Below are 72,089 nucleotides of genomic sequence, written 5' to 3'. Positions count from 1 at the left end.
AGGAGGAGGAAGAGCAGCTGCTCCTGCCTACTTGCTCATTGGCTCTCTGCTTGTCAAGCAAGCAAATGGTAGTGATGATGAGAAAGAGGATGAGGAGCCATTTCAGCTAGTAATAATAGTGGTGAAAAGGTAGATTCACCAAGGAAGGAGGCACCCATTGTTGGTGCCTCCAAAACCTGGAGCTGGCCCTGCCTGGAAGTGGTAACAGAAGACAGCTCAGCCACTTGTGCTTCTTCTGTTGCCACTTTCTTAGAATGTTCAAGGCCAGGCATCATGGGGGATAAGATGTCAATTGAGGTTTCAGCTAGCAAACAGACACACCACTTAAAACACGCTTCTTCTTAACATAGGGTAACCATATGAAAAGGAGGACAAGGATCCCGTATCTTTAACAGTTGTATTAAAAGGGGGAATTTCTGCAGGTGTCATTTGTATATATGGAGAACCTGGTGAAATTCCCTCTTCATCACAACAGTTAAAGTGCAGGAGCTATACTAGAGTGACCAGATTTAAAAGAGGGCAGTGCTCCTGCAGCTTTAACTGTTGTGATGAAGAGGGAATTTCACCAGGTTCCCCATGCTGAAATTCTCTTTTCTATGCAACTGTTAAAGACACAGGAGCCCTGTCCTCCTTTTCATATGGTCACCCTACTTAACCTATCGGCTGCTAGTGAGCAATGTTGCATGTCACTCTGAAACAAATTGCTGAAAGCTGGTGCTTAAAATGGTATCTTTCAATCAAGAAATCTTTGTCATCTCTATCAACACGCAAACATCCAACACCTGCAAGTCTTGCTGAAGGCAAAGACAAAGGAAAGACTGCAGCAGAAAAGGGAGTGAGGGGGAGAGGGCTGCTTGTCTGCTGGAGTTTCTAATTCTGGTGACAAGCGTCTCCAAGCGAGTGAACTCTGCTGCTCAGCTTGCTAAAAAGCACATCACAAATCAGGCCAGTTATCCACCGAGTCATCAGCAAATGTCAAAGTGCTTGACAGATGCCAGGGATCAGCATTGCAAGGACCTATCAAATGACATTCCAGGCAGGCACACGGCATCCTAATCTCAATACGAACACGATCTCCCTCCCTCCCAACTAATTTTGATGAGATGTTGGCAGATACGTATGTTAGCAGCAGACACATTTTATATGAGACACACACACACACACACACACACACACTCCACAGGAACACTTGGAGTGGAGGTTTATCATGACCAAATGACACCTACACACCTCAAGCATACTTGGAAACCAGAGCCATGGATTTTAGGGGGTCTTCCTTGCATGTACATGTGCTTTGGATCCCTGCCTTAGATTGTATGGAAGTAGGCCCTGTTCAGATGATACGCAGAGGGCTCATCTACACCAAGCAGGATATTCCACTATGAAAGCAGTATGAAAGCGGTGTATAAAAGGCAGGTGCCACATTACTGCTTTATAGCGGTATTGAAATGCACTGAAGGATGTACACTACTGCTTTATAGTGATATTGAAGTGCACTGACAACTGTTGGGGCCCATGACACATCTACACCAAGCAGGATATAACACTATGAAACTGTTATGAAAGCAGTATGTGGTTTGTGTCAATGGGCCCCAACAGTTGTCAGTGCTCTTCAATACCGCTATAAAGCAGTGGTGTGGCTCCTGCCTTTTATATACCGCTTTCATAGTGGGATAACCTGCTTGGTGTAGATGAGCCTTAAGTGTTGTGCAAACCATTCCTAACCATGGTGGTTACATAACCATGGTTTAAACACGTTCATTAACCACTTGCTACAAAACATTAAGTGGCCTAACCATGGCTTAGCGTGTTGTCTGAACAGACCCATTGTCTAGTCCAGTCTTCCCTGAACTATTTATTTATTTATTTTATTTAATTACATTTATATACCGCCCCACAGCCGAAGCTCTCTGGGCGGTTTACAACATTTAAAAATAGTAAACATTAAAAGTATACAATTTAAAACCACACACACACACACACACACACACACACACACACACATAAAAACAGTATAAAAACAACAGTATCCATTTAAAAACAACAATTGTGGGGTCCATTAAAAACAAACTTAACGTTGTTAAATGCTGTTAAAAATGCCTGGGAGAAGAGAAAAGTCTTGACCTGGCGCCGAAAAGATAACAATGTTGGCACCAGGCGAGCCTCATCGGGGAGATCATTCCACAGTCGGGGGGCCACCACTGAAAAGGCCCTCTCCCTTGTTGCCATCCTCCGAGCTTCCCTTGGAGTAGGCACTCGGAGGAGGACCTTAGATGTTGAGCGCAGTGTACGGGTAGGTTCATGTCGGGAGAGGCGTTCCATCAGGTATTGTGGTCTGATGGAATGTGGGAGATGGTTTCTCCCACATTCATATCTTTTTAAAATCTCAAGTTCTTTCTATCCCAAATATGGTTTTTTGTGTGTGGCAAATTATGATAAATTCTTATAAAAGCAAACAGAAATGAAATCCTCACCCATCTACACAAAGGCAAATTCAATAGCTCCATCTATTCTCAGCATGGAAGAGGACCATGATGTACCTACCTGCCCTGTAGCTGATAAAGATGAGGAGACTGCTGGAAGAAGTGATCCGAATTCAGCCCCACAAACATAGTTGTGTCCCAAATCATGGACTACAAGCCCAGACTTTTAAGCTTGAAAAGCCCAGAGCTTGAAAAGCTCTGGGTCTGAATGGAAATTTTTGACAGTTTTGCTTTCTCCCACATTTGATTCTTTTTTTTTTTTTTTGTCCTTTTTATTTTAATCTCAAATGCTTTTTGTCCTGAATGTGGAGAAAATTGTGAATTTTGGTGAATTTTTATCGAAACTGAACTGAAACCAAATTCTCACCCATCCCTAGCCCAACCATATCTTGGGTGGCACCAGTTTGGGTAGGGTCCTGTGTATGCCTACGCCCACTCCTGTGTTTTAAAGGTCTGTCAAGGTTTGAAAGACTGCATCTTAAGAAAATATGCCTTTAAGAAGTAGCAACAAAAGGTAAGGGCGAAGCAAACTTCTTGCAATACTTGCAGAGATCTTTGAATCCAGAGGCTGTATATAGGGTGACCATATGGAAAGGAGGACAGGGCTCCTGTACCTTTAACAGTTGCATAGAAAGGGAATTTCAGCAGGTGTCATTTGTATGCATGCAGCACCTGGTGAAATTCTCTCTTCATCACAACAGTTAAAGGTGCAGGAGCCCAGCCCTCTTTTGTATCTGGTCATTCTATGCATACAAAATGGAACCTGCTGAAATTCCCTTTTCTATACAACTGTTAAAGATACAGGAGCCCTGTCCTCTTAACCATATGGTTACCTTATCCAACATCCTTAGCAAAAAGCAGCATTTGTAACTGATTTCAGTAGAACGACTGACATGCAGAAGTATAATGCAACCATAGTAAGCATGTTTTATCCCAAAATATAACACAAAATCCCTTCTAACCCTGAACAGGCTTCTTTATTTTCTAGGCATACAATGTGGCATTGCTTGCTAAACAAAGAGGTTCCTGGATTCTGGCTACTTATCTGCCTGCTGTGAAATCCTTTATCACTGCCAAGGATTCGTTTGTCTCAAACAGCTGCTCTGGGTTTTTCCCCTCTTCCTTTTCTCCCTAGTCCCCTTCCTCCTTCTCATGTGGAAGTGTTGTTATCTCTTTAGCAGGCTTTAGCAACCATGTCTGTCATTTCAACAGCTCTACTTACTGACTTCTGTCAGTTGGGATGGTATGTTGTCCTTCCCTTTTGCTGAAAACTCTGGAACCATGCCAAGCTATTCTTGTTTAAGCTTCTTATCTATGAATCCAAGACTCTTAGGTCATAGCTAGATGGGGCAAAATCCTGGGGTGATCCCTGGGATCGTCCCTGTGCATCCACATGATGCACAGGGGATCCCAGGATCAGGGAGGGATGATCCCTCCCTTGCCCCGGAATCTCGCCCTCCCCTTTAGTCCCGGTTTTTTCGCGGTCTCGGGCTGAGCCCGAGACCGCGGAATGTGTGGCTGGGTACCACGGGTTGACCCAGGTCCTCACGATTCCTCATAAGGAGCCGGGAGCCACGCACAGGGTGCAGCACTCCTCAGGAACGCTGCGCCCATTTGGGGGTAGGGTGGGGGGAGCAGGAAAAATAATTTAAATTAAAAAAATACTTACCTTTTGAGCACAAGTGTCCGTGCACTGCTGGCCCTTTAACAATAAAAAAATGGTGGGCGCAATATCCCTCCTTCTGAGGTCGTCACGCATTGCATGTAAACAGAGGAGCGATCTCGCGATAAACACATCGCGAGATCTTCCCTCCTCCATCGCATGCTAACAGGTAGGTCTAGCTAAGGCCTTAGTCACTCGACTAATACAGAAGCTCATAGGATCAGAGAAGAAGATCCCAGCACCAACTGAAGCAGCTAGTTTGTCCCCCTTGTGACAGAAGTGGGATCCAGCTCAGGTTGGTACTGTCCCAGGAACAGCCAAAGGCATTAGCAGTTCCCATGTTGTGTCTAAACACTATATGTACCACCCTCTTTTAAATCTGGTCACTCTAGTATAGCTCTTACACCTTTAACTATTGTGATGAAGAGAGAATTTCACCAGGTTCTCCCTATATACAAATGACACTTGCTGAAATTCCCTTTTCTATGCAACTGTTAAAGATACTGGAGCCCTGTCCTCCTTTTCATATGGTCACCCTAACCCTATGCATGTTTAACAGCCCTACATGTCTAAACATGCATAGAATTGCACCTTTAGTCCCTTCACATAGGGTTCTGGCATCCAGGCAGTCAATTTCCCCCTTGCTTGGCTTTGGAGAGGAATAAACTGTGTAAATCCCTGCAGCTGAAAAATGCCACAGACTTTATCAATATCCATAACTATTTCAAGAAACCTTACTCAATGGACCAGTCATGGTTTTTATTGGTATTATGTTTTCTTTAAACCTTTAATGTGCTGTCATTCTTTTTATCTTTTATTATTCACCATTCTGGAATCTGTTTAGATATGGAGTAGTATATAATTGTAGTAAGTAAGTAAGTAAGTAAAGGAACTGACCTAATTACCAGATGTTGGTACAAATCATTCTAGATTAAAATGTATACAACTGACTATTTCTTTAGGGAGCAATCCTATGCCCCCTTGACATTTGTCTGAGCTCCAACCATGGAACAAGGAGTTGAAGATCTGCCCCCTTCCCCTGCTCCTTTGAAGTCAAAGGGAGAAAGGGGGCATTCTGGTGAGTGGGGAGAGTAAGGGATGAAACTAGAGAGGCCAGGATATAAGCTACTCTAAGCCTGCTCTAGCCTCTTTCCCTCACCCCCCTCCCACCCCACGAAGAACCTGCTGAAATATGTGTTTTTTGTGTGGCAAATTGTGTCTGTTGGCCAAAGATCTAGCCTCCGCCATTTCAGTTTCATCCTTCCCCCTGGTGCTTTTATGGAGGACAGCAACAGAAAGCCACTAGTGGTGATAACTGCACAGCATAACTTGAGGATCAGTTCACAGTTGCCTCATCATTGATTTTAATTCTACAAGATAGACTTCAGTGGACAATGGAAGCCGTAGCAGCAGCTGAAGCTGTGGTACACGTTGTGCAGCAGCCACTTATTCAAAACAGAGGTCGGGTCACATCTTTGAAAGTGTCCCCCCCCCCCGCCTGCTAATACATAAAGCTTCAAAGAAATGAATGCTGGCATCTGTAACAACTGCCAAAGAGTGTCAGTCAAAGCCAACCGAGAACAGACCACATGGAGCACAGTGGAAAGCCCACAAATCCAGGAGTTTGGAGTTCCAGTTGAGAGCTCAACATATGGCCAACAGCACGGCAGCCAGGGGATTTTAAAAGAGCTCCTGCAGTGTTCCAGGTTTTGAGTGTACAGAGATGCAGGAAAAGCGGGGGAAAGCTGCATTCAGGATCTGCATCTGTCGTCATGTTGGTGACTGAAGAGGCACCTGCAACACACGCCAGTTACAGGCACAGAAGAATGTCATTAATTTGGCCGTAACTGAAGTCACTGGAGAACATCCCTTGGTTTGACTAGTTCTGTACCAAACTTATTGAGTCTCTGATATTGATTTACACGTGGTAAAGTCAGAGGAAGCCTCTTTTACTGGAATTTCAATTGCTTTGCTGAATGAAGCTACATAATATCATGTAATAACTAACTTGAGATGAAGGATAGTGTGTGTGTGTGTGTGTGTGTGTGTGTGTGTGTGTGTGTGTGTGTGTTTCAAATTAAAGACATGCCAAGTAGGGAAGGGAGGAAGGAGGTCAGTTCAAATACAATGCAACAGCCACACTGGTAATTCAAAAACGAATTAAAAACCTCAAAAAATGGAAGCATTTATAGGGTGAGCATATGAAAAGGAGGACCAGGCTCCTGTATCGTTAACAGTCGAATAGAAATGGAAATTTCAGCAGATGTCATTTGTATGCATGCACTTGGGTATAGCTAGAGTGACCAGGAGGACAGGGCTCCTGCAGCTTTAACTGTTGTGACGAAGAGGGAATTTCACCAGGTGCTGCATGCATACAAATGACACCTGCTGAAATTCCTTTTTCTGAACAGCTGTTAAAGATACAGGAGCCCTGTCCTCCTTTTCATATGGTCATCTTAAGCATTTAGTATTTAATAGATAGGCACCCCTGTATTCTACCAGGTCTTAACCGTAGGGAAGAGAGCATCTTCCCCATTCCATTTCTAGAACTATAGTGTTGACGTGTGTGTGTGTGTGCCACCTAGTCCAGCCACCTGGTTGATGCAAAGTAGGCTTCCCTCTGAAGCCACCAGAATTAAAACTGTGCCAGAAAGAGGCTTCATTACTGCTTCGTACTAGGAAATGAATACATTCTGCCTCCTCTCCAAATAGCCATAGGCATGTGCAGCATATTTCATTAGGGTGTGCACCCAGGGATTTTTTTTAAAGGTGAACATTTACTGAATACTCAATCCTAAAGGACATTTTTAATTCATTTATTTATTAAACACTGTAGACACTGATGCCTTACTACGTGTTCAGCTTGCCTGACTGTGGGAGGGCCATTGCAGGTGAGGGGAGGATTGAGGAGATGCTCATTACTTGAGAGATTAGGGTGTGCCTGGGCACACCCGGCACACCCCTTGCACCCACCTATGGCCAGATCTACACCAAGGAGGATATAAAACGGTTTGAAAATTGTATATAGAGTGTGTCCTGGGCCTCAACAGTTGTCACTACTGTTATAAACTGTTTTAAAGCAGTAGTGTAGATCCCACCTTGGTTTCCTTCCTCTAAAAAGCACTGATGAGTGGGGGGAGTGCATTTGAGTGACTGGTAGGTCCACCACCTAAGCCTAGGACACTTTTTACCAGGAGCTCTAATCACTGTGCTTTGGAGGAAAGCAATTCTGCCAAGAAATAAAAAGGTTATTGGCAGTCTGCTTTCTTTCTTTCTTTCTTTCTTTCTTTCTTTCTTTCTTTCTTTCTTTCTTTCTTTCTTTCATCAAAATATAAAGACACCCAGCACTAAATTCCCTGCACTTATTTTTCTGACATTTGACATGCATAGTCCTTTAGGAGGGGACCAATATCCCAGTAAATATCATCCAGTTCTCACATAGGAAAACTGTTACAGCCTCTTTTCCATGATAGTCAAGGCGAGGCATGAAGCTTTGGATGTAGAACTTTTGTCACAGCTTCAGTACTTGAGTCCAAATCAGTCCAAGCAGAATCAGGCCATTTTCCAAAGTGCCAAATCAGGATCCAAATCAAATCTGGGGGGTTGGTGCATACATTTATTCTTGTAATAGTTGTAACCCACTGGACGTCAGTGGTTGCAAGCCACTGTGGGAACTAACCTTACTGCAAAGCAGGGTATACGTATAATAAATGTTTAATATAATAAATATAAATATTAAATAAATAGAATAAGTTATGCAAGAGATCTGAATGGGGACCAAGGCTATACTGCAAGGAAGTTGAGGCTACGTGACAGAGCTCATGTGATGAACTGCTGCTTTATAAAAAGCTTCTCTGCTCATGTTGTTTATCAAAGGCTTGAATGTCGCATGGACGGTATGTATTCCTGATCTGTGTACTCATGAATGAAAGTACAAAATAGGTAAATTGACAGCCCCCACCCCACCCCTTGACTGTACAGGACAGTAGAGAAGTTGAGTCTCTCTCTGATTCATGCTTTAACAGATATTCCAAGGTGTAAAAATGTACAGCATACCAACTGCATCCATTCTGAAGCAGATAATTTTCTGATTCTAAAAAAATAATGTACAACCCAACGTACTGGATGTGATTCAGGGTGCTAATAAGCCACCTGAGATCCTATACATCCTTACCTGGGAGTACGCCCAGTTGGACACAGTGGACTTACATCCCACTTACATCCAAGTAAATATGCAACGGAATCTATGATAAGGCAATATCTTTTCATGAAACATTTTACTGTACAATCCTACCCTGCATTTTTGTATCCACCATCAAAATATTACACTTACATACATTTTGTATTTTTTAAAATGCATTCTTGTGTGTCCTTCCTTATTTGGTATATTTCTTTCTTCCTCTTTGTGGCAGGGGGAAAAAAAGGCAAATTCAGTGTTAGGAATGATCAAAGAGTAGAGCTGAAAATAAAACAGCAAACATCTTGATACGGTTATATAAATCTATAGCGCGCCCTTGTGTTATCTTCATAAAGAAGGTGGCCAGTTTGCTGAACAATTGAATGTTAAAGGAGGGAAAAAAGCGTAGTCTTGGATCTGGTCAGGCCATTATCTGGGATAGCTGTGCCATGTGCTTTTACTTGGGGGAACTGCTGTGTTTAATTTTCCTGTGTGTGTGTGTGTGTGTGTGTGTGTGTGTGTGTGTGTGTATACCTTGGGTGAATGTGTCAGCAGCTGCTGTGTGTGATTGTGCAACCTGCTGGCAGCTGGTGGGTGCACTTGCGCGTTTGTATGAACTGCTACTGTGTGTGTGGTTGAATGGGTAATTGCTGTGCATGGTCATGCAGGCAGCCGTGCAACGTGCTGCTTTATGCCTTTCTACATGAAGTTGTTGTGCACATTTGTACAGGCAACTGCTCTGTGTGTGTGTGTGTGTTTAGCTCCTTATTATTTATTTATTTATTTATTTATTTATTTATTTATTTATATAGCACCATCAATGTACATGGTGCTGTACAGAGTAAAACAGTAAATAGCAAGACCCTGCCGCATAGGCTTACATTCTAATAAAATCATAGTAAAACAATAAGGAGTGGAAGAGAATGCAAACAGGCACAGGGTAGGGTAAAACTAACAGTGTGTCCCTGTGCACTTGCAAGACCTGCTACCACGCACCTTTGTGTAAGCAATTGCTGTGAGCTGTGTGCATCTTTTCAGCTAGCTGCTATGGGCGTTTGTGTGAGCAGCCACTGTGTATATCAGCACTAAGTCTGAACAACTCATGTGTGCATGTGTACATCCAACTTCTGTATACATGGTGCAAATCAGGGCCACCCAGAGGCATCTGGGGGCCTGGGACGATGGATTGTGGGGGGCTGTCACTCTCTCTCACACACACAATGCTTGTCATCCCCTACTATGCAGGGGCCTGGGGTAAATTGTCCCCTTTCCCCCCACCCCCACCCTAGGCAGGCCTGGTGCAAATTGCTGCAGTGTGTGTTTGTGCAAGAGCCATGGTGCTTAGTGCACAACTGCTGTAAGTATCAAAGTAATTGGCTAATGTACACATGTATACATCTCTGCGGGCATCTGCTATGCAGGATTGTGCAACCATCTGTAGTGCACAGCTGTGCAAGTCACTGCTGTATTGACATGAGCAGCTGCTTTGTGCGCCTGTACAATCTGCGGCTGTGCAATTTTTTGTAGCTGTGCAAGTTTCTGCATTTGAATGGACAGCTACTTCCTGTCCACACTTACACTTTCTGTGGGCAGATGGTACATGTGGAAGAAAAGCAAATGGTTTTGTGAAAAAGTATGTTCTAGGGCTGGATTCATTAAAGTAATTTTAGCTTGGATTAAAACGTCTGAGCCCTGAACTGAAATTAGGGTGCTGTGTAAATCAACAAAGTAAATTTCTAACCAGTTCTGGCCTTGGGAAATTTTCCTTCCTCATGCTTCTGGTCGATATTATTGTTCTTAGGCAGCTTATCTGCTATCTTGCTGGGAATGACGGTCCACTTTAATAAAGTGCCTAAAATACCGTAATAAACACAGAGCTTATATCAATAGCATCAAATTTCTCCATGTTGTATTTGTGTGCGGTTTAATTAGATGGACGGATCACAGGAGACGTTTGTGTCATAATGATTCTTTAAAGTGAAACCACAGATCAAAGTTCATAGCTGCCAAATATACAACGTTCGAAACAGGCTCAAGCATTGCTATTAATCACGGCTGCCGGAGGATTTGATGACAAAGATTAAACTGCTGTAAAGGATACTGCTGTGCATCGGATTCTTGCAACTGTCATCAAATACTCTGCCAACCATTAACAGGTCAAGAAAGTTGTTCAACGTCCACTACTTGTGCCCCTCCTGTTGCCCTCACCTAAGTCTAGGGTGTAAGAGTCAACAGCAAAGGAAAAAAGTTCTGCAAATGTTCATAGAAAATCACCGGCGACCTGATTCGGCCCAATGGCTTTCATTGTGTTCCCCACTACCAGCTTTGCTGCCTCTGAGCATGGGGAAAACAGCAAGGTGGATTCTCTTGCCTCAAAGCTAACATGTGAGGAACACAGCCAGGTTGAGCATGGCTGGGAAACAAGAAAATGGCCTTCTACTGAGTCAGCCCGTTGGTCCATCTACCTCATTGTTGTCAACACTGAGTGGCAGTGGTACCCTGAAGTTTCAGGCAGGATTCTTTCCTAGCCCTACGTGGAGATGCTGTGAGATTGAACCTGGGACCTTCCGCATGCAAAGTAGATGTTCTACCACTGAGCTATGGGTAGAGATGTCAGAGGAATCCTTTTCAGGGGTGGAGTTTGGGGAGCTTTTGCCAGCTCTGCCCCTGGATGCCAGCTCACAGATCGCTGAACTGGCTCGACTCGGCACATGCTGAGTTGGGGAAACTCATGGTCTCCCACTTTTTCAGAAATGGTGCAAATCCTAATTTGCCCAAACTGCTGGGATATTTACGGAAAATAGGATTGGTGTAAAATCGCAGCTGCAAATTTGCACAAAATTGCAGGCATTAAAGGTCCTTTACTCTTGCATATTTTTTGGAAGTTGCATTATTTATGGCCACATTTTTTGCGCAATTCCTGATTTCAGTAACTACTCCCAATAGTGATTTCACACAGTTCGTGGCTTGGGACAAAAAAAAGGAGATGTGAACTCTTGATGGGCACCCACAGGCCATATGGTGGCTTGTCCTGCACGCTTGCTGGGTTGGGCAAACAGAAAATCCAGTGAGCAGAACATGAGCAGGACATGGGGGATTTCACCCATCCTTAGCTATGGACCTTCCTCTGAATGTTTCCTACCAGCCTCATGCCTAGTTCTGCCATCCTTTGGATTGCAAACACAGGAAACAGAATGAAAGGGATGAGCATGGAGACATCATGCAACCCCACAGTGATCACTGTGTAATGCAAATGAGAGACACCAGGATTCTAGTAGCTTTGCTATTGTCTTCTGATATAACCTGCACATCTGCATTCTTTGTTTTGCCGCCTTTGCTGTGACTGAATAGACTCTTCGACTCATAGTCATGTAAATAATATGCTTGAGTTGACAATAGCTTCCCAGTGGCATTGTGTCTATTGCCTAAGGGGTGTGTGTGTGTGTGTATTACAGCTGGTTTAATTATATTTTTAACTTTTGTATATTTCTATTTATATGTTTTAATTTTGCAAAGCCACCTTGAGTCCCAGGATTGAGTCCCAGGCAGAATAATAATAATTTATTTAAATATATTTATGCACTGTTTTTTTTCAGAGAAGTGCTAAGCTCTTTATGATCACAAAAGTATCTTTTAAAAGCTATAATCTAATGATAATAACCTTAACAATATAGAAACAGCCAAAGAACACTGAAATAAATCTGAAACACTGAAATAAAAGCCTGATAGAATGGGTGTGCCTTACACCCCTTCTGAAGAATCACCCGAGGCCTGGGTTTGTGGCTGTTTGAACCTGACCAGAACTAAATTGAACTGGCAATTAGGTCCCTATGTGGAGAGATGACATTTAATGGCCATGCTGGCTGGGAATTATGGGAATTGCAGTCCGACACAGTTAGGGAAAGCTGCTGAACAGAATGGCCTTAGGCAGAGGGCAATGATTGCCAAGTGAACCAGACATAGGAAATGATGCCAGGAATGACTGCAGACACACAGGGCCATAAATTAGGCTTCTTAAAAGAAATAGTAGAGCAGACGTTTTTTTCTCCTTCCAGACTGAACATGCATGTAAAGGAACTGGCTATCTTGATTGACTAACAGCAACACAAACAGCTAGCATGTAAAGAATGAGGGGTTCAAGGGAAACTCATGCAGCCCAGAAGTTCAGATTGTGATTTGTGCTTGGGCTGGCTGCTTTCCACAACCAAGTCACCACCACACTCACGTTTAAATCCAGGGCTATTACAATAATGGGAGTCCCGTTCCACCCCCTTGCATCCCTGCTTTTCCAGAATATGGATGAGGGCCTTACCAAAACTCATTAAGGGAAGGCAGGGGTGACCCACCTGCCCCCTAAATACCTTGGGGGGAGTGAAGACCTGACAAAGACCATTATTAGGGAAGCTATGATTGAATCCATGCTATATAAGACCTCAATATTTTATTTCATTTCTGTACCACCCAATAGCCAAAGCTCTCTGGGCAGTTGACAGAAATTACAACCCCCCAAAACAACATAATAAAAACATAATAATAATAATAATAATAAAGAAAATTGTGTTAAGAAAGTATAAAGAGCCGTGCTGGATCAGACCAAAGGCCTTCCTAGCTCAGCATTCTGTTCTCACTGAGGCCCACCAGACACCTGTGGGAGGCCCATGAGCAATAGCACCCTCCTGCTTGTGTTCCCATGCTACTGGTATTCAGAGGTGGAATGCCTTAGATTCTGGAGGCCATCTACAGCTATCATGGTTCACAGCTTTTGACAGACTTGTGTACCCCCCCTTCTAAAGCCATCTAAGGGCGCAATCCTATGCATGTTTAGACAGAAGAAAAGCCCTACAACTCCCAGCATGGTAGGAACACAGGAAACTGTCCTATACAATGATGTGGTTCACACAACATGGTAAACCACTGTGCATTAATTCACCACATTGGCTCTGTATCATGCGCCAGCTGCCATTTTGCACATGGAAGCCGCAGCAAGGGCATGACATGGCTTGTCATGTCATGTGAACCTGGTGAGAGTGGGTTGTTGCCATGGTTAGCAATCCACCCATAATCTATGGGCTGCCAGCAACCTGCTGTTGCCAAGTACGCACGACATGACAAGCTGTGGTTCGCCCTCACCATGGCTTGCATATCCAAAATGGCAGCCAACATGTATCACAAAGCCCTGTGGATGAATTAATCCACAGTAGCTTGTCAAGATGTGTGAAAAGGTCCACTGAGGACCTTTCTACACCTACGGGTGTAGAGGGATGGAGAGGGGGCGATTCTGGACTTACCTGCTTCCAGGATCATTGCCCTCAGTTCACATGGGCCATGCGACGTCACGGGCATTGTGGCTGCCAATTTTTTCTCTGTTGTGGCCGCCATTTTTTTTAAAAAAAGAGAAAGAGCTGGAGCGCACTTGGAAATGGAGGGATAATTAAGGTAAAAAGAAGAAGCCCTGATCCCACTCCCCACCCTACCCCCAATGGCCCTGAACTCCTCTCATCCTGGCTCCTTCCCTCTGATGACCCCCGCTACTCATGGAGAAGAGGGAAGCAGCCAGGACGGGCACCCACACTGCCCGTGGTCCTTGGGATCATCCCAGGACCGCAGGTAAAACCGGGATAACTGAGGTCTATTATCCCCAGGGAAATGGAGGGATCATCCCTCCCTGCTCCCAGTATCCCCTGTGCTTCATTTGGATGCACAGGGATGATCCAGGAATGATCCCTTGAAAAACGAATGGTGTAGAAAGAGCCTGAGTCAAGCTGTCAGCCCATCTAGCTCAGTATTGTCAACACTAAATGGGAATGGCTGTCCAAGATTTCAGGAACTGAGCCTGGGAACTTTTGCATGAAAACATGGGGCATGTCTAGACCATGCCTTATCCTGGGGATCACCCCAGGATCATCACTGTGTGTTCACATGATGCATAGGGGATCCCGGGGGCAGGGAGGGATGATCCCTCCATTTCCCTGGGATAACCGGGACGGCTTTTAGCCTGATTTTCCCCGTGGTCTCGGGATCAACCAGAGACCACGTGAGGTGTGGCTGCCCGTCCCAGCTTCCCCCACACACAGGTAGCGGAGGTTAGCCAAGGGAAGGAACCAGGCCGGGAGGAATCTGGGGGGGGGGGGAAGCGGGGCTTTTTAAAAAAACTCACTGTTTGTTGGAGTGCACATGTGCTCAGCTCCTTTTAAAAAAAATAAAATTTAAAAATGGTGGGTGCGATACCCTCCTTCCTCCTGGGATGTCACGCCCACATTTAGACAAAGGGGAGGATCTCGCAATCAGGATATTGCGAGATCCTCCCCCCTCCCCCCCCTACACCCATATGGTGTAGAAATGGCCTTGGTATCTATGTGGCTAACCCATTTGAAGTTTTATGGGGGGGGACAGAGGGGGATGGTTGGAGCAAAATGGATGAAATCTCTGCAAAAACTTAGTAAAGAGAGCAAGTGCAATTTTTTAAAAAAGGAGAAAGGGAAAGACATGCCATCCTATTGCTCAAAAGAAATTCAGTGAAAAATAGAAAGCCCTGGTTCAGCTGTTGTACTGAATGGAAATTGGCCAAGGCCACATCTACACCAAGCAAGATATTGCACTAGGAAAGCGGTATGAAAACAGTATATATAGGGTGACCATATGAAAAGGAGGACAGGGCTCCTGTATCTTTAACAGTTGCATAGAAAAGGACATTTCAGCAGGTGTCATTTGTATATATGGGGAACCTGGTGAAATTCCTGCTTCATCACAACAATTAAAGGTGCAGGAGCTATACTAGAGTGACCAGATTTAAAAGCGGGCAGGGCACCTGCAGCTTTAACTGCTGTGATGAAGAGGAAATTTCACCAGGTTCTCCATATATACAAATGACACCTGCTGAAATTCCTTTTTCTAAACAGCTGTTAAAGATACAGGAGTCCTGTCCTCCTTTTCATATTGTCACCCTAGTATACACGAGGCAGGAGCCACACCTACTGCTTTATAGCAGTATTGAAGTGCTATATCCTGCTTGGTGTAGATCTGGCCCAAGAGTCCTGGAACAGTCAGGGAACTCCATTGATCCCACATAAAGTCAAATCCAAGGAGAGAAAAGGTTGGCCCGAAGTGCCAATGTATAGAGGAGGCACAAAGTCAAGCACTTGGAGCATCTTCAGATAGGACGATGGCACACAGGAGCAGACACACAATTCCCTCCCTGCCAAGCCATTATGGTTCCAGCATCACACTTACAACAGTAGCCTTACACCTGCAGTTACCTCCTTTACTCAAACTACTTGTGTAATATCTGAAATATTCAGAAGCCTGCATGATGCTATTTATGTAGGATCCCACTAATGGGTAAATAATAATTGCTTCTTTGAAAAGCGACTGCAAATGGGATTTTACTATGTCAGAAATACCGCTTGCAGATTTTTCTCTTGTGACTTGCACTGACGGCAGAGAAGCATATTCACGAACATGGATAATTCTGTACCAAAAACATTCAGATTTTGCCAACCCGGACACCACAATGCACCAGAGAAAAATGAAGTTCGTTATTCTACTGTGGAAAATGGAGTATCTTCCTTAAGAGGAAAATTAAGAGCACTGAGAATAGAGAAAATTGAGAAGCAAGGAGCTCCTGATCGCTGCTCACTTGAAGGCCTAATGGGCTCAGTGTGGTTTCCAAGCCTTTTCTGAGGACACACAAGACACTCTACTGCACATCCATGAAAACAAGAAGCGTGACCACAAGGTATTGCGATCTTCTGTCTACTCACTACCATGCCATTTTTTTTATTTTTGACACCCGCTTTTTTAATGAATCAATATACTCTGTAGCCATTTTGGTTATTGATATGCATGTATGTATGTTTGGGGCAGTTGGAGAGTCAACACTTCAGGGGGAAGTGAGGGAACAGTTCAAGGCCAAATGAAATGTGCACACATAAGTGTTAATTTTCTAGATTTGGCTGATAAACAGCTCTCATCCCATCATCACATCCCTTGGAATGAGTCCAGACATGTGGCAAATAGCAGGGGGTCTGTCAGGGGGGCAGAGCAGCTCTGCAAGCCATTCATTCCTGTGTTCCAAAATAAAAACGTCGCTGGTTGGCTGTATTAGGCTCTTCATGTGCTCAACATTCATCATGACCTTCACCTTCAAATGACAGAGGGGACAGATAGCAACAGGTTTAAATTTAAACACGTAAATAAATCCACATATTTCTCATACATTTCTTACACGCTTTCTTCCAAGACTAGACACTATACCTACAAATGACATTCAAGCGGCACTTCATTATTTCCTCGTCATTTACACCTGTGACAACAGGCATTTGAAAAAAGATGGACCAAGATTACGAGACCTTTAATTTAAAATCCACACAACCACCCCAGCCTGAAGGGGTTTCCTTTGCTTGTGGGACTGCATAACACACACATACACACACCCAGTAACTTGCAGCTGGTTGCGTTTATATACTAATTTTAGTAGCATATTGAAACCAGATAGATCTTAGCATTGCCATCCATGGTTTGTTGGGGGGTCTTTATGTATGTGTTTTCCACTGTTCATGCCTAGAGGGCTGTAAAGTCCACCCAGTTTCCTTGTGTGAGATTTTTGTTACGAGTTGTGTCTGCCACATGCCAAGCCATGGTAGGTACTTAGGACTTTCCTAGTTTCAAGCTATGTTGAAGACAGTTAAAGAATCAAGGAATTTTGATTTCCTAGGAAAATATCTAAAACGTAACTTCTGCCTTATTAAAATGTTAACAACAACCAGCAAGAAGAAGAAAACCATGAGGTAGATAGACTACATAGTAGGAGTTTCCCAGGAAGAAATGTAAGATGCAAATATGATTAATGACACCTTTCCAAAGAGAGTGGTTGATTTTTTTTTAAGTATTTTTATTTTCAAAATTTAATAAAAAGTGTTTTTAGATACACACTTTAATATCATTTCTGTGGCTTTTAAAAAACAAAATACAGCTATATATAATTATAGATATACCGCATATTTGGCATTCATTATATTCCATGAAAAGCTGGACTTTGTAATCACACGCCATTTTCTATGTACAACAGGAACTGCATTTTAAGAAAAAGCTGTTTCAGTTACAATACCGTAGCTTTATAATATATGAAAAAAAAATATTGTGAAAAGGCAGGATAATGGAAATCCAATAGAAGTTACAAGACAGATACTGTTATAACCTGTGCATACACACCTATTTGATGCTACAAGTCAATGATGATCCACTTTGCTTAATCTGTGGCTCTTTCCTTAAGCAACATATAATTTAAAACCACTTTGTACTATGTTTAGAATTAAGTATTGTATTGTTAATCTCAAGTTCTGCATAACCAATTCTTTATGTTTAATTATAGCAGGATCCCTTACACTCATTAACTTTGTGCAAATTTTATCTAGTATTTTTTTTTTATAACATCTGACAATTCGGCTACCTTTGTAGAAGCACCTATGCAACAAATAAAACATTGTTCTCTTGGGATAGTTGTCAAAAACATTTAGAAATAAGATGATGAAATGAGACGCCAAAAGAAGCCTCACCCACAAGTCCCAAATCTGAATTTTGCAGCTCACTGAAACCTTTAACCCAAGAAAATAATGTATTTGGCAACATTTGGGTTGTCGTATTTGCTTCCACTCACTGGCAAAAGCATTTGTCATGCCCACATTTTTATAACTTAAATCCTGAATCTTCAGGTAAGTCCTACTGAAACAATAAGGTTTTGACACTACCATAAGATTCAGAACTATAAACCAAATATTGTTTTATGACATCGCAGCATATCCTCATCCTTGATGCTTCAAGACTTACAGTAAAATCATGCAGTTAGCAGGATACTTCCAATGCATGAAAGAACAGCCTTCCAAGCAAATCGGATGTAATGTCTATTGATTTAAATGGGTTTAAGAGAGCATCCAATCATGGCAAAGATCCAGTGGGCCACATGTGAACATGGTACATGTCCCCTCCCCCACCCTCCAGCGTGGAATTTGAAGTGGTGTGAAGGAATGCTGCTGAAAGGGGAAATTGGTAACAACCCAATTCAGATGCGGAGACACTGGGCCTTGCTAGACCAGGCCTTAGCGCGCCTTCCAACCCGGTTTCCCTGCTGTGCGTCCAGATGACGCACAGGGGAATCCGGCGGCAGGCTGCAGTGAGGCCTGGTCTAGCGCGCCATAAGCGAATGCGCTTATGGCGTGCTTTTTCCCCAGCTCTGGCCTCAGGCCGGGGCTAGGGGAAGTGTGGAAACTTCCGCGGCTTTTCGCTTACTTGCGAGGAGCCGCGGACCTGGCACAGCGCTCATAGGAGCGCTGTGCCCATCGGCGGGGGGGGGAAGAGAGGGGAGGGCGAAGGATGGGAGGGTGGGTGGCACAGGGGGAGGGCGGGTGCGATCGCACCGCTCGCCGCCCGAGCAAGCAGCCGAGCGGCGCTTGCCCGGGCAAGCGCCGCTCGGCTGCTTGCTCGGGTGGCGCGATCGCACCCGCCCTCCCCCCGTGCCACCCCCCTCCCATCCTTCGCCCCCCCTTTTTTTAAAAAAAGTAAAAAAGCCACTTACCTTCCCGGAGTCTTCGGGCCACCCGCGGCCCCTTTAAACAAACAAACAAACAAACAAAAATGGCGGACGCCGCAGGGCTTGGATCCTCCCTGCGGCTCCGCCATCTGGAAGCCTGGGTGAGGCGCGCTAACGTTAGCGCACCTTGGCCCCGCCTCCCTGCCGGCGTAAGCCGGCAGGTCTAGCAAAGCCCATAGACTGGTCAATGCACAACATGTCTCAAAATTAGGCTGCAGTTTGTGAACCCAAATTTCAAAACAAGGCTAATAGATAAAAATGGATAGAAGAAGTACTTGTCAGACCTTATTAAATATCTGACAAAAAGAGCCTTTACTCTACATAGTTTTGAACAAAATCTATCTGCAATTTTGGAGGGATCTTAGAAGCTGATGCAATTAATAATGGAATTAGTGGTTTTAAATTAATTAGTGGTTCTGAATTAATAAAGGATACTTCTGATCTCGTTTCACAGTTCCATCTATTAAAACAAAGTATTATGGCACCTTATGGTCTAACACATTTATAATGGCATGAACTTTGTGTACTTCATCAGATGCATGGCCCATGAAAGCTTATACAAGAATAAATTTGTTTGTTTTTAGATGGTGCAGGAGTTTCTCCCCTTTTTGCTGCAACATATGAACAAGACTACACCTCTGGACATAGTTCTATGTGATAACTTGAGAATTTTGGGCGTTACCCCCTCCAAGATTTTTTAAATCAATACAAGGACTATTCTATATAGTACTATGTAGAATTTGTGCCTACCATCCTTTAGGGCCTATGGTCAAAACAAATATTTGAATGAAAAATCTGGAAATAAATTAATAAAATCCAGTGGACTTGAATAATGCAGCCTAGATTATTCCAATGAAGAGCATTAACCAAAAACATCTAAGGAATTGCATAGATGCATTTGAAAGGCAGGGAGGTGAAAGAAATGCTGGCCATGGGAATGGAACTGAAGATATGTACACTGTAGATATTATGCCCCACAATTCTTTTAAACTTTGTACCTGTAGCACTTCAGAGGCTGTAGACAGGGTACACTGCTGCTTTTGCACATTTACATAGGTGCTCACATTTTTTTTTCATTCCAACGGCAACTCCTTTCGTTATACAGATGCCAAGGTTCCACCCCCCCACCCTCCAGATTTGGAAGTACCTTGTGCAGACAGTGCAGGACACTGCCGTTAGAAAGACGCTTCAAATGGTCCAAAATATGACGCTTCATCTTCAGCTCTTAATAACATTCAAAAGAAGCTCTCCATGACATCTAATTATCCATACTAGGGACAAATGCATGTAGGCAAATTCTTGTAGGACTACAGAATGGGAGTAAACGATATTCCCACTACCTTACCGTCTAGAAAGATCATTCTAACATCTTTTAAAAGAAAGTTTATGGAAAGATTTCGAAGTCCTGCCTTGTACTTTATTTTTGAAAACATATATTTCATATTTAAAAAATATAAATCTCTTTAGGAATTTTTTACTCTCTTCACATGGAGCAAGTCTCCTTTAAATTCATTCTGTACATAAGTTAGTCCTACTGCCCTTTCCACTGCTTAATTTAGGTTCTTACCAGTGCATCTGCACTTTGATGCAATGCCAGTAGGTATTCCTATGCTAACAATGCATCATAATAGCAAAAGCATAGCACTGAAAAGCTAGGTATGCCATAAAGCTTGAAAAAGAAAAATCCTCCTGTCCCTTTATTTTGAAAATATGTCACAGCTAGACGTCTGGTCTATGCCTCATGTGTTTGTTATCTCTCTTACAACAGAGAAGTAATGCATGCTTTGAGGCATCAGCTCATTGTGGTAAGAAGAACACTTTAAGAACAGCTGTTGTAGAAGTGTGTTTGTGTGTGTAGTGTTTTTTGTTTCATCTAAATCAGACCTGAGTGTTGTTTTGTTCTTTAAAGAGGAAAGATGTGGGGAATAAGAGTGCTGGAGGAAGTCTTGCTTAATTCGTTGCATATGGCCAAACGTGTTACAAAATGAAGTGTACGCTACCAGGAAACTAAATGGGTTGTTCTGCAAACAAACTGAAGTTAATTCAGAACACCAGAGCATATCTAAATATCTGTTCATAGGCAAGTGGAAAGATTCAGCCAAACTTCTTCTGGCGATTTGATTTTTTTAAAAACAACATAAACACCTTATAAGGTACATTAATCACCTTACATAATCCCCAAAAGGAATACACTGTAGGAACCAATGCACTGTACTTTACTTTTAAAAGGCTTTATCAAACCATGTGTGCAGATACTTGAGATGATGACAGCGTTAAGCTTCCTAGGGTCCTGGAGTCAAAGAAATTCTGCTGCCCCCCGCTGCTAAGTAAGTGCACGCCTTCTACAGGGGGCAACATCTGCCGATCCGTCATGGTTCCACTCGGCGACGACCCCAAAAAGCTTCCCTGGGAAGAAACAATTTTCTCAGGACTGGCAGCCAGTTTGGGGGATGTGGAGAAGTTGTATCCATAGAGAGCACAAGGGCTGTGCAGTCTGAACGCGTTGTAGGAGCTTTGGTGTGTTTGATTTGTGGCAAAGGCGTTGCTGGGTGGGGAGGGCATAATATACTGGAGCTGTGGAGACATCCCTGAAATCTGCATGGATAAGCCTGCCTGAGGACAGCTGAATGCATCGCCATCACTGCCCGCCACAGGCATGTTCACAGTTGAACCACTTGAGACACCAACATAAGAGGGAGTCCTTGGGGTCGCAAAAGTCTCGTTGGTTTGGTTTGTAAGCCTGTTGTATGTTTCGGCCAAGGAAGTGCTATATCTGTTAAGGGCCAGACCTGAGCGGGCACAAGCTGTGTAGTCAGCCGGAGTGAGGCTGCAGAGCTGGCTAGTATTGGGAGCAAGGTGAAAGGCAGGAGAAGAGCAAGGGGAGCCAGGAAGGAGATGGGGGTGAGTAGTTGGTACTCCATTGCCAGATCCCTGGAGCAAAGCGGAGGAGCCAGTGTTTCCTGGAAGAGAACATCAGAAAATAAAGTCCTGGGAAAAGTGAGGTATTTATTTATCCAATCACATTTCAATTCTACCATCAGGATAGTTTATGGCCACAGCTAGACCTAAGGTTTATCCTGGGATCATCCAGGGTTCGCCCCTGCCTGAGCACTGGATCCCCTGTGTGTCATCTAGAAGAACAGGTTTGACCCCTGGACGATCCAGGGATAAACCTTAGGTCTAGCTATGGCCGAAGTGAAGTTTAAACCAGGGCATGTCCAAGACATTTTTTATCTGAGGTGAAGAACAAGATAGCGCTCCCCACTTCCATATACAGAAGCTGATCTGGTTGGCAACGGAATCTTACTTCAACAATGGCAACAGGACAGCGTCCTCCACCACACCGAAAGGCAGTAGGGTGCAGAGCAGGTCACAGAGAACACACAGCTCTGTCCTCCCATAGAGGGAACAGCCAAGGGGCTCAGGAGGAATGGCTAAGGGGGCCAGCACCGCCATTTCGCCCCTAGCATCCGCTACCTGAAATAACTGCTTCACTCTGCTTCATGATAGTGTCTGCCTTGCACCATTTTATCTTGATTATACTCCTGTGAAGCAGTTTAGATTTGATAAAGACCTGTGCAAGGAGACCTAGTGAATCTTCTAGCTAAGAAAAGATTTGAACTCTGATCTCTTTTTCCTCCATTCTAAGTACAACACTATCCACTGCAGTTCAGTCTCTAGCTACACTTAACAATTAAAGTTACTTTTGTTGAAGGTAACTTATTTTTTTACAGTCCTGCATATTTTTAGCTTATAACCCAAGGAGAATTCTAGTACAAACTTCAGGTTATATGGTTTATGCTCTTCTTGTTACACAGCATGGGTGTTAAAACAATTATACAAGCATTTATGGAACCAAAAAAGTGAATCCAATGAATACAATGCTGAGAGTGGACAATTTATGTCTCACTCATACTAGATACAGGAAGTTGCAGTGCTTGTGCTACCATAGCCAGTTTTTCACATTGCTGCAACTACAGTGCATTGGATCAGGCACCTTAGTGATTACACTTATAGCTCCTTCCACTCAAAACCAGTTTACAGCACTCCAATGGGCACATATATGACTAGTTTTTAGGTCAGGTAAGTATGCAGGTCGCTTGCAGGCTTTTGCAGTCCTCTCATTCTGAGTTAGTGCCCCTTCTTATTCCAGCCCTCAGGTCAGAGGTAGGGAGGATTAGATTGAAATCTGATGGTAGATCTCTGGGAGGTTTATTTATTTATTTCATTTTTATACTGCCCTATAGTCGCAGTTCTCTTTCTTGACTCCCAATAGTTTACATAACTATCGCATAACAAAAGTTCCCTGGGTGGCTCATAAACATAACCATAGCGAATGAAACTGCAACTAAAAAAAAATTCTTTGCCCATGGTGCTGTCCCTATGCTGATCGCCTCTCTCTCAGCCTCCGTGTTCGTCACCTGTAAAAGCAGAGAGGTCCGCTTGGCGCCTACACTGTACTGCTTTCGTCGCCAGCTGAAGACCTTTTTATTCACTCAGTATTTTAACACTTAATTTTAACTTAAATTTAAATTTTACTGTTTTAACTCTGTATTTTAATCCTATATCAACTTTGCTGTGTGGTTTTATCCTGGTTGCGCTTTTTATACTGTATTTCGTAATTGTGTTTTAAACTGTTGGGTGTTTTACTGTGGTTTTAATTTTTGTGAACCGCCCAGAGAGCTTCGGCTATTGGGCGGTATAAAAATGTAATAAATAATAAATAAATAAATAAATAAATAAATAAAAAATGAGTTTGTGCAGTACTGCTGGTCAGTTCTTCAGGTTTGTCTTAGATTCCCTGATCTGTCGTAACCCAGACATCTCTTTAGATTTATATATGCAGATCAGGTCAGTATGGGAGGCCCATGAGGTGCAGTAGGTAACTGGCTTTGTCCCTTGAGCCGCCATTTTGTGTCTTGTTCCAGCTCAATCTACTATTCTGCACTAGGCTCCAGTTGGTGAACTTCAACTTTCTACTAAGAAACAAGCAGCAAATTTGGAGGGGGTGGTGGTGGAAGTTCAGTGATTTGGAGGGTGGCAGATGTTGTTCAAACATATATGGGGGCTTGGGTTTACCACGATGGTGGATGCAGTAGTCCGTTTTTTATTTTATTTTCCCCACCCCTAAAGAAACCCCCTTTGTTTTAGTTCCATTGAAGTCTACCCACCTCTGCCTTAGGCTATTCTTTGTATCAGCTATGCAAAGTAACTGACACAAAGCATTTAAAATCAATTATGTGAACATGTTTTTCTCATTAATTTTGGAATCTGGATCAGTGCATCTCATAATAAGGAGTCAAAGGTCCTCCCCCAACTCCCAAATCCCTGGGCAATTGGAAGAATTTTTAAAAGACCAAAGGACACCGGTATATTCTCGAAAGGCAATCTCAAGCCAAGGAGATGGGGAAGTGCATCATATGGAAGAGTTTGCTTGGGCTCTCTGTCTAATTCTAAACACCTGCCAGCACCAACAATAACTTCCACAGCTTGTGTGGCCGTATGTAATGGGATGGGGGTGGAGAGAGACAGGGAAGACATGGTTAGGAGGAAATTCATTAATGTGATCTCTCTTTTCTAAACTAACTCTGCTCCGTAGGTGCATTTAGGAGGGATATTTTACACCACCATAATCCCTGGCAATTAATATGGAATGAATAACAGTAAGTACAGTCCTGGGGGAACTGTTCACTCTTTAGACTCTTCAGCATTTCTATGTGGACTCCAGATCCAGAACCAGATTTCCATCAAAAGTATTTCTGACACACTGAACTAACCAGAAGCATTGGCTGCCTGGACTCTTATCCCAAGTACAAAAAATAAATAAAAATCCTGTAAATTCAAAAGCAAACAGAACTTGATGTTTTGGAAGTTAGGATTTTTGAAGAAAATTATTTAATGATTTCACTTCTTGCCTAGATTTATAAACTTTTTTGTTTTAATAATAGTATGTAAGTTTGGAACAGCTTAACATAGAAAATAAAAATGTGGATTTCTGACTAAATTAGTAGTGTATAAAGTGCTTTTTTAGACAAGAGGTAGAGATTTTTTTTAAAAAAAAAAATCTCCACAAATTACTTAAATTTGGGGTGAGTTTGGAATGACAGCTACTGACAGAAGTGCTTGGTGCATGATCCAGCTGTAGTTAATCATTTTTAAATAACATTAATTTTGATGAGAGAAATCTAAATGTGTGCTTAAGTGTATATACTGAAATCAAGGGGATTCAAAAGTGCTTAACTCTTGCTGGTTCATACAGGTGACATGGTGAGATTTCTACATGAGCACTTGCTGAAATTGTCAAGCATCGTTCTTCCATCTTGTGAACCGCCCAGAGAGCTTCGGCTGTGGGGTGGTATATAAATGTAATAAATAAATAAATAAATAAAATTGGCAGTTGAATTCCACAAACAAATTCAGGGTTCAGTCTCCATCCATTTTAAACAATGGAGGTTTTGCCATTGACCTACATGCGCAGTGAATAATCTTGGGTGCTTTCAAATCCCTAAATGAGACTGATACCTTGTTTTGCAATTCCAGGTATATCTTCAAATGTAAGTGTTCTCAGTGAAGGTCTCCAGAATGCATAGGACTCCACTAAAGCTTCCAATCCCATCCTAGACAACAGAACAAGAACATTTTATGATGAGAAAAATCTATCATTTGCTAGTTTCACCGTGCTTTTATCTCTCTGTCTCTCTGGGCTGATTCGCATGTAACACTAAACTGCATAAGCCTCTGCAATCCCAAGCAAAGCCTCGGGCTTTGAGCTCTCCCCGCTTCCTTCCCATACTCCTGGTGCAGTGGGGAGGAGGAATAACCACGATTCCGTGTCACTTTCCCTGATTCCCGGCTTATCGGTTACACATGAACTAGGAGCTGTGGTTTAAAATAAATTCCAGTCAATGGCTAAACAAGGCAACTTCATGGGTTATGAATCTGGCTTGTTTAACAAACTATCATTTATTTTAGAATGGTTGACATGATGCTTTGCTTGGGCTCATAGAGGTGATTCATGTAAGCCTAAGATAGGCCACACATACACACTTACACTGTAAGACTTGCATGATAACAATCATGTTCCAATACAATATTTTAGGCAAATCAGCCCCCAAGCTTTGGTTATATGGACCTCATAGTCATTTGCAATGAACTTGCTTATGACCCACAAAACTATGCCAGAGACATAGGGTTTTGGCTCTCTTCCTTGTTGCTGCTGCTAAATCAAATATTTTACAAGCTAAAAATACACTAAATGCCTCCCTAATATTGCTTTTCCATGTGAGCACTTGTTGAAATTGCCAGAATGTCAATTTGCCATCTTTTGCTTAGAGGCTAAACAGTTTATACAACTCAGTAGACTGACACAGTCCTAGAAATGAATAGAACATGGGTATTTGATACTGATGAGCATGATGAGAATTTTCAGACACGTTCTGAAGAAATTAGATACAAACATCTTCTCTTGGACTAGATATGCCTCCCAAAGACAGAGCACTTGAGTCCATATGAAATTACAAGTCAGCTACTATATTTATATCGCAGAGGTGGAAAAGCTACAGAAAGCGGAGACCAAAATGATCACTTAGGCCCTTTTCGTTTAGAAATAAGATGGAGGGGGTATGATAGAGGTTTATAAAACTGGTTTAAAAAACTATGAGTGAACTGCAGAGAGAGTCTTTCTTCCAGTTCCTTTCATACCACTGGAACTTGGGGTCATCCAATTAAATTGACTGGCAGGAAACTTAGGACAGACAAGACAAAGTACTTCTTCATACAATGCACAATTAACTTATGGAATTCACTTTCTTTGGAGATGCAATCAAACTAGAACTGCATTTTAGCATAGCAATTTGAAGCAACCAATATTTTCCCATGATACCGCTTCTCTAAAACAGTGGTGCCAGAAAGATCCCAGAAATGTTGCAGGAATGAGTTATAAAGTATTAGCTAAATGTGGATTTTAAAAATAGCCTGTATTTTTCTTTCCCTGTGGTAATGGAGACTTTTCATTTCTAGTTAAAGTAGAGATAAAAGCCAAGGTGATAATTTATACAAGATGCTTTCGAACGATTTCCACATTTTATCACCATCCTAATTTATATTTCCAAATGGCCAATTTTATTTAACTAAGCTAACGTATTTCTCCCCCCCCCCCCCAACAAAAGTACTTAAGAAAAGAATTTTTCATACCTTCCCAAGTAAAGTTTATGGGATCATTTTCTAAGGCCTGTGTGTAGAACTTCAGTATATAAATTCTATTTCACTTTGCAATGTCCGGCAGGAAAAGCATGGTATTAACTCACAAAGTCACTAGTTTCTACAAAACTATGTGTGAGATTGTAAATAATGTGGTGGGAGGGGAGAAGCAAAAATAAAATAAAAATGTTTCATTAAATATATTTGCCTACAGGATCCTAAAAAATAATTATAGGGCTAGAGCCAACAGTGGGCAGGACGGGCCTTTTCTCTCACACTTTTTCTAGCACCCCCTTTTCTCTCTCACTGTTCCTTCACACCCAGTGGGCTGCTAGGTGAGAAACAGATCACTCTTGCCACACATCTGAACCAATCGCATGAAGAGTGCTTTCGAAATAAGGTTGAGAGCCACAGGTTGCCCACCTCTGCTTTACACAGAAAGCGGAATATAAAATTTACTTGTAGTAATGATTTTTATTTCTAATAGGAAAAAAAAATAGGATTGGATTAATAAATATGCCAACCAATCCTCTGAATGTATGGAAATATGTCCCACTAAGTTAAGTGACGCTTACTCACAGGAAAGAAGTTGAGGTTTTAGAATCGGAATCCTATATCCACTTGCATGGGAATAACTCCCATTGAACTAAATGGGACGTACTTCCAGATTGGGAAAGGCAAAGAAAATCTTCAGTAACCACAGCTTCAAGGTGCCTTGATGTGGAGGCCCTGATGGAGCAGGCACCAAGTAGGGAAAGCACAGGGATCCCTGTTCCCTTGTCAAGCCAGCATTTTGTGGGAAAATGGAGGCAGCATTGTTCGTAAAGGGCCATTTGCGTAAATGGCGGCCATAAAGGGGCCATTTACACAAAATTACAGGCCCTTTGTGAATAGTAAAAAAGAAGAAGAAGATCCTTTATGAAAAAGGCTGGACTGCCATTTTTACGCAAAATGGTGGCCCAGCAAGGGAGTGGGAGGCCACTCGCCCATGGACCACCTGGCGGCTTGACACAGTCAGTAAGCAGGGTCAGGTGGACAGCAGGAATCTGGCACGTGGCGCAGACTGGGATGAGTTCACCCGTTCCTATTTCTACACGTATAGCGACTCACTCCACATTTTAACTAGGTATGTATGAGAATTTCGGTTTTGCTTGTAGAACATGAGAGCAACCCCCCGTTTGATACTCCAAACACAAGGGTGAGCAAAGCATGCGTCTGCTGAAAATATTCACAAATCATTGAACCCTTGCTTGTGTTAGTCTCATTCCCAATTCCCAGTTCAAAATTCGCTATTTTCCTCCATGGACTGAATCAGCCTCACTTTAGTTGGAGGAAATTTGTGCAAATTAGGAAATTTGTGCAAATTTGGGAAAACTTGTGCAAGTCTCCTGTTTGATTGCTGCTTGATGTGCACAGGTTCCCCATTTGTGCAGAGCAAGCAGCAAACGCGAATGAGAATCGGGCATGAGATGTGGCAAGACAAATTTTGTCAAAGGCTGGCAATCTTGAAAAATGCTCATTCACCTATCTCTAATTTTAACTACCCATTGCAGCTTTCCTATTGAATTTTAACTCTCAGCTGAGCTGCACTGGATTCTGTTCCAAATGGCTCCCAAAGGAGTGTGGGCATCTGGGGGAACAGGGCGTAGCTATTTGGGGAAAAGGGAACTCCAGAGGACCAGACTGGGATTCTTGGAGAGTTGGATTTGGCCTCCAAGCCTGAGGCTGCCCACCGTGAATTTATTTCTAAATAACTGTTTAGGATTGCAGCTGCCTAAGCACCCAAGCAAGCTGGGTGCTTGGTTAAAATAAATTAACAGCATTTGTTGCTTGTGTTGAAGCTAGACTGCACCATAATTTTGAACAGTTTTAGTGTAATAGATAGCTGAACATGTAAGCCCAGTTACAGGACAGGTTCTTCACTCATTTTTTCATCAATAGTCAAGAATAAGAAGCAAAACTTTCTTGGACTAAGGATATGCTATATAGGAGTCATTTCTCCCAAATTGTTACATGGCCTCCTCTTAGAGCACTCCAAGGAAAATAACTCTAAAATTAGGGTGGAGAAGAAATTTATTTGATCTGAATTTTTATACAAAGTATTTCCAATTTGCATTTCTTGAACCTATACATGAAGTGGAATGCACCTGTGTTCCAAAATCCACATTCTTCGGTGTTTTGTGATGCAGTTTGCAGCTCTAAAAATGCACACAAAACCACATTATATTAGGGGGAATTTTCTTGCAGACAGGATGCAAACCAGAAGAAATGCATTAAAAAATGTGTGTATTTGGGGAAATCTGCACAAAAATGTATATTAATTTTCGTGTGGCCTCTTTTTAAAAAATGAATTTGCATACTGATGGGAAAACAGGCTGAAAAGTCAATCACAGTTGGGAAAACGACTCTCAGCAAAACCAAAACGGACAAATTCACCAACCCCTACCTACAAGTTCCATAAGCAATTGTTCCATGGGCCACATAGTCTAATGATAATGAAAGCATCGTGATATCCAGTGCAACTAGTTTACTGCAGTGCAACAATGGTACATGCACCAGACTTGTGAAATCCACACATTAATTCTTTTTTAAATGCAAGTTCCTAGTCTTCATGGCTTCCAAGATTTGCTTAAAGTGGGAAAGATTGCATCTCTTAATTAAAGATCGGACTAGTGCTTCCAGATGCCATGTTTTCATTCCCTGCCTCTCCCATATACTTATGTTCACGCATGACAATATCCTATGTTCTAATCTTCTTTCTTTCACCATAATTACTACACTATTAAACAATAAATAAAAACACAGTGTCTAATCTAAAATACATGGCAGTATCCACATTTGTTAATGTAGATAGCTATTATCCAATGTAACAAATTTGACTGATATATTAGAGCAAATAATCAAATAATATTCTCAAAATTTATTTCAGTTGCTCATGTTTAACCGTGTATAACTTTATTTTCCAGCTTATTTTGAATTTTGGCTTTGTTTTACTCTTGCAAATATCTAAACTAAACATAGCTTCTTGAAATTTGAACCCATTACAGCTTGCCGTATTGTCTTTGTCAACAGAGAACAATTGCTCCTTGCATTTTCTCTGGCAGCCTTTTAAAGGTCTGCAGATTATTATTGCCCTGAATCAGTGCCCTTTTTTCCAAGACAACTGAGATCTAGTACATTTAAAAATTTCCCCTTATAATTACATGTTGTCTAAACCTTTGCTGTTACATGCTAGAATAGTTCAGTTTATATGTTTAATGCCTATATTATTTTTCTTTATCTGGATACTTCAGAGTACAAAGAATCTAAAGCCAATGCCTAAATTTCATTCCAACTGCAAATCAGAGACATATATTTAATGTTATGAAGGACACCACCCCCTCAGACTTTCAACGCTTCCTGTTTCTTACATAAAGGAATTTTTAAGTTGGTTATGAAATCAATCACAATGAAATCAGCATAGCCAAGGAGAAGTTTGATTTGGTTTTGCCAACCCATTTTCTGGTACAATTAATTGATTCTTGTCCAAGACACACCAAATGTAATATTCCTGTTAGTGGTGTTCTGACAGTTCATTCATGTGTGTGGAGAATGAGGGTTTGAGTAGATATTGGAATATGGTTTGTAACCTATTCAGGAAAAAGGTAATCTAAGGGCCTTGCTAGATGAGGCCTTAGCGCGCTTTGAGGCCCGGTTTCCTTGCTGTGCGTGCAGATGACGCACAGGGGAATCCGGGACAAGCCGTGCTCAGACCTCCCTTAACGCGCCATAAGCGAAGTCGCTTATGGTGCGCCTTTTCCGCAGCCCCGGCCTGAGGCATGTCTAGCAAGGTCCGTGGCTTTTTGCGGCTACTCGCTTACTCGCGAGTAGCCGGGAAAAGCCACGGACTGGGCCGGGGGGATCCCGGGGTGTGGGACATGGGGGGAAGGCCGGACCGGCAGGAGAGGGGGATGGCGGAGGGTGACACGGGATGACACGGGAGGGCGACACGGGATGGCGGAGGGCGACACAGGATGACACGGGATGGCGGAGGGCGACACAGGGGACGGGGACAGGGAGGGAGGGCGGGGAAAGAGTGGGCAGGAGACATGGGAGGGGATCAGGAGCGGATGGGGGGGCTTAATTAAAAAAAAAATCACCTACCTTCTCCGGAGTCTTCGGGGTGCACGTGGCCCCTTTAACAACAACAACAACAAAAATGGCCGACGCTACAGGGCTTCCGCAGTCCCTGCGCGTCGGCCATCTAGGAGGTGGGGCGGCGCACGCTAAAGTTAGCGCGCCGTTGCCCCGCCTCCCTGCCGGCTTATCTGGCAGGTTCTAGCAAGGCCCTTAGTGCCTGCCTTTTTCCCCTCACAACAACCTTGTGAAATAGTTAAAAGCTGAGTGAGAATTTGAATCTTGTTCTATATAGTCCTAGTATAAAACTCTACTACACCACACCATCTCTTTTATGCACATTTCCACCTAAGTAAAAGTTCCATTGTGTTCAATTGGGTGTACACCAGATATATGCACAAGGAATTTCAGGTTTAAGCTGGTTAAACAGTTATCTCTTTTCCTCAAGAAATTGCTATACTGTTGGACAAAAATCTCTAGCAGAGAAGTCTCAAAACCTTAACTACAAAGCTCAGGATAGTTAAAATGTTATAAAACGGACTGAAATTTTACAATGTAGATGGTATGTTGTGTAAACATAAAATCTCATTAAAGTGATACAACAAAAGCACATGCCAAGTGCATCTACTAGTGCTCAGAACAATCTTTCCAGGCATAAACAACACATTATGTAAAAAATAGTGCAAAGTATTTTATGAAGCTTCTCTCACACTCCATAATTGGTGGCAAGAGTTCTGTAAATTCCATATGTTCAAAAGCTCACCTGTTGCGTCCAGAATCTCTAAATCCTTTGGCAAATGGATTCCTATCAATCTTGAGCCGAGTGATCTGTAAAGGTAAGAGTTAAAGCTTCAGGTTAAAAAGTGCAGTCCTATCAACACATATGCCTGAAAAACACTCAGACCTACACTAGTCATCCGCAACCATCCAACACAGGGATATGATATGACACTGGGTAAGTAAGAAACACATATCCTAAGTCCCACTGCAAGCATGAAGTCGCACTGGAAGCTGTGTTGTTAACGACACTGTGGCTAAAACTATTAAAATCAGCAACTGAAAATGTAAGAGTTATAAAAATTAAAGTAGTTTTCTTTATGCAGCCCCAGCACCCTCTCCCCAAGAAAGATCTAATAAGGTTATTTATTTTAACCCACTTCACTCTCCTAAGGCTAAGGAACATAATATCAAACTCCCTAACAGCTTTTAAAAACATGCATATAATTAAAGATATAAAAAGTGGAACTACCACCATTATATAATTATTCAATTATCTTCTGCAAAGACATGCCAAAGAAAGTGCTGCATATTAAAGAAGCCAAATTGGATTGATCATTTAAATAAATAGGCTGTTCTCATTTAACAATACTCTAGTTCCATTGATTTTTAACAGGATTTAACGCTACAATGGATTGCACCCAGTGTACATCTCAACTATTTCAACTAAATTTCTTTTGCCAGTAAATTCTGCAGGGTTGTGCTCAATATGGAGTGGATGTTTACTCTTTATCTACAAGTCCGCGGGCCTCACAGCCAACTTGCCTGTGACAGAAATGGACACAAACTTTGGGTGAAGGCCCAGGTAGTGCAAGAAGAATACTCCCAGCTTCACAACTGAACTATCAGATATGCAGACCAGTAAATCAAAAATTGCTTGTCCACCCAAACTTTAGGGATGCAATGCCTCTTAATACTGCCTCCTCCAGGTAGGAAGACAGAACAGCACACTTACGCCACCTGCAGCAGACTGGAAGGGAAGGTGTGGTAAACCTGACCTTCTAACTTTGTGCAGGGCTGCCAAGGGAAGGGTACACCTTCCTCCCAATTTTGGGCACCCAAACTAAACAGGAATCATGTTTCTGTGGCTGTAAGACACTGACTGGGTTCAGACAACACCATAACCAATGGTGGTTTAAATAGTCAACAGGTGGTTATTTAACCCACTATAGGTTATTGTGTGGTATGGATGGGGTTTTTTAACCAACGCTGTGCAGAGTTGGCTATTTGAACCACCACTGGTTATCATGTTGTTTAGAGGGTACCATTATTTCCTCAGCTACCGTTGGTTATTTCGTCAGCAACAGAGTCGCAAGACAAAAGTGGTCAAAGTGGTGGCTGCCGCTCTAGTCCAGGCAGCAGGATAGATTTTCAGCAATAATGGCTGATGAAATACTAGCGGGAGGACTGAGGAGAGCGAGAGCGAGCGGGGGATGAGTGAGTCAACTCAGCGTGGACTAACAGTCAACTCTATGCTGATCCTAATCCACACCACGGTTGATTATTACTGTGCTGTGTGGAGAGTACCCCCTATATAAACAACTGTCGAGTTGATTATTACTCCACTGTTGACTATCGTGTTGTCTGAATGCAGCCATTTTGTTAGCTTTCCTGAGTTGGAGAAGGCAGGGCTAGGAATAGTGGGAGAGAACAAACAGGCACATCCTGAATAGGCAGCTTGTTGGAAGCATGGGAAGGAGTGACAAGACTAATGGTTGAGCAGGCATTTGATTTTGCTGATATGCAAACAAGTCAGTTCAACTGCAAAGCTAAACTCACTTAGGAACTGAAGAATCCACTGTTAATCCCATTTTTATGTTAATTCTGTCTTTCCTTTTTAGGCAGAAATGCTCATGATGGAAAGATTTCAAGACACCATGTTGGCATGTTGTGAAGAAATGCCATGTATATATCGGTTGTTGTTCTGCAAATACTCTGTGTGGCCAACAAGAGGCTATATTGTATCTGTGTAGGCCTGAGGCTGAGGAGAAAGTGAATAGCAAAGGCCTGAATATGAAGCTATTCCCTCTCTGTGGGATAACCATACATAGCTAGTGAAGATCATAAGGAGGGAGCAGGTGGCTCTGTTATGCGAGAAGGCTGCCCTAAGATCTTGCCAGAAGAGGCTTACACCAGCAGGCAGGCAGAAATTCAGCAGGGGGCACTTTGGGAGTCAGAGGAAGACTTTATACAAGAATTGGACCTGGTTGTGACTGTATTTGGCTGGGATACAGGCTGGGATACAGAATTTGGCTTGAGGTAAAAGAAATCATTAAGCAACTTGTATTCGCAACAGTGTTTCTTGAGTGCAAAGGAAGTGTCAGCAAACATTTTTTTAAAAGCCTGGAGTAAATATTAGTATTCCCTCATGTACAAAATATCCCTTTAATAAATTAACTTGTTTAATAGTTCGTCCTGTCTTTAGTGTTGGTGCCCATCTTACGCCTAAGCCTCTCATACCAAGCTACTAGGAAGTTTTAAAATATTCTGAAAGAATTGGTGGCAGAGGAAAAGGGCCAGCTTGTGGAGCTCTGAGTTATAGTGGCAGAAGGTTCCTTTGGCCCTGAAATATAAGCATTTCCTAAAAGTAAGAACCCCATAGGTGGGACTGCCCAGTGAAGGTGCTGTTCCCCATAGGTGGTGGCAGTGCTGGAGAGAAAATTCCCTATATATGTAGATATCACTGAGGCAGTATTGTACAAAAATACAGGAGAGAGTGGCTTGCAACTATGATTCAGTACAGGTGGAACAGGACTGTAGTGTATGCTGTAATGTTCAACATACATAAACTGAGTAAGTAACACTACTATTAACTCTCGTAATTCTTAAGCAATTCACTGCCTGCTTGTTTCACTGTTTGAAATGAGGCATGTCACAACTCTCACCCATCGCAACTAGTCAATATAGGCCAGGATTCAACAGTTACTTTAGGTACATCCAAGATTAGCGACGGGTGATGAGGGACTTCGTCAGTTTTTTCTGTAGCAATTCCCCTATTTGCACTGCCCAGAACTGGACCTCGATCCGGATGTACTTTGCATTTGGAAATGCGTACACTTCCGGACTTGCGATGCATTCCACAAAATGGGGGGCGGGGGAAGTCCAATAAAAGGCACACGTTTTAAAAATGTGCAGAGAGAAACGTGTACATTTTAAAAATGTGTCCCAACATACTTTAGCTAATGAATGGGTGCACACAAAAATGTGTACAGTTTGAAAAATGAGCACAAAAGTGTGCACATAGTTTAAAAATATGACAAAAGGCCCATATAGAATTTTCTCCACAAAAACACAAACATCTGCGCAGAATGGAGGTGGGAATCTGACTCTGCAGAATTAGACTTGACAGATTTGCCCATCCCTACCCAAGACCTTGGGCATGCCCAAGCAAGAACCTTTGATTCCCCCCACTCCCGCTGCTTGGGACAGCTACTACAGCCAGGGGTGGGCTGGGGGAAGGGGGCACCCCTTAAATTTTCTCTGTTTATTAAAAGAACAGTTCACAATTTTGTTTTTAAAAGGCCTGCAAACCAGATGAACAGCCTCCTCTCAGTTTTTTGGCGGCCCTCTCAGAACCTTCAGGCTGGCCGCAGGCCTGCAGCTATCACAAACTCCTTCTGAAATCCCTTCTATTTCCAAAAACATGTTGCCGTGTGGAATCTAGGGCGCCTGTTCAAGAAATACAATACCACAGCCACTCTGGCATGCAGAATTAATCAAGTTGTTCTTTGGAGCCTGGCCGTGGTGTGATAGTTTTGATACATATTTTTCCATGGCCATTTAGGTTGTACTCCTATGCACCCTTACCTGGGAGTAAACCCCATTTAACTCAATAGAGCTTACTTCGGAGAAGACATATTGAACACCACATTGGTTTTTTTCCCCTGAAGAATTTAAGTAATAAGAGACAAACATGCATGTAAATTACATGCCATACCAAAATAGAACTAAACAATTTTTAATATATCAAATAAAATTACAGACTGATAGACTTTGAAAAAGTTTCTACTTATTTTTTGGTTTGAAATTGGTTATATGAAGATGGACAAGCTACTAATGAATCTTTTTTTATAGGCAGCTATAACAAACGTAGAAGGAAATTCTCAAGTATCTGTTAATTTCCTTTTCTAAACGTAGAAAATATAAATAATATTACTTAACTGATAGAGCTTTTAAAGCATTTTGACCTTCTGAGGCAAGAAGCATTGTAACTCCCTGAGTATCAAAAAGTTTGAAAAGAGAAAGAAATTGAACTTCCAATTCAGCTGTAGTTACATTAAGCTGGTTCAGTGGATGTTGTATGTAAGACAAAGGAAGGAAATGAGATCAGAGGACAATGTCAACTTCTGCCTTGCAATGCTCATCCAGGCCCCAATGAACCAGTTTAATGTAACTATTTGATGTGGATACCCATTTTGGTTCCATTGATTGATCCATTCTATCTGCATTTTGCAGACTGTCAGGTGCCTTTTGTTCTGTGTGTTCCTCGGTGGAATTGGATTTTTTCCAATTTCCCGAATTTGCGCAAATTCGCACTTGCACAAATACCTTCCCCACGTGCATTTTCATGCTTTAGCCTATGGAGGAAATGCACATTTTTGGGTGGAGTTTTATTTCATGTATCACATCCCTACTGTGAGCAATTAGTTGTGAACAATTCTGAACACAGCCTGGCTTTCTGGCTTAACCACCATGGTTAAAGCCATGGTTTAAGGTGAATTTCTGCTCTGTTAACAGCATAACAGTTGGTCTAGAAAAGCATGGAATTTCCCTCTAATTAATGTATCTATGACCAAAAGAAGAATTAGTTGCACCACACTTTTCTCATAAAAGTTACTGCTGTTAGCAGACACTACTGTCAGTGACTGTATACAACAAAGACCTAACTGACGATAGTTTCTGCTAACTTCAATGAAATACACACACTATTTGGGTCTGTAAATGAAACCTGAAAATTTATGAAGAACAATGTAATGGCACAGACCATGACATGTTTGTACAATTGTCCACAATGTCTTAAAATATGGTGCATGAAGCTTCCCTTACTTCTCCTGTTGCATAACAGCTCTCACATGGCAATCCTGACTTAAATTAAGTCAGAGTTAAGCCAGTTCAGACAAAACAGGGAGCTGTGACTTACTACAAGTCAGGATCCTTGTGCCAAAGCTGGCATGCAACGGGGGGCAGGGCGGGCAGGCAAGGGATGAGTGCATTGCCATGGCACTTGTCATTAGCTTCATAAACTATGGTTTATATCTGCAGATGATGATCTAAATTAGTTGTTTCCAAAGTGGGCGGTACTGCCCCCTTGGGGGTGGTGGGATTGCATAGGGGGGTGTTAAGAGGCAAAGGGACAGCAGGGGGCGCTAACAGGGGGCACTAACAGGCAAAGGGGTGGCAGGGGGGCGCTCAAGGTGGTCTCTCCAGAAGATCCTAAAACCCAGGGACCAAGCAGGAAAGAGCAGCAAATTCAGCTGCTCTCCCCACAGCGCTCCTGCTTAGGAAGGACTTTCTCACTCATGCAGCCGCTCTCTCCTCCTATCTCAAGCCCACAGCGGCCCCACCAGAAGTAGGGGGTGGGGGAAGCGCCCACAGGAGTCCGCAGAGCAGGAAAGAGCTCCCACCCCCCAACAAATCTGGACTACAACAGGATTGGGAGAGAAAAGAAAAGGGGGAGGGAAAGAGAATTACAATTCCCCAGGTCCTTCCTGGATAAAGAAGATTCAGCAGCACCTTTTTCCAGAATGCTTGCTGAAACCATTCCTATCTGCCCTTGCTTATTTCAGGATGTCCAACCCCCTTTTTTCGAAAGTTCTTTTGGTAAACATGGTATGTGTGTATCTTGTGTCACCATAAAAACAGAGCTGCAGCACAATCCTAAGTATGTCTACTCAGAAGTAAGCCCCACTGAGATCAATAGAACTTACTCTGAGGTAAATGTGCATAGGATTCAGCCTGAAAACGAAGAGAGGGTGAAGAAAAGACAGGAGAAAAGGAATTGTAGAAATAGAATAGCAAGGTAACTGTGGGATATTTAACCATATTTAAAGACAATAAGTACAGTAAAATTGGTGCCCCTCTACTTCAGTCCCAGCCAGGTTTTCCATAGGAAAACTCTGTACCAGGTGGCAGATAATTATTTTTAAATTTTAATTAAAATACATTATCCTTTCCTATAACAAAATGGTGCTTACTCCTAAGTAAGTGTGTTCCGCTGAAGAAGGAAATCCTATTTGATTCCTCTTAGTGTGACATGATAAGTTAAAGGCACAATTTTATGCATGTTTAGACAGAAAAAAGTCCTTCAACTCCTAGAATCCTCTCTAAATGGGAAGCACCCGCCCCAGGCTTGCCGAGGGAGGGAGGGAAAAGAGAGTGAACGCCTCTGTTTGCAGCCAGCGTGGCAGGGCACACCAACTGGATTTTGAACAAAGTATTCAATTAATTGTTACTGTTTTGAATTTTATTGTTATTATCTTCCTTAATAGGTCGTTGAAAACCGCTATTCTGAATAATGATTTTTATAGTGTAGGGTAGGGGGGCACTGGGCATGAGTTTGTGGAACCAAGGGGGCGGTTACCTGAAAAAGTTTGGGAACCACTGATCTAAATGCAACCTACATAAACCAGAATAGATTATTATGCCTGCAATCCCTCATGAATCCTGCTGAAGTGAAAGAAAACTGTGGAGGACAAATTGTGATGGACAATGCACTCCATTTTTCTTCCCCAAGAATCATAAAGACTTTCTGTCTCCCTTCCTATTCACAGTTTAGGCCTGTGAGGAGCCAAAATCAACCTATATTATCAGTTGTGCTTCCAAAACTTAACTAAATTCCTGAGCTCTACAACTATTTTAATATTTTATTAAATATTTGAAGAAGTACCTTCCTCCCATCTGTCCTGTGTATTCCACCAACCAGCTCCCACCAACGCCACGAAATGACTTTCTTTTTACCTAGTGTCATGACAGAAGTTGTGTTTTTCCTTTCTCATTCGCTTGGAAGTCAACAAAAATCCAATAAGCCATGAGCGTTAAAAGATAAATAAGGAAAAGTTTACCTGTTGGTTCTGGTAAGCTGTCACAGTTGTGAAAACTGTTTCAGGAAAGGAGAATGCCTTCACTCCTTCTCCCGAAGGAATGGGTTTGACTGGTGAGAGATCATCCCCACAGTCTTTCCGAATGACATGGACACGTGGCTGATATTTGTGCATAGAATGGAGGATAATCTACATAAAAGAGAAGGGGAAGGACAAGAAGAAGAAAAAGAAAATTAAAATAACTTTCTTCTATATTATTTCAAATACAGTAAAATATATTGCCTATCTTGTTTTATTTTATTTCTTAGTAAGCCAAGAGTACTATGAAGCACCTCAAAATTGGTCTGGCTTCAGGTCAGCTCAAATACCCCTTAGGGATGGTATCTGAGCTTCAGACAGATCTCTCCAGATCTGTCTGAAGATTTCAGAAGTATTCTGGAATTTTCCATTTGCTGAATCATGAAGAAATATGAAAAGACATCCGCTGGATATGCTCAGCAATAAAACAGATATGAAGAATATTTGTTACATTTCTTTTTTCATTTATTGTCTCTATATACATGGGTTTAAACACACACACCAAAAACTGTTATTCTTTCTTTTCTAAGGATATGTTTGCCTGCCTGGTGTTGAAAATGTTTGTACCAGGATAGCATAACATTGACCACGGGTAGAGGAATCCTATATTTCAAGTGAGTCAGGGGTGGAGATACACCACTGCTACACTGGCAGAAAAAATGCCGTAGCCAAACCTGGAGCCCTCCAGACATGTGGGGCTGCATCTCCCGTAATTCCCAGACAGCAAAGTCAAGTCCTGGTGGGCAGCATTCCAGCAGGCTTTTCCCTTCCTCCTCTTTTGTTTATCCAGACCTCTTCATTCATCCCACCCTGCTGGGAGTTCTGCAGACATATCTGTTTGGCAGAGGCTTTCCACCATTGTACCGGGGGGAGGGGGGGCTTCTGGCAAATCCTAAAGCCCCCAGCTTTTGTAATTCTAACGTTGATTGCACCTGAGGTTTACTTGTTGTAAAATCGTCTATTTGTGGAAGCACGCTGGTGATGAACACTGAGGCTGAACAGAACAAAAGCCAGCGAGGTGACAGAAAAAGCTTGATGAGCCAACTCAAAGTTGATAGCACGAAGAAAGAAGGGAACTAGAAATGTTTACACAGAGACAGTAGAGAAGACTGCTTTTGCTGAACCAATGGCCCTAAAAAAGGAACCCTAAGACCTGAAACACTTTGGGACAACACAAAACATTCCCAATGGATCCTGGATGTCTCCTCTCTCTTTGTTCCTGAACTGGAGCCCTCCCTTTCCTTCCCTCGTTCAATATTGGTCATGTGGAACGCTATAGAGCAAATATATACATGTTTTTATAATACGGCATAAATAGTGATTTTCAAGAATTCTTGGCAAAAAAAATTAATCACTTTCATTTTATATTGCTTATGAATTTGCTTTTAATAGTTCAAAATAAAAAAGTAACTATTACTTTTGGAAGACTACGAAGATATAAAAAGAAGGGTTTTGTGACCACTAGCCAATAGAAAATCTAATTAAAAGGAGGAAATTTTTTAATTTCCTGTTTCATTATTAACCACAGAATATTAAATTCAGCATTGCATCTCATCCGTCCCTGTGCCCTCCCCTTCTTGCCATCATACTGAATGTCAAATACCATGAAACCGAATTGTCCAAATAAAAGGAAGGGATTCACATTTGGGGGTGGGGGGGTGTTCTTGGCTAGCTGGGATGATTTTATATGAATTCATTCCACACTGGGAGAAATGACACTGTTTTGGATAAGCAATTTTTTGGACATTTAAACTTTCATTAGACTGAAGTCAGACTTTTGACAGTTACCTCAGAAGCATACCAAAAGAACGTGCTTAGATAAGCTTCCCGCAAAACATAGCTTTCCCAACTTCTGCACTCCAATACAGAGTAAGATGCCAGAAAATGTTCTGCTGAACTGACATTTAAACAGTATTTCAAGCAACGTTTTGATATTTTTGTTTTGCTTTGTTAAAATGACAATGAAAAATAATTATGCCACAATCCTGAACAACCTGGCCCCAATCTAGTGTGTGTGCGCGCGCGCGTGCATTTGGGACAAAAATATCCCTGTTTAATTTTTCAGCCAGAGGATCATTTGCACCATGCTACAAACTGCTTTTAACAACTTGGAAGTGTTGTTGTTGTAATGGGCTTACTATCAGATTTTTGTGGATGACTATCATTGTGGATTACCTAAGGCAATCCCTGAACAGAAACTTGGGCCAGATCTACACCTAGCAGGATATGACACTTTGAAAACGGTTTGAAAACTGTATATGGAGTGTGTCCAGGGCCCCAACAGTTGTCACTACTGTTATAAACCATTTTAAAGCAGTAGCGTAGATCCTGCCTTGGACAGGGCAAAGAAGGGTTCAGAGCTGAGGATATTCAGGTATTGTGCCTCCATGGGAGCTAATTGTTGTACAATGGGCTAGTTTGCATGTCACACTAAACCATGGTGGATTAATTCACTCCCAGGGTTTAGCATGGCATGCGGGTAGCCATTTTGCATAGTCAAGCAAATCTAGTGAAGGTGCATTGCTGGCATCGTTAATAAACTATCCACAACCACTGGGCTGATTTAGAGTACATGCTGCAACCCAATGTCGCTTAAGTTTGCAGTGCAAACTGGGTCAATTTCTTCTTGATACAGGAGCACTCTAGGATCTTCTGGATAGGAAAAAACATCGGAAATGGGGGTAGGGGGCATACCTTCCCTTAACTAAGGATCATGTAAACTAGACCTGTGTGTGATAGGGAAAAGAGGGGATAGATTGCACTTTGACATATACATATCTGTTAATAAATTCAAATATTACAAAATGTCATAAGCTAGGGTGACCATATGAAAAGGAGGACAGGGCTCCTGTATCTTTAACAGTTGCATAGAAAAGGGAATTTCAGCAGGTGTCATTTGTATATATAGAGAACCTGGTGAAATTCCTTCTTCATCACAACAGTTAAAACTGCAGGTGCCCTGCCCTCTTTTAAATCTGGTCATTCTAGTATAGCTCCTGCACCTTTAACTGTTGTGATGAAGAGAGAATTTCACCAGGTTCTCCATATATACAAACGACACCTGCTAAAATTCCCTTTTCTATGCAAATGTTAACGATACCGGAGTCCTGTCCTCCTTTTCATATGATCACCCTATCATAAGCTTCCAGTGAATTTTTTTCAAAGGTAACCAAACCTAAGTTAAGTGCTGCACCCCTGGAACATCTATTCAGAGAAGTGGGGAGAGAGTAACATTACATTATATTTATATCCCACATTTCTTCCATGACAAAACCTAAGGGAACATACAGATGATTTTCAGCAACTGCATATGTGGTTCTCCCCCTTGTGTTTCCATGGAGGAGATTCATTGAAATAAGCTCCAATGAAATCAATGGGACTTGGAGCTTTCTACAAGAGACTGTTAATCTGCTGTATCTACTTTCAATTTCATTATATAATTGAGATCTGAGCACTACACGAGAATCATTTCCTTTCCTGCTTTTCTGCTACATAACCTCTAGGTGGCACTGTGGAATAGTATGGTAGAATAGCACAAATACACAAGAGAAAATCATTTCTTTTGCTTTCCCAATTAAATGATGTTATTTTCCCTGTTCTATAAAGACTCGCTGGTTAGAAACAAAACTGGAGGATCATGACATCATCTAAAGAACCAGCAAACAACTGTGAGTACAAAATGACTAGCGAACAATAAATGCCTCATGTAGAAAAGTCCTAACTGCCATGTAAAAGTGTTTTAAAGATCAGACTGATGGAGAAATTCATACAGCCACTTCTCATTCCACCAGCCAAAATCCCTAAGAAGCCTGTGGGGATGTCCCACAACCTGCATGAGTGGAGTGAGGGGTGGTCTAATAGATTTGTGCTATTAGAAGTATCCAGTGTTAGAAAGAAATGGCTTCATTTCAATAGGATATGTATTCCCATATGTGTATTTAGGACTGGATTGAAAGAACTAAGCAGCTGGGAAACATAAGCAGCACCTGAAATTGCCATATTTTTTAAAGTTCATCACAGAAAGCCCAGTAATAGTCCTCTATGGGTAGTATAATGATCTTAACTCTCCTACCATGAACAAAACACATCAAAATTAACATCCCCAGAATGGGGCTTCTTCACTCCTTTCTCCCTCTGCAAAACTGCTCCTGAAGCTTGAGCATCCCTTGGAAATGGTGTATGATGTGGTGCAAGGGGAATTGAGGGGTGGGGGAACTACAGTTGGACAGAGGAGTTGGTGGAAATGCTCCCACTCCTATGTTAACAGAAAAGCAATTTAGGACACAAGACAATATATTTTATCTCCACAATGCAAGCATCCATAGGAGATAACATCTCCCAACTATGAGCGTCATCAGATGGGGGGGGGGAATCGCATTTCCTTACCGTCGCTTCCCCCCTCGTTTCTGTCCCACAATACTTCCCCTTTCTTTATATGGGGAAGAAAGAGGAAATAAACAATGACCACATGACCCATTCAGCGGGCATTTTTATCCCGCTACTTCTCCTGTATTACAACAACAACAAAAAAAAGTTGGATTTTCTGGGAGGTTTTTCTGTTTTGTTTTGTTTTTGCAATAGGAAAATGAGCAGACAGGGCAGGAGATGCACAGGAGGCAGACGGTGTCATCAAAAGGACTAGCAGAAAACCATGAGTAGCCTGTAACAAGTGTGCGATGAAAAATTTGTCTGATGACATGAAATAATGCACTGAAGATATTAGTTTTTCATCTTCTAGTGATGCATGCTACAATCATATAAAGCAAGAAAATCAGCTGCAGAAAAGTTACAAATAGAGTGTTGTTGAATCCCAAATCCAATTTGCAGAGCTTCTTTGAAAGCAAGCAAAATTTCATCAATAAGGTATTCAGTATAACAGGAAACTATTTCAACAGCACTTTCACAACATCAAGAATCAGTACCCACATATTACATATCTCCTGCCCTACACACCTACAATTTAGAGGCACTGTGTCTACGAAGGTAATCTTACCAAACTGTTGGACAATCTATAGTTCTCCAGAGGACTATGCAAAGAAGAACAAACACTGCCCAAAGTGGCTGAACTTTGGCTAATTTGTGCATATATTGTGTGTAAAGACTTAATGAATAAATAAATAAAGACTTGCACACCTGCGTGCAAAACAGGTTCCCTGGATGTAGTATGACATTCCTAGTGCTTGCTGCTTTTATAATCAGTTTACACGGGGGAAATATCAGCTTCACATGCAGACAGCTGTTTTCCAATGTACAAGGCAATTCAAGGAGGAAAAGGCTACTAACCATGATGGCTGTCTATTCTACAATTTGAGGCAACACCAGTTGCTGACGGGCAGCAGTGAGAGAAAGGCAATTCCCCTCATGTCCAGCTTTTGGGCTTCCTATTGGCATCTGATTGGCTACTGTGGTTAAACAGGATGCTGGACTAGATACAATTTTGGGTCTCAATCCAGCTGGGCTCTTCTTATGTTCTTAATATTCTGATCCTGGCCACAGTTTTACCTCCCCCCCCCCGCCCCACAGTGTAGCTTCTCAATATGCAAAATCTGCAGAATCATTAGCAGTTATTCCATATTTAGAACTGCAGTAGCATGTACAGAACATACACCTATATTTCCAGCCAGCCGGAGCCAGGTGATGATTAACAGGTGTTGTCCTCAAATGTTGTCAGTCAGAGATTTTTAAGCCACTTAAAGCTGAAGCCATAGATCCATGGGTTTAGCATGCCTGGCTTTATGTTGGATTGTAGCCTTAGATATTGTACAATTAAAAAAAAACCACTAATACATTGGCGTTATTTGCCTTTTAATTAAAGACCCTTTCAAACTTTCAATTCTGCCTTCGCAACACAGAAATTAGCTTTCCTTTTTTCTAAAATGTTCTTAAAACTTTTACATGAGCAGAGAAAATATACAAATAAATCATACAAATGTTTCGAAAACTATACGCAATCTTTTTAGTAGTAAGCATGATTCTGTTGTTACAATCCAGTGTTCATATAAAGACATAGCTTTTGACCAGGCCTTTATGTATTATCATGAAAACCAACTGTTTTAAACTAGCGCAATACACACAGTCCTGTTACTCCTAACAAGGAAGCTTACATACAGCTGACAAAGTTTACACATTAGTGTTTGGGGAAGGGGGGGTGGGGAAGGCAAGAACAAAAAGAAAATAAACAAAAAGAATAAAGCAGAAATAAGAAATTAAACTTCTGTATCAAAAAGTCTAAATGCAGGTTTCTGTTTCCCCTGTTCTGTACAAAATTTGGGAGCAGAGCAACAGTAGCCAGGTATGAGCGGGTAAAAACGGGTATGGTGGTAGCCTTTGCCTCAGTAAATGAGAACAGGCATCCCTTACATGCCTACCTTTAACACCCACTGTTTCAACTGAGAATATGCAGTGTGCTAAGAATGATTAATTTTATTATATCAATGATTTTAATGCTGTACTCTGCAAGAGTATGTTTCTGAAAAATAACTTATATAATGCTACCATCACTGATCATCTTTCCATTTATATGAGAAACATTCGCCCCTGTGATTTATTCTACATGTACAATAATTCAGCAATCACAAAGTAAGTTTTTATTCTGTCATAATGGCCAAAATACGTATAAAGGAATATATACTTTGGAACAGGCATTTCTCTGGTTTGTATTTTCTTTATTTTCTGGTAATAATAAATGACATTCTTTGCAATCCCTCCAATTTTAGAAAGATGAATTTCTTATACAATCTTTTTTTATCCAAAACCTATATTCTAATTTTCAAGGCACGTTTTAGGTCTGAATCAGTTCAATGTGTATTTTTGAATTGTTCTAGGAGAAAGCTACTTGACTCTTCTCCAAACGAAGTACTCATTAAAGTGGAGTGCTCAAGTAATTCCAAAGCATTCCACACAATGAATAATAGCTCTATGGCAAGAGTTATGTAGCATTCAATTCAGAAGGGAAATAAGTTAAACCTTATGATTACACAATGTGGAAACTTGCTCTCTACCCATCCTGAGAATTTCTTTGTAGACTGCCATTATCTAAGGCACAGAGGTTTAATTACCTGCTGTGCCCAATTAAAATACTGTTTATAAGCAATCAATTCAAGCATAGTCAATTGCAGACTCAAGTACATTTGGTGAATAAAGCTTAATTTCAGCACAGTCTCAGTGCTGTTCGTTGACAAGTTCGTTTGAAAAGACTGTACTAGAGCAGTGCTTGATAAAATTAGGAATAGGTAAGAATTATGTTTGGTTCAGGGGTTTTTGTTAAGAACTTGGAAAACCCCATAAACGTCTTCATGAATAGGATGGAAAGGAATTGTGATTTTAAAAATTAAGATGTGGAAGAAGGCGAAACAGACGTATTTGTCCCTCCAGGCAGAAGGCTTTGTGTGCTTAGCTCTTAAAGAAATCTGGGTCCCAATTAGAGATTTGAGGGCCTGGAAAAAACCCGGAAAAATTAAAAAGAACCCACATTTTTTTCTGAAGGCTTCCCCCCCCCCCCAAGAAATTGAAAAAATAAAGAAAAATGGATCGTGGAATGTTTTATTTTAGCATGATGAATAACATGTTTAAGACAAATTCAGCTATTTACTTCTCCAAATAATTTCTAAAAACTATGTACAGTATCAGATTATTACAATTTCTGTGTACCAACAAGCAAGTCCCATGTTGCAAACTGAGACTACAACTCTCAAATGCAAGAGCAAGATGCATTTCTGCCTCTGGGGGGCACTGCCATTGAAGCAGAGACTGAAACTGATAGTGATAGCGATAGCTCAGGAAATGACTGATTAAATTGAATACATATTCATTGAAATTTGGTCCCTCCTTTTCCTCAGTTTTTTTTTTTTTATGGGAATGGGTGCTTTATGTCTGCTTGACACTGTGGAGGACTAGCAGAGACATAAATAATTTTCTATGTTAGTAGTTTTGATGGGGTTTGGGTTTTTTATAATTGTTTTTTGCCTGCTCCTCATGAACTGGCAAAAACAAAGAGGTTCCTTACAATTCAGCTCCATTTGTTATCAAGAAAACACTGTTTTTCCCCCATGGCTTCAAAATTTCCAGAAATTTTACATCTCTAGTCTCAACCCCTGTGTATTCAACCATGTTTGAGATGCTGAATTAGGGTCCCCAGCTCTCTCTTTTTCTGTCAGGCTTCTCAGTTTCATTAGCTTCATGGCAGGCAGGCAAAACATAGTTCTTTCCATGCTAGGAATAGCTGTACCTATTGAATTTGGCCATCGCAGATGAGTGAGGTCATTTTGTTTTATTTCTTATTTTAAAAATTCCACAATCTGCCCTTTTTTCATATATGGGATGGAAACAAGTTGAAATTTAAAAAAATCTTAATGCAAGAGATTTTTTTTTGTGTTTTTTAGTTAACAATGCTATCAATATTTACATTGATGGTGCTATATAAATAAATAATAATAATAATAATAATAATAATAATAATAATATTTGAGACTCAGTTTTACCACTCGTGTTCATACTGACTGCAGGTATTCAACAATCCCACTGAAATTAAATAAATTTCTATTTATCTCCCTTCACTCCTCCTTCATTTAGGCTGCAATCCTAAACCCATTTACCTGGGAGTAAACCCCACTTAATTTAATAGAGCTTACTTCTGAAAAATATGCATAGGACTGCAGTCTTTATCCCCTTGATTCACCTGAGGGTTACAGAATCAAGCCCCAACACTCTGTAACAAGTTGGTTAGATTTCATCTATCTTAACAGAGACGTACTTTAAATCTAAAAGCACACATTTACATCTAAAAAGCAAATTGGCTAGCTGTACCAAGTTCTAGCTACTTGCCTAAAATTGGGCAGAGGATAAAAAGTTCTGTCTCTACTTTACTGAACCAAAGTTAGCCCTTCTGTACTCCTAACGATTCCAAGGCAATTGACAATTCGCCTTGTAGTGTCAACCTTCCTTAAACCCAGGAGAACGAGGGACAAAACTACACATTCTTCAAAGCAAGTATAGCAGGAGCTATGCACGATTGACTTATTTACCTCAATATAAGCATGCACAGTCCAATTTTGATCAGGACCATGGCCCTCAGGATGAGGGGGATTTAAGCTTCCCTGCTCCTATTTTCATCCCAAAATTCTACCCCACCCCTGAATGGGGGTTAAAAAAAGAAAAAACTTCTACATTGATTCCTATGGAGACGTTTTTTCTTTTTAAAAAAATCCCCCCCCACCTCAGGGCGGAATTTCAGGACAAAAATGGGAGGGGAAAGCTTAGATTCCCGATGCTGGAGAGCCATTGTCCCAATCCTAATCAGGGCCTCAAGTGCTTACACTGAGGTAGATTGGGCAATCACGCATTTGCGTGATTTGAAGAACCCTGTAGTTTGGCACTTGAGTCAACTTATACAAGGAATTCCATACTGACTAAGAGCATGCTGAGGGTAAACGGCAATAACTGTCCATTACAGTTAAACAGAGTACAATCATTAAACAAAATTTAAAAATCTAGCATGCCCCAATGGCAAGAGTGTTCAATGAGGACCAAATCTAATAACAGCCACAAGTGGCCTTGGAATAAGCTATAAGGAAACATACAAATCTCCACCACTTGAGCCTAAAAGCAAAGTGCGCTCACAAGAGAACACCTGTGTCTGTAACAATATTAAGACGGTCCTAACATACCTCAGCAATCCAGCCTAGTGTTGTCTTTTGAAAACATGAATGTGTCCATTTAATCCTGAACATTCAAAATGTATAATGAAGGAGCCCAGTCTCAAAACTATATCATTATTTACCAAGGCATAAAATGTGAGTATTTTAAGAATTAATTCAAAAACATTAGTTTGTGAGTCTTTCCACCCCCACCCCCAAACATTTTGAAGAGAACAGGAAACGTTACTATAGTGTGTTTTGTCACGTGAGGTGGTGTCATGACTAAACAATTTGGAGCTTGCAAACCGAACATTCAAACGGCACAATTCCCAGCCAGTTTTGCAGAAGTAATGAGCTTCAGCTGTGAAAAGGTCTTGCTCCATAAGGTAGGCAATAAATCATTATCAGAGCGAATGCAACTCTCGTGTTGTTCCTTTTGAGTACCGTTATTAACACCTCATGGGGGTTTTGCACAAATTATTTTATAAAACCATTAGCTACATTTTCTGTTAGTCAAGTAAAGTTCTTGTATAAAGAAGATGTGTGTTTTAAGGATAGGCATGTTGTTTCACCACACTTCTGGAAAAGAACTGACGGCTACGCACACAATGGCAAAATGTACAGGTAGTTGTGCCCTTTCAGTTTAGACAGTTTTTTTGTATGCTCAGTACTTCAAGGGTCCACTTTAGTCATGTGAAGTAAAATGGCATCATATTACTAATTAATTGTTATAGCAAAATATCAAAGCGTGCATACATCTAACTTGGCATTGGCTTTGAAAGATTAGTTTTTGTTAACACAAGCTGACATGTCAAAAGCCCTGCTTTTAATATGTGCCTTATGCTAACACTGTAGAAAACAAGATACTCACATGACCCTGGTCATCCAGTTCATTGTTTGTAAGTTTCAGTTTGTCAAAGCTAATCACTTGCCTCATCCAGGTCTCTCCTGAGGCAGGTGAATCTGGGTGAATATACACACGAGGAGGCACAGGCGAGTCTGCGTTTCCAGCTACCATCCATTTGGAGCTGTGATAAACATACCTATAGGAAGAAACCCAAGGTGTGTGAGATTCACAGCAATTGATTGGCATTGTTTAGTCCCTGTGGAAAAGCAAGCATACAGCGTAATTTATATGAAATTTTTAACAAAATTTTTAACAAAGAAAGAAAACATATTTAACAAAGAAAGAAAAAAAGCGAGTCATTTCAAGACAGTGGTATTTGTTATAGAGAAAAACTCAGTCCCAAATAAACAGCTTGGCATAGATTATCTTCCATTTAGCCCATGGTTTTCTGAGATTGAACCACATACTGAAAAAAATATAAAAAGGGGGCTGTAATAATTAACTAAATATTAGAAGAGATTCGTGGAAAAGAATGTAATATTTAATACTACAAAGGGTTTATTTCAATAGAAAGCCAAATTTTATGAAGATCTCTTTGAAAGGCCACAAATTAAAATTCTAGTTCTTCTGAGGTTTATCCTATAATCAGAACAACATTTTGGCTATAAATGCCTTATTAGTCAATCCACCTTCCACTGTAAATAATATACTCAAAACTGAGCCAATGAATATATTTATGAAGTATGTTCATCCATCCATCATAAAAAAAACCTCCATAATCCTTTTTTTAAAAAAAGCACACACACACACACACACACTCTCTCACAGACTAAAACAGCCTTTGCCTTCTGTTTTAAAGAAATAAATTAGTTAGCTTAGTGCTGCAAGGGACTGAAATGTCATCAGTGCTATAAGCATTTGCACTGAAAATAACCTTGTTTCATTGAAATATGGCAAATCAACACAAAGACATTCTGTCTTATACAAGAATATGCCTCAAACCAGAGCCCCATATGTGCACCATTGCAAACACGGAACTTCTGCAATGGGGTGTATGACAGAATTGCCTGCTTCACTGCAGTGAACACATGGAAAGGTCTATGGTCTAAATCAACGCTTTTGGGTTTGGATATCCTTGAAGGCAGAGGAGCTCCATGTGTGTGTCAGAGTGACTGGAGTAGGGAGATTTAATGCTGTGTTTTAAGATTGAAGAAGTTGTCATTTTTCTGTTTGAAAATTGCATTTCATTATGGTACTATAGTATAAATCTTTGTTCAAATCCCTCTCCAGTAATTATAGCATTAAGCAAGCTCAGGTTTTATGATTTAACTCAATAAAATCTTGCCTTGCTACCAACAAAAGCAGAATTAGGACCACTGGCTTGGATCCTAAAATTGTAAACCTACTCATGTTTACTCAGAAGTAAGTTCCATTTAGTTCAGTGGGACTTGCTCTCTAGTAAGGATGCCTAGGATTTCAGCCAAAGTGTCCTTTGTGCAAAACAGAATGACTCCTTCCGTTCATGGAAGAGCTTTTGATCCAGCGCAGGCTGGAAGCCTTTCGCCAGGCTTCCACTTGCGAAAGCAGGCATTTATTGCTGATTCTGCCCTCTCAGCAGCTCCCACAATGGAGCACATTTTCAGGGGACAAAAGAAGCTGTAGGAGGGGGAGAGAACAAAATTCTACTCATGGGAAATTTGCCATCTAAGCCAATGAATGTAATACAGCAAGCACTGGTCCCATGCTAGTCTGACATGCTTACATAAAGAAAGATCAAAATATACAAAAAAAGACTGAAATGTGAATCATGAGTATAAAATTCATTTTTAAAAAATCTGAAAAAAATCTTAAATCATGAGAATCATGCCTAATTTCAGTATATAAATATACCCTTGCTAGGTTTAGAAATATGTTATTTAGTACATAATGTGCAAAGTGTCTGTGTGCTCAATCCTAAACATGTTTACTCAAAGACCTATTGAGTTCAATGGGATTTATTTCCTAGTGTATGAACGTAGGATACTATCCTTAGACTATATCACAAAAATGTTATCCAACTCCAATTTAGACTCAATATTTTTATTGATCTGCCTTTTATTCAGTCAAAATAAAAATGAAGAACTACAATCTAGCCAGAATTAAACTTCAAGGCATGCAGGATTGGGCCTCTTTAAAGAACACGAAAGCCGGACTGGTAATAGGATAGTAAGTTATATTCAATAACTTGGGTTACTTAATGAAAGAATTAGAAAACTGTTCAAATAATGTTGTTAATGAAACTATTAATATTTAATACAGGCCTTTACTCACAGAACCATTTGAGCAAGAAATCTTTAATACCACAACAAATATACTCTTGACCTAGAGTTATAGTCTCTTAGATGCTGAAAGCGGCCACTGTGTTCCCCTTCCTACAAGTTCATGCCAGAAATTCTAGTGGGAATTCCTCCTTAAATGTGTATTGCCCTGGTCAAAGTCTATATGATCAAGACCTTATGTTAAAATAACTGTTTAAGGAGCAGGTTACCTAGCTAAATTGGATAGCTACTGGTCAATTATTGCAAATGATTGCATAGATAGGAATGTTATTTAATAGCTAAACAAAGCCACCAAAAAGTATAATTCTATAAATCACACTTGAATGTATGTGCATATTTATTTTTACTACATTTATACGCTCCCTTTCTATAATAAATATGCCCAAATTTGCTAACAATAAAATCCATAATTAAAAAAAAGAAGCCATCTAAAAACCTATTAAGAGCACATACACACACAAACGTAGCCAGTTAAAACATTAAATTATTAAAATAAAGGTTAAACGACAGAGCAGCAGAGAAGAGGTGATGGTGGAAGGCCATCAACGGGGGTGCCAGAAGGGCATCCTTCAGTAAAGAATTCCCAAGTCTGGGCACAGTCGCTGAAAAAGTCCTTTCTCCAGCTCTCAGCAAACACACATCACTTTTGGCGAGGCAGGGAAAAAGGCAGTTCTGAAAGATCTCAACACCAGGGCAAGTTTGTAGAGAAAAAGAGGATACTTTAGGTAACCTAGTCCTAAGTTGTTTAGGGCTTTATTACATGCCCTTTGCATTATGCCAGGAAACAGACAGGCAGTCATATGCTCCCTATAACAGCATTCTGAACCAACTAAAGCTTATGAACAGTCTTCAAAGCAAGCCCCACACAGAGGATGTTGAAGCAATCCAAATGAAATGTAACTACGGGGTGTGGTTCACCAGGGCCAAATCAGACAATGCCAAGGAAGGGATGCTAATAATAAAAATACTCCTGGCCACTGCCGAAACCCAGGGCTTCCAGGTCTAGGAGCGAGTGAATCTATGAATACCCCCAAACTATGCAACTTGTTTTTCAAGGGGTGTGCAATCTTATCAAAATGGTTGAACCCCAATTCCCTGATCTGTCTTTCTACTGACCAGGGTAACGCCTCTATCTTGTCTGGATTAAGTTTCTATGTATTTGCCCTGGTCTAGTCCATTACCAATATCAGACACTGATGAGGAACATCAACAGTTTCCATTGACTGTGATGGGAAGGAGAGATAACTGGGTGTCATCTATGTATTGACAGCACTGGACTTCAAAACACACACAAAAAACTTCCCACAGCTGTTTCAAGTAGATGTTAAATAGCAAGGGGGTTAGAATAGAACTTTGAGGAATACCATAGGCCAATAGCCAACTTGCCAAACAGGAATCCCCAAGCACCATTTAATGGAACTGTCCCTCTAAGTATTGGAACCATTACAAATCAGTCCACACCAGCCCAGAGCTCCAGAAAGATGCCATGATCTATTTATTAATTATTACTACTATTATTTACATTTACATACCACCCCATAGCTGAAGCTGTCTGGGCAGTTTACAAAGATTAAAACACTAAACATTAAAGATTAAAACACTGAACATCAATGGTATCAAAAGCTGCTGAGAGGTCCAGAAGAATAGGGATGCAACTCCGCCCTGTCCAGTTCCTGGCAAATATAATCTGTCAAGGTAACCGGAGCAGTTTCCATCCCATAAGCAGGCCTGCAACTTGCCTAAGAATGGAATATTGGGGGTCAGCCAGAAATAATCCAATATGGTGAGATTCAAGGAGAGCTTTTTTTAAAACGAATGCCTTACCACCACCACCTCTTCTAAGCCTGAGGCATTACTCACTCCCCTTACCCACTCAGCCAGTCTCACTCTGGTAGCTTTTATAAGCCAGAAAGGGTATAGATGGAACACATATGTGGTAGATTCTACTCGTCCAAGTGTCCTGTCCACATTCACAGGATCTACAATTTGAAAAAGTATCAATGACAACAGGGCAAGCAGGTACCAAAGTTATAAAAACTGGAACCTCACTAACTATAGCATCCAAGTCAGAATACACGCAAGTGATTTTATCTGTAAACTAACTTGCAAATTGGTCACAGCAGGCTGTTTAGTCATCCTCATTACCATCTTGAGACCAGATACAATAAGCCCATAAACACTGAAAAAGAGATGTTGGTCAATTTTGTGCAGATGCAATAGTGCAATATATTTGCTGCCATCACTGCCACTCCAAGTTCCTCAGAAAATTAAGGAGCTTCTTTGGCTCTACAAAGTGAGAGAGGGTAATCATAAGTGACTTTATCAAATGCCCAAGCTGTTTCTACATTCCAGAGATAGTCCTGGGCTTCGACAGAATTGCCTATTGAGATGACAGGAAACTCTCCCCAATCTTTTTGGACCTGTGTACACATCTGAGAATTCGAGAAACTGCTGCGGGCACCACCACAAAGTGGCTCCCACAGATGATGTGGGTAGTCACATAATGGTTTCCATGGGGGCCTGGCTAGTCAAAAGTGAGGGGGCGGCGGTAGGAGGCTAGAGGAAGGGAGGGAGGAAGGAACAATGCAAAGGGGTAGAAGGGAGAGAAAGAGCTCAGCAGTACAGCAAAACTAAACTATACCAAGTAATGATCTGTGCATGATAACGAAACTACCAAAAGATCACCATCATTCCCCCACAGCGCACATGCACACACAAACAGACCAAGAGTGCATCCCACTAAATGAGTTGGGCCAGAACCCACTTGGGTCAGAACCACGGACGCCATAAAACTTTGTGCTGCTCTTGACAGGGTGGTCTCAGTGTGAATGTTAAAGTCCCCTTGAAGACTCCAATATCACAGCCAAGACCACCCCAATTAGCTCAGAGGGGAGATTATTGGGCAATGGGTGGACTTGGCATGCACTTTCAAGAACACACATTCAAAACTGGGCAACTGCTGGATGAGGCATTTGGTTAGGGGAACACAATCATGACAGACCATGACAAACTAATGCAATTCCATCTAGCTATTCCCCAGGTCTTGCCTACTGTTGCATAGAGAAAGTTGAAAAAGGTTAACTCTCCCAGTTTCATCCAACAAGATCTCTGTAATACACATCAGATCAAACTTCTCATCCAGGATCAGATGGCTGCTGCCGTCATCCCCATCCCATTCACTTGATCTGGCATTCAACAGCAGCACCTTCAACCCAAGGGGACAGACTACCACCAATGCAACAGAGACCCTGTTGGTTGAGACGTAGCCTGGGAAATGGGACAACCAAAACCTAGTCCCCTGTAACAGACTGCTCCTTCCACTGCCACATCTTCTTCGGCTCTCAACTTGTAAGATGTCACTGCCCCTATTACCCTGTCTCTCCCATCTCTCCAAAAATACATCCCAACAAGAGCAAAACCTAAACTATAACATCCATCTGGAAATATTCAAGACAAATTAAGGGAGTTACAGTTTTAGTACAGGTATTGTATTTTTGCATTTACTCATCAATATATAATTTTATGCAAAGACCTAATGGAAAAAATATTTATTGACTAAGCACAATATTTTCCCAAAGTACTGTTCTTTAACTAGGAAGACAGAAAGCTGCCTTATGCTCAGACAACAAGTTCAGTACTGTCAACACTGACTGGCAGCAGCTCTCTAAGGTTTCAGGCAGGATTCATTTCTAGCCCTACTTTGAGATGGCAGGGATTGAAGCTGGGACTTTCTGTGTCCATTTACCAACTCCAGTTGGTATGCCAGGTACACCCATTCCTGGCTAGGGATAGCCTAGCCACAGTCATTCATGCACTGGTAACTTCACGATTAGACTACTGTAATGCGCTCTATGTGGGGCTACTCATGTGTGTGGTTCGGAAGCTGCAGCTAGTGCAGAACACAGCAGCTAGGGTGCTCACGGTAACACCCAGGTCTGCTCATATAAAACCTGTATTAAAAGAACTGCACTGGCTGCCTGTTAGCTACCGAGCCACATACAAAGTTATGTTGCTATGCTACAAAGCCCTAAACAACTTGGGACCAGGAAGCAGACCACCTTCCCTTATACACATGCAGATGACATTTACGATCCTTAGAGGAGGTCCTGCTCATGATTCCAAGATGAGCAGAATGTTGTCATGAAGAACCTCGGCGGTGGGCCTTCTCTATAGAACCCTTCCTCGTGCAGTTTGGGAGGCAGAAAACACAACATCTTTCCAACGCTTCCTGAAAACACATCTTTTCAGACAAGCTTTCCTTGGATTATAACTTTTCCGGGTTTTATATGGTATTTTAATTTTTTTAAGTTTTAAATTCTCACTTTCGTACATTTTGGTTTTAATTGTGAACTGCCCAGCAAGCCTTGGCTGTTGGGCAGTATAAATACATATATTACTATTACTGAGCTAACTGGGCTAGAAAAACATGGTTTGTACAAGTTACAGACAGTACACCCCAATCTTGCTGGCTTTAATGAGTCAATTCCCAAGTAAGGGACTGAAGAATTGCTGCTTACGTGACAAGAAAACACACACCAATAATTTGAATAATACAGAGTGTGTTCAATGTATGAGCCAAACGTACAAAGCAGAAAAAACGACAACCACCCTTGATTGCTCTCACGTGCTTGGCACAAACTGCTTATTTTTCATGCAGTGAGATGAAGATAGGAATTTGGAAGAAAGTTAAGCACAACCTTCTGTTAATTTCCAGACTAGTAGTATTTCCCCCCAGTATTCCAAGTTTTATATATTCCATACTATACCTGTATCTTTTGTTATCCACGGGGACAATGTCCATAGCAATATAATATTGTTGATGGGGGTCGAGGCCTGAAATTTTCACTCTCATAGCTGGAAACATCCGTCTGAACACAAAAAAGAAGAGCATTTAATAAAGAACAGAACTTGGAATACAGAAGCAGAAACATGTTTGAGGAATCATCCCCCAACCCTTTTTCATTTAAAACTATGTGCAGGAAGCCTTTTTTTAAAAAAATAATTATAGCCAGCTCATTCCCAAAATAGTCTTATTATGCAAGTCCCGACAAATTTTACATATGTATTTTTTGCTGAACCATGTTTTGTATGTTTCTCAACCTCCTTCAAAGTACAAACTCTTCCACATAATTCAAGTGCAGTTGTTGATCAGCAAGCCATTTTTCTTTTGTTTTGCTTTAGCTGTTGTAAACACATTGGGTTGTATCTAATGGTGTCCTTCCACTAGCGGAACAGACACCACTGGCAAATTGACTCTCCCCCCCCTGCACATGCCCCAAACCTGAAGCAGATACAGGGTATGTGTGGAAAGCTGGGGGGAGGGGTTATAGGATCTGAAAGGAACTGTTTCAGAAGCAGAGGTCTGCGTGCATAATGTTGGATTTACCTCACTGGTAATTCTTAGAAATCATGTGTTCAAGTAGCAGCTATTATTCACAAAGAAATGGAGGTCAACCTTTTGAACCCAAGCCTGTTTACTCAAAAAAGAAGTCCCACCAAAGTCAATGGAACTTACTTCAAGTCACAAGCCCTGATCAAGAGATTCTTGCATCCAGCACTGGGCTTGTATATGCACTTTAATACATGAGGCTCTTCTCCATGAAATACATTATCAACACTAACAGCGCTGTCATAGGGAGGGGAAATATATGGGGTGCATAGAATAAGTTGCCCCCCCCCCATATCATTGATTGGCACAGTGAACCTTGACAGCATCAACCACCACTTCAGCAGTGTACAGACATTATTGAAACAGTGAACATCACTCCACAGGTGATTTTGTTTCTTTTGCCATTACAGGCTGGTATTGCTTACAAAGGCCGCATGAATATATAGAAAAATGTAGAATTTACCTCAAAGATGGAAATCCTAAGAATGAATATTTAGATGCATGCTATTAATATAGGATTTACTTCTACATAAACAAAGTTAGGTTTGGAGTGTAAATAAAAGTAAGGCAATAGAAGGTGCATTACTTATAAGGTACAATCTCATAAATGATTAGTTGCTTACAGTGCAATTCAGTGGGACTTAATCTGAGGTAACACTGTAGAGAATTGCAGTCTTAATTAGTGAATTGTATCCAACATCTTGTAATTCTATTATAAATGCCAACATGGGATGCCCCATGTTCAGGATAAAGAAACAGTTCCCATTCATTTCAGTTGGGCTCATCCAGAGGACTTGCAAGGGAGTTGACCTAAAGTGTTTTATATTCAAAAGACATGTAAAAGAAGTTCATTAATGGATATTATGAAAAAAATTTCATCTTATTGTGGGCAGGGGGAAATCAAAGCTCATTAATACGAAGGTGCATATGGCAATTTTCACTAGGTTCAGTTGAAGATGCAATTTATTTTTGAAATGAAAATCCATCTCTATACATTTATTTTCAAAGACTTTTATAACAAAGGCATGCTATCTTTTTCTTTTAACGTAAGTGAACATTACGATTATTTTTCTTAATTTTTTATCTTGTTCCAAATCCATGAAATCATAGTTCAATTTTAGAAAGAACAGGATTATTGACGTAACAACTAAACAAGAGGGCAAAACTAGATGTAGCTAACTAGTTCTTGCTGTTATTTCAGTGCACCTGTAAGATAAAAAAGAAAATCTTTGACAGGACAACTTTTAAGACAAATGTTGCCTTGTGCTGTTTAAGACTGCACTTCAATCATTAATAAAGGCCCTCTGAAAATGTAGAAGGTAGCATATGGATTCAATAAAATATGTTTCTGTAATTTCTAATAAGTTCAGATACTTTTATACTGTGCAGGTTTTTACCATGTGTATTCTTTGGAAAGGAAGAAAGGGGGTGGGTGTTTTTTTTTTTTAAAAAAAAGAATGTAGCATTCATACGCTTTAACATAATGAACAGGAAACCTAAAATCCCACATATTTCTATATCATCTGAAATTATTGACCTATCCAGCTTTATAAATCAATTTACTTAAGTCATTTTGACATGCTTGTGGATTTCTAATTGTATCCACCATCTTTAAATATTTGTAGAAATTATAGGTCATTTAAATATGTATCTTAAGCATCCTAAGATTTTGTATTTCATTAAATTGGTGGAGAAGCCATATCATGAAACAATATAATGCAACATGGAAATCTTAAGCCATCTGAAGCACAAAACCAAGATAGAGCAATGGGTTCTCCTTAATACTTTTGATTTGACTTCTTTTGTTGCAATAATTCTCTCAAAAATACCCAGAAGAATTCTAGAGATATGTAAAACTGCCAGATATGGTAGATTAAAATACACTTATGCAGATTTACACTGACACACACTAGCTGATTTACCATACAGAATAGATACTACAAAGATAACTTCTACCTTAAACTCATTGCTTGGAAACAATTCAATATTAAATCAGCTGAATTTCCTTCCAAATTAGTTGAATTTCACATCAGAGCGTTAGGTGGGAAAGAGCATGCACTTTTGTGGAAGTATCACTAAAATCAAGTGAACTATCAAATCTTAAATTACACGAAATCCCACTTATATGAATAGATTTGGTTGCAATTTATGTAGTGCCGTTTGAAAATAAATTTCGACTGAAATAAATGAGGTTCACATTTAAGCCATGTTTAAAATAAGGAAGGTAGGGGAGGGGGAGAGATTGGGGATGCCAATTAAATTAGTTAAAAGTATCCGGTGATGAACCGTGCTGTTTTGCAGCCCTCCCCTCCGACGGAGGATGGCCGGATAGAATCGCGCTCTGTATCTCATCGAATTCTGGGGTGCAACACGTGTGCATGGCATTCTCAAAATTGAATGCGGCCCCATCTCTTTCGCACGGGCCCAGGGGTCATGCAAAAGCCCTCCACGCAGCTCAGCCGCAGCGCCACGTATGTAAGCTGCGCAGCGCGTCAAAGGGCGCTGCGACCTTCCGGAAGTGGTTCGGCCTGGCTGGACCCGATGGCTATTTTGCTTACTTGGTGGTGGCTTAGGGCGCGCTCCTATCCGTGTTTAGACAGAAAAAAGTTCTACACCTCCCAGCTTTCCCCAGCTAGGAGCTGTAGGGCTTTTTTCTGTCTAAACATGCATAGGATTGTGATTATTATTATTATTATTATTATTATTATTATTATTATTATTATTATTATTACCTTCCCGCCTTGGTGATAATCATCTCGGTGCCGATCTCGTGGAAGCGCTTCCAGAGCTCTGCGCCCTGCAGGTCTACCCGAGGCACTTGCGGCGCAAGCAGCGGAGAAGCGGGCCTACTGGAGCCCCCCGCCTTGGCAGGACCTCCGGGGGACAATGGGGGCGACGTAGCAGCACTTAGGAAAGTCTCGTCGCAGCTACCTGAGGGAAAAATGGGTGGGGAAGGGAGAGAGAGAGAGCGCGCGCGTTAGGCAAATACACCGCTCAAGGCGCCAGGCGACACAGCTGCTGGTGCTGCCTCCGCCTCTTCGGCATTTTAAAAAGAAGGGCACAAAGTCGGTAGCCGCTTGCTAAGGGGAGTCAAGAGTTTCTCTACCAAGCAATGAAAGGGCGTCCGAAACGCGGGTTGCTGTTGTTGACGTCCCCTTCCTTCCCCTTCACTCACACGTGCGGCCTTTGGAAAGGGCCACGTGCGTCTTGCGCCTTTCCCTGCTGGTTTTGGCGCGGCCGCAGCAGCGCCTGACGTCCATCTCTCTTCTGGGCCTAAACGCCACGAGAGAAAAGGCGAGGCGGCTGTTATCCGGGCACACGCAGCCATGGGGCGAGGGGGATACAAAGTGAAGGATTCGCTTGCAGAAAGAACGTTTGGTCGCCCCAAAGGCGGCCATGAAGGATATCCCATCTCTCCTCAAGCAGGAGAAGGACACCAGGGCCAGACACTGGTGGGGTCTTGTTAAAGAGCCAAGACCGCTCTTGCGAAAGACGTCGCTGGAGCAGAAGGCACCAGAGGCGAAGGTCAGTGAGGGCGACCCCGAAGAGTTGGAAATAAACTGCCTTCGCTTCAAGGAAGTCTCATTAGTTTCAATGGAAAATCAAGTCCCGCTCCCTTGTTAACCTATGCCATTGATGGCAACGAGAGAGATGCGAGTCTGGATCGAGCCTCCAGCCTCCCAGTTCGAGGGTTATTTTAAAAATCTAAACTTTACTCCCTATATTTTTTTAAACACCTTAAATCTACGGAATAGAGAGGAATGCAGCAATCCCATCTATACGTACCTGGCCGTTAAATCCCATTGAAGTCAAGGAATTTATAGACAAGGATAGGATTGCATTGTAAGGGCCCCTATTTTTAAGTTTGGGTTTAAACAAACGGAATTGTAGGTTTTGCATGTTATATGCTTTGCATGCATTTTAGCAGGACTTCTTTTGTGCTGGATTGCAGCGGCTCTTGGAGATTATGAAGTGCAAGCCGGTGAGAATTACGCAGGCCCAAATCCTATTAAAACCGACGTGATTGAAACGCTAAAGCGTGCGTCTAAACTATATTCGTTTATGAGATGTAGCCTTTCTTAATTCTTGCGCAAATTGCACCTAATGAGTGTTATGAAATAAATTAAAGCAGTCCGGCGCTCCAGTTCAAAATACATTTGAAAATAAACCCTGAGGGGTTCAATTGGATTAAATATCAAATGCACTTAAGAAAACAAGAGTCTATGCATCTATTTCTCTCCAAACAGATCCCTAAAATAGTATCACAGTGCATTTTGTTATTTTTGTTGAGAAACCACAGAAATAAGCCCAGAAGGAATAAATATAAACGAGCAATATATTATTTCATAGTCTCTATTCATTTGTGTATATTTAGATATTTAATAAAATGCACCCAACTCTTTAAGTGACTCTTGATGAAGTCAAAAGTTGTGTTTCTTTATGAAATTAAAAACTTCAAAAATATTTAAAATAAGTATTATGAAGGAAAGATCCCAAAAATGCCAACTGTCTGTTCCTTACTATAGTTACTTTCACCCCAAATCGGACAGTTAAGAGAGAAGTGGTTGCACTTGAGCGTTCATATTATTAATATTATTATTAATAATACGATATCAAAATTGGCAGGGAATTATTTAGTATTGGCTGAATGGATATTAATAATTATACAGCTCTAGAATAAAATAGGGTTTAAAGAAATTATATATGTGAGCCAAATCAACTTTAAAAACATGTGCATTTAATCACAGAAAACTGTCTAAGTAAACCATTACAATCAGTGCTGACATATATTATATATTTAGGTCCTTTTCACTCCAGTAGAACTTATGCACGACTCACTCTCTTTGGATTGTGCCCACTCTCTGAAGTAACACTTATAGACTACAATCCTACACATACTTACCTGGAAAGAAGTCTTATTGAACTCAATGGGGTTTACTTCTGAGTAACTGTTACCAAAGCATCACTACTAGTAAGTCATGGGGCTCCAACCTTATTGGCACTTACTTGGGAGTAAGCCCTGTTAAATTCGGCCAGATCCATAGGGTTAGGCAACATATAAGTAGAATTGAAAAATACTGCTCCTACACAGGTTATGTGAAAGTAATCCCACGGAAACCAATCGCTTTCAGGAAAACGAAACTGGGACAGGATTGCAAACAACATGCATAATATTATATTAAAGCCTGAAACAGATCACTGGGTGGGGAGTGCCCCATTCCATCCGAAGTATTTAAAAGGGAATCAATTTATTTGGCTTTCTCCCCAACCACCACAAGACTTAGGAGATGTTCCCCAAGTCTTAAGAAACGGCAGACCGAGCCTGGCTGCTTGATTTAAACAGGGTACATCGGAGGAAAGTACAGAGCGCTTGAGGGCAGGCTCTGGGCATTGACAGCTGCCCCAAGAGGCAAATTCGGGTCGGGGTATGTGAATGCAGAGATTGCCTTCAGAAAGACAGCGAGAGACTTGGCCTTTGGGAGTGGGGCGATCAGAGCCGCATGCCCTTAGAAACAATGCAGCTCTTCCGCCCCGATTAAGGGCTGATCGGGCGGCGAAGAGGGGCGGGTAGGAGCCTTTCCCTACAGGAGGGAACGGGCGCGGGGGGCGGGGGGGAGACTCGATCACTCACCGGGAGGCAGGGTTCGGGCCGCGCCGTTCCTCAAGGCGTCGGCGGCCGCCCGGGTTTCCGCGCTGGGCGGCAAAGCGCTGCTGTTCTCGGCGCCTTCGCTGGAGCCCTGGTCGCAACTGCTGCCCGCTTCGGCCGGCGCCTCTTCTCCGGCAGCTCCTACCAGCTTTCGTCGCTTCTGCGGCTGCTGCTGCTGCTGCTGTTGTTTCTCGGCTCCGATCAGCGCCTCCACCGAGAAAGCGTGAGCCTTGAGGCTCAGCATGGTGCAAGGCGAGGCTCTCCTTTTCTCTGCCATGCCCAGGCCGGCGGGCTCAGAGCCCTCCTTTCCTTTCCTCTCCCTCCCCCTGCCTGCTCGCCTCCTTCCAGGCCGCACTGCTCGCCTCCTCTTCGCCTTTTCCTTTACATCCAACTTCTCGCCGCCCGAAGTGGTTTGGGGTGCGCCGCCGCCGCCCCCTCCTTTCCAAACTATTCCTTTCTGCACAAGCGGCGCTTCTCTTCTTCCCCTCCTCCTGCAAGCTCTGCCTCGTCTGAGGGGCCAAACAGCTCTGACATGGGTAACAAACGCTCTGCGGACACAAATTAGGGCTTGTAATTGAAATTTGTTGCCTTGATCTGTCAGCACTTCCAGGCAGGAGACCGGTGGGAAGAACTTGCTCATTAGTGTCAATAAAGTGACTGGGACGGGGCGGAGCCCATGGAGAGAGGGAGAACGCGTGTCAATCAAGAGGTGTCCTCGGCCAATCAGAAATTACAGATCCCCCCTCCAAAGCGGGTGCTTCTTCCTTAGAAGGGTATAAAAGTGGATGGGATGGGGAGAGGGGAACCCAAGGAGTGTATGTCGCCCTCTGTTTCTTCGTAGTCCCCCAAAACAGCCCCATCCCTTTCAGGCTATTAAAAACAACCCGCCTTTCTCCCCGGCAAAAGTACTAAATTCATATACCTTTTAATCAATAGACTGAAAACGTACTGGATACAGAATGGAATTGGCATGTGAGGTTGGGGGACCGAGTTCAAGTCCCATCCTTTTCAGTGAACTCCCAAATCCTGTGGCTTCGGGTATCATTATCTTTCAGGTTCAGTTCGCCATCTGTAAAATGGGACTAATGCTCATTATCCTCTCAGGAGTACTGTGAACTCAAACAGAATGAAGTTGTTTTAAATCCGAGGTGTTTTATAAAAGATAATCGCTGTGGCTGGTTGAACTAGCTGATTGCACTAGTTTTGAGCATTCTCCCCACCCCAGAAATAAAGGTCAAATAGGCTGAGAAATAAAGATTAATTTTAATTATGACTTTCTTTATAGGGAGGAAAAGGAATTAAAATGTTATTCTTATCGAAATATCCACTAAGGGCAATTATTTCACTCCTTTCAAAAATGAACTGAACAGTGAACTTTTAATTTGTATAATGGGTTTTCAAAACCCCATAAGTGTAATAAAACATAGATGCTAAATACCCACGAAGGGAGGGATCCTATGTTTAAAAGTTGCACCTGGTTACTAAAGACACAGTGACTGAGTCTTGTGCAAGAGCATTGACACTTACACTTTCAGTGAAAATAGGCTCTTATTATTCCCATAAATATTATTACCAGCTGCCTGTGTTTAGGATCAGGATGCCAAAAAAACAAGTTTGGGTATTGGCCACTACCTCTCTCCCCCTCTCCAAGTATTCCTCTTGAGAGCCTAGATAATGTCCTAGGTCTGAAAGCTTTAATAAAATATTAGATTCCTTTTATCGGCTGATATACCAGCTTCACATGTAAAATACTGGTTTTAATCTGCGTAGCTCCATGTGAATCTCTGATGGTGTGTGGTAAATATTAATCAATACAAAGTATTCAATGATAATTTCCTAAACGATTAGCAAACAATCCAAGGCAGAGAGTTCAAATCGACTATACTGTAGAACTCCTTGTCTAAATTGAATTGAGACTATACTTGTTCAAAATTATGTTCCTTATCTTTAAAAATAATCTTTATCGAGATGTTGTCAAGTTTATTTCAATTATTTAATTAATTGATTAATCCCTTGAAAGAAAGATAGCCAGACAGATTAACTTTCCATTGCTGGGCAGTGCTAGAACGATGTATAAGTTGTATTTTTTTTTCTTGCTCAGGAAAGGATGTGTTTGTCTAAACAAAGACATATTTTCAATTGAAAGATTAAAATAAATTACCCATCTCAGTATTTGAAATTGGCTTTAAAATTCTCTCTCTCTCTCTCTCTCTCTTTTTACCTGATTTAAGGCTGCGATCCTATGCTTACATGGGAGTAAGTGCCACTGGATCCAGTAGGATGTACTTTTTAGCAACGATCCATTAGATTACTCTGTCATTTTATCAATAATCTTATGCACAGACAAGCTGTATTTTGTGTGTGTGTGTGTGTGTGTGTGTGTGTGTGTGTGTGTGTGTGAGAGAGAGAGAGAGAGAGAGAGAGAGAGAGAGAGAGAGAGAGAGAGAGAGAGAGAGAATGAAAATGAGAGAATACCCCTTGCTTTCTCCTGAGCTTGAGGTTATACTGCAAAATATCCCCACTCCTGTTTACAATCCTGCGGCTACCCTTGGATAAGAATTTCAGAAGTCATTGAAATTCGAAGCTATTTAATTCCAGAGCTATTTGCCTGGAACTAAAGTTACTCAAAACACTGTGAATTGTAATTCATACATGGTTCCAAAAATGCCCCATTGACGTGAATGGAGTGACTTTGGAGTAGCTAGTCTGTAACGGCATACTTGCTGAGACATACTGAATTCAGTGACACCTTGGATCCACTGTCATACTTCAGATCCTGTAATTGGGGAAACAATCTCCGCAGTTTTAAAAAATGAAATAGATGCAGTTTATTCTATAATGAATTATAGGCTGCATATTTTAATATAGGAGGGATTTGTGCTTCAGTTTGACCTCACTTTTAAGCAATAGTGGAAGTACCGTTTTTCTTCTGCTCTTTATTGATATATAATTTTTTTACTCTCTTCGGGTGAGTAATCCTTTTCCCAGAGCAATTATTTGAACCAGTAGGTAAGAAAGGGGCTGAAGTTGTGTGTGCGTTTTCCCCACTTTAGCTTTGCTTTTGGATTCTGGAAAAAATGATGCCTCTCCGAGCGCAGGCAGCGTAATGATTAGGAACGAGCGTTCGGAGGGGTGGAATTTAACATGTCACCAAAATGTAAATCCATCTGTAGCTTCAGTGGCGGCTGAGGCGAGGGAGAGAGGCCAGAATTTACGAGAGAAAGAGAATCTGGGAGATCAAAAGCATCGGAGGTAGATTGCTTTTTCATTTCTTTTTTTAAACCAATGTTTCTCATTAAAAAAAAAAAAGGACGAAAAAGAAAGAACTTAACACCAAAGTCCTAAACACACTTAATTGGAAGTCAGCGCCATTGGTTTTTAATGCAGTTTATTCCAAGTAACCTTACGTATTCAGAATCAGGCCGTCGGGAACGATTTATAAAGCCCCTGACAGCTGGTTTAGCGAACCTAGCGAACCTGTTAGTCCTGGCTCAGTCCATAAACCTCGTAGATTTAAACCCCTTTGGCTCTGTAGACCCATCCGAGGTGTGCTAAGTCCGTCAAGAAGCTTGCAGGGAAAAAGAGATCGCTGAAGGCGACTCCTTGGGGCGGCTTCCTTGGGGAGTGATGCCGGTGTCATTCACAAGTTATACGGGTATCTGCCCTTTCTCGGAGCACTGAAGCAGAGGGTCTCTCGCATCCCCCCACATGCCGTCTTGTTGCTCGGTGTTTACGGTCGATCCTGCACAGGGCCCGCGAGATTTTCTTGTGCTCTGGTCAGGTGATGAGGATGCCCAAGGAGGCTCCCTCTTAAATCACTCTAATGCGTTCAGACTTGGGGGGAAATCTGCCCCAAAGGAGATGTTGCAGAAGAAAGTGCCATTTTTTTCTGCCTCTGGGCAGAATAGGCAAGAGACTATACGAAAATTGAATGTAATTAGTCAATGTCTCTCTTCTCATTAGGCAGGAGACACATCGACAATGTTTATGGATAGACAGACAGACTGCCGGTTACGTTTTGTTTGTCTTCCTTCTTTCCGCTTTCTTTTCATTTCTTTTTTCCTCGGTTCCTGTTTCAACCCTAAACATATCTGTCCTGTTGGTGCTCACATGGGCCTTGAGATAAGGAGAGGTTGTATCCAATGGGTAGTCCAACTTATAGTAGACCCATTCAAATGAATGGGGCTTGAGTTAGACTAACATTACAACTATATCTATCTATGATCGTTCTTCCCAAACGTAGCAACCAAAATTCCCCTGTAGAAAGAAATGCCAACAAGCAGCGACTTTGAAAAATAAAATGGTAGAATTAATTTCTTAAACAGTTCACATTTCTGAGACAAGCCACTGACTGAAAGGGAAGGTGTATGTGGGGGGGGGGAGGTTTGAAGGAATGCGTACAGTGAGAGGTTCATGTACACAGGCAGGTAGCCCGGTGTGTTTCGGAGAAAAGAATTAAAGGAAATGCTGTTGAGGGAAAGAAAAGACAAATGTTTGAGGTCATCACACACACACACATACACACACACACACCGTGGTGCTGGAGAAAAACGTGCAATTTTTTTTTGCAGGCTGGGGCTGCAATCCACTTGTTTGGGAGTAAGCCTCATTGAACACAATGGGATTCACTTCCGAATCAAGATGCGTGGGGTGGAGCTGCCCTTTGGTACAAAGGCATCCTGTGCCGCCTCTCCAGAGTTCTCATTTGCCATCAGTGCTCAACGCGTTTCGGATCCAAGCCCCTGATCTTTTAGTCACAGTTCCCACCCTCCGCCTCTGATTTCATCCGATGTTTTGCATCAACACTCCAGTCACCCTGGGCTTTGACGTTCTCTGGTTATTTCCCCCCCTTTTTGCCTTGATTCATATGGCTTTCTACAATGCAATGGAAGATGACTTCTAATCCCTCCTCTTCTTTTGGGAAAGGTTAGGGAGTACATAGGAACGAAACATAGGAATTTTGATTTGATAGGAATTTGGAAAGCATCAGCAAAGTTTTCGCTCCACAGACGCACCGTCAAAAATATACCTATTTTTAAGTGTTTAAAATACCGTTAGAAGAGTTTTCCATAGGCAGAGACAAAACCAAGATATATTTTAAGGATCTACTCCATCATCGGTAACGTTGTGCTACCAATCCAAATCCTTCATGTTAATCCAGTAGAGATGTAAATCGTTTTAAATATGGTTGGGCAGATTCCGCTAAAGTTCACATAATGTCCAACAATTGAGTCTGCAGCTCTCGGAAGCCAAAATTGTAGATGCTGAGTGGGTGGGTGGGAATCAAGGATTTAAATGAGTTTAGATTGGAACTGATTACCCTATTGGGTTGGTGACAAATAAGACCTAATCTTTACAGTGGGTTGGATTCAGATTTAGTTATGGTTAGAATAGAACCATTAAAATCAATGAGACTTAATTTAGCCATGACTAATTTAAGTCCTTTTGATTTCAACGGGTCTGCTTTAAGCATTTAAAGTTTGGATCCAACCCATGGATCCTAACCAAGCTCACTATAGTTGGAAGTCAACAGAAATATGTAGGTCACATTGCTTTCTAAATAACTGTGTTCAGGATTGGGATGTGAAACAAACCATGTAGCTGATCCTATATGTATTTACTCAGCCATGAGCCCAACTTTATTCATTTCCTCTTACGTCCAAGTAACTGTGTGCAGGATTGCAGCCGGCATCAACCTGTATGTTAAAGACGTGATTAAAACACACACACACCCTTCACACCTTTAAAGCGAGTATCAGAGGCAGTAAGCCTATATACACCTCTTGCTGGGGAACATGGGTGGGAGGACGCTGTTGCAGTGTGTCCTGCTTATGGGTTCCTGGTCCATAGCTGGTTGGCCATTGTGCGAACAGAGCGCTCGACTAGATGGACCCTTGGTCTGATCCAGCAGGGCTCTTCTCATGAACATGTTTTGTCTGTGATCCTGAACATGGTATCTTGGAAGTAAATTCTGATGGAATCCATCCTCAGAGCTAATTTCCAACTAATAGGTGTGTGTAGGCATCGTGTGCACGTATAGATTTATATTTTAATGCCACCCTTCACAAAGAAGCAGAAAAAGAGGGGGAGTCAAGTGAGTTGAAAAGGTAAATCTCTTGATTGATTGATGCAGCACACAGGTAAACATCTGCTAAACATTGCAAATCAATCAAAATGTTTAGAGGGTTATGAAAAATTTGTTCTACGTTAGCATCATTTATTTTGTGCTTAGCCAAAAAGAAAAAGAGGAGGACAAGCCAAAACGATTTTTCTATAGATTGCTCTCGACTTCCCTCAACTAGGCTGCAGTCTTGTACACACTTGCCAGGAGATAAATCCAACCGAGCTCAATGGGGCTTACTGGTCACAGAGACACTCTGCAAAATCTCGTGCAAAATCCAAGACGAGGGATTGTTATGTGCGCCTTGTCCCGAAAGCAGCAAGGGTTGCTTCTCCTTTTCTGGCTAAGCCACTCTCAATCCATCCAGTCCGCTGCGCTAAAAGAAGAGTGAACCAGAAGTTACTTAGGTTTTGTTTTTGTTTTTAAGTGGGTGGTTTGTTTGTTTTTTTGTTTTTTTGCTGTTTTCGCCCCACCAGCCTTCCTTCTCTGGCCGACCCCTCTATCCTGCGTGTTCACTATCAGCGAACAAAGTTATCGTAAAAGTGTAAAATTAAAAAGTATTTCAAAGGTCGTGATGCTGAACGAAAACAATGGGGACAAAAGCGAAGTCGTTTAACGCGGTGGATGGTTCTCTCCACCACCACCACCCTCCTCTCTCTCTCTCTCTCTCTCTCTCTCTCTCTCTCTCTCTCACACACACACACACACACACACACACACACACACACTCACACACACACACACACACACACACACACACACACACACACACACACCGTTTTAGGGTCCCGGGCTAGGTGAAATATATCAAGCGTTTGAGCGCATTTCGCTCCCGGTATGCCACTGCAGGGTATGTGCAACACGTTGATCCTGGATTAGCCACCAACTGGATTAGCTGCACGGGGCTCATGCCAGGTTACTCGGTAAACTTTCTTCAGGGGTTAGGCCTCCATCCACCCATGGCTTACAACCAGAAAACAGCCCTGTTGAGTTCAATGACAGCCGATCTCCGAATGCGTTTTAAATACCCGTGAATTTCACTGGAGCTGAATCCAGCAAATTTAATCGAAGTAAAGAAATATAATTTACTTCGGAGTAAATGCGTTTAAGAGGTATTTGCGGGTGTGTGTGTGTGTTTAGGGTGAACTGTCTTTTCTCCCTCAAACGTCTTTTTTTGAACGTTTAAACATATTTAAACATTAATTTGAATACTATGTCATCATCATAAACACCTTACTGCAGCATGATTCATACAAGCAACGTATATTGGGTTGAATCGGAGCTAAAGGGCCATGCGTCAGAGGATTCAAATTCAAACCTGGGCAGTCCTAGGGGAGCAAAAAGTTTCCGATCCAATTTCTACTCTGCTGGTGTAAACTGAGCCCCATCCCCACCGATTTGATCCAGGTCCTTAGTTAAAATGTCCATGAATGCTTTTAAAGATTCTCCTTTATCCCTTTTAATATCTACAAGAGATATAGGCTGCAATCCTATATACATTTATCTGGGAGTAAACCCCATTGAACTGAATGGGAGTTGTGCCTTATGTCTTATTTCGTACCTTGTATAAAGCACCAGACAAAAATTAGATGAGACATGGTACACAATGAAGCAGTTGGGTCAATCGTAAAAATCGGTTTGTTTCTTCATAAATAAATGAGTAATGCCGTGTCTGTATGTTTTAAAAGGTTTCTAAAAATCCCAATCTTAACTGGGAAAGGCGCAATACATGTTTAGACAAAAAAGAAAAAAGAAAAAAAAAGGCCCACAACTCCCAACGTCCCCCAGTCAGCATGCCCATGGTTCGCTGGGGCATACTGGGAGTTATTGGCCTTTTCCCCTTGCTAAACGTTCATAGAATCGCGCCATTGTCGTGTCCGGAGTCTTGTTGCTTAAGATCGAAGGGTTTAGGGGCGCCTCGCGTCTTGTGGTCTAGGCTCTTGTGGAGGTGAGTCCCAGAGAGTTCCATAGGCCAGAGGTGAACAACTAGCGTTTCTCCGGATGTTTTGTCTACAACTCCCTTCTAGCATAGCCAGTAGCGGGGGATCATGGGAGTTGTAGGCCAAACCTCTCTGGAGGGCCATCCCTGTCTTCCAATTCCTCTGTGTCGCTGCAGAAGCCGAAGTAGTGCCTGGACAGCTCTTCTGGTCTGGACCATTCTCCGCCAGCGTGGGCCAGTGGCATGCTTGGCCACCCCCCCAACCTTCGTTCCCCCCCCCCCCAAGGTCTTTAAGCTCTTGGGACAATTAATTTCGAGGCGATCCGAGCCAAGGCTTTCTCCTTCGAGCCAACTAGTGGGTGGGGTGGGGAGGACTGGATATTTTCATGTATGAGCATCCCAGCGCTTTCAAGTGGAGCCTGGTTCAGCCCGAGCCCTCAGAGAAGCTAATGAAGGTCGCCTCATCCGTCTGGCGACGCAAAAAGAGACCCACCCAGAGAAGCGATCGTCACACTTACTGGCAGTCCGATCACCAAGATTTTCAAACTATCGATTCTTTTACGTGTCTATCCCGCCTGTCCTGCGCGGAGCTCAAGTCTGGCTCTTTCCCTCATTGTAACTTCACAAGAACCTTCGTGAGGCAAGCTGGGAAAGAGAGACCCACCCGAAGTCACACAGAGACCTTCACGGCTGAGTGGGGGATTCGAACCAGGGCCTCTCCCAGCTCTCGTCCAGCGCTCTAACCTCTGCACCATAGCAAGAATCCAAACTCTTTACGGCTCCAAGTCGCAGTCTATTATTATTTAGCTTATGGCTAGCTCCAATTGAAATAAATGACACGACGAGGCACCATCTAAGCGGGAACACCGAAATGTAACGGAACTGGACACCTCTAGGCTGTTCCCCTACCTTTAAGTATTATATATTTGGGTCCTCTGGAGATTTGAGGAAGCTATCCTAATAAATAAATGCTTTGCAGCCTGGAAGGGCATCCGCAGTTTTCATTTCCATGTCCCTCGGATTCCTCATCCCATTTTACAGCAGCAGGAATTAGGTGAAAGACTTTTAGTGCGCA

At 41.8% G+C, this 72,089-nt stretch overlaps 1 protein-coding gene across 1 annotated transcript; it reads right to left on the bottom strand.

The window, feature by feature from the left end:
* Positions 1-20,194: 20,194 nt before the first annotated feature.
* TBX18 (T-box transcription factor 18) lies at positions 20,195-63,586 on the bottom strand. Its single transcript, XM_063124907.1, has 8 exons — positions 62,940-63,586; positions 60,040-60,238; positions 56,685-56,786; positions 49,625-49,796; positions 39,062-39,229; positions 31,987-32,051; positions 25,431-25,525; positions 20,195-21,868 (listed from the first exon to the last, which is right to left on the bottom strand). Exons 1-8 carry the CDS (start codon positions 63,229-63,231, stop codon positions 21,144-21,146), a joined length of 1,818 nt encoding a protein of 605 aa, XP_062980977.1. The 5' UTR covers positions 63,232-63,586; the 3' UTR covers positions 20,195-21,143.
* Between the last annotated feature and the right edge of the window lie 8,503 nt (positions 63,587-72,089).

The sequence above is a fragment of the Elgaria multicarinata genome, chromosome 4 (genome assembly GCF_023053635.1).
Source record: "Elgaria multicarinata webbii isolate HBS135686 ecotype San Diego chromosome 4, rElgMul1.1.pri, whole genome shotgun sequence".
NCBI lineage: Eukaryota > Metazoa > Chordata > Lepidosauria > Squamata > Anguidae > Elgaria > Elgaria multicarinata.
The sequence above is the reverse complement of the archived record's forward strand: the minus strand, read 5'-3'. Positions and strand labels throughout refer to the sequence as shown.

Bases quoted from the DNA above. Each gene is read 5' to 3' on its own strand.
- TBX18 (XM_063124907.1), bottom strand. From the start codon at position 63,231: ATGGCAGAGAAAAGGAGAGCCTCGCCTTGCACCATGCTGAGCCTCAAG. The intron at 39,230-49,624 runs GTGAGTATCTTG...TCTTTTATGTAG, and splicing joins AACTGGATGACCAGGGTCAT to ATTATCCTCCATTCTATGCA. The intron at 32,052-39,061 runs GTAAACTTTTCC...TTACCTTTACAG, and splicing joins CAGCTTACCAGAACCAACAG to ATCACTCGGCTCAAGATTGA.